Genomic DNA, 72089 nt, shown 5'->3' on the forward strand with positions numbered 1-72089 from the left:
CACAGGCTGTAAAATGGACAGCAGGCGTTATATGTGTGACGTGTTAAGGCCGGTGGCTGTGCTGTACCTCCGAGATTTCCATTTCGTTATCTTTCAACGAGGTAACGCAAGACCGCTTGGTGCCCGTGTTACGACGAAGTACCTCGATATGAATTCGACTGTTGCCCTGGCCAGCAAGTGTTCCTGATCTGTCACCCACTGAAAACTTCTGGTTATATGTTGCCGAGATATTAACACACTGTCAGTCGCGAACCACAACGATTGAACTCTGGCATTGAGTTCAAGATGCTCAGTGATGATGGTCCTGACGATAAAGCGGTGGCAGAACACTTGTTTTTCTTATGACTGAATGTTTGCAGTGTTAATAATTTGCGAGAAGTTAAAAAAGTGGGCCGTCTAGGTCTCAAAATCGAAGACGCCTGTGTTTCGTGAGTGACGTTCTCCCTACTGGGCGACCGAGCAGTGGCACAGCAAGAGTGTGAGGGGAGTGGGTAAGAGGTGGTGGTGGTGGTGGAACGGTGATAATACTGAGGGAATGAACGAGGGAGAGAGTCAGCGAGTCTGGCCGTGCTGCTGCGGGACATATTTTGGCAACGTTATGTGAGATTAAGGTTAATGAGGCGCAAGTAATTATGTAAATGACCTGTGCGGTATGCACAAGCTTTTTAATGAATGGCAAAAATTTGCGGCAAGAGTTTCAGCAGGCGTGCTAGAGATTAACCAGAGTAAGTTTTGGAGAAATCAGGAGACAACGTATAGGCTGTGCCTAAGACAATTCTTCTTAATATCCTTTTATCAACTATCGCTTGTCCTGTAACATATACTATTAACCTCCTCTCAAGTTTGAAAATCAGGAGTCAGTTACTGGCAGAATTTGAGTTCTTTAGTCGTTCTTGGGTAGCTCACTCGATAATAGAGTTACCCGTTAAAGACAAGGTTGCAGATTCAACCCCAGGTGGCAGCTGTTGTCCCGGTGTATCCACTTCTCTTCAGATACTACTTCACTTTTGCTCTATCATCCAGATAAGCTGAATTCCGCCTTTTCAAACTGAATTTATTTGTGTGCGCCAGACATATTTTGCCTATTCATGTTAGGCATCTTCAGTGGTTTATAAGACAAAGAAAGTTATTTAATTACACATGTTTTGATATGATATCGGTAGCTATTCTTGACATCTCATTTAGATCTAAGTACGTGCTAATCGGGCACCTATTTCTTGTTCTCTTTGTACTAAGTGCGCAAAGTACAGGTTTCTCCCAATTTATATGTCACATTTAAGCATTTCTCTGCATATAACTTATATTGTAGCACGTTGTACATGTTCCTGGTTACATGCTTCAGGGCTGACTGGGTGCTGTAGGGGATGTCAGTGGAGTGGGGTGTGGGGGCGGGTTGGGGAGGGGGGATGGAAGAGGGTCAGTGACTGGTCACTGTATGTGTGTATCTCAACTTATCGCTATTTTTGTCACTGTACATATCTGAATTTTTATATAATGCCTTCTGTATGAAATATTCTTCCAGCTGAGTAAGAAAACTCTTCTTTTTCTTCTTATGACGTAAAATTGCCATGTCTGCTTTTAGCTCAGTGTGATGGTGATTTTCTTTTAAGAATGTTCTGCGTATCTGGAGAGGTTGCATTAACTCTTTAGTGCAATTATATGTTCTTACACACACACACACACACACACACACACACACACACACACACACACACACACACTCAAACATAAACACACGCACATGTGAGCGAGAACATATGCAACGTGCTACAGTATAGGTTATGTGCAAAGAGATGTTTAAACGTGACACATCAATGAGAAGAAACGTGTGCTATGTGCATTTAGTATAAACAAGACAACAAATGGATGCATGAATAGGTCATTAAATGAATGTAAGTGCAAAAAAATATATAAGTAAAAAGAGAAAAAGAAAGAGAGACAATCATATAGTTATAAATACAAAGATTTAAATGAGCTGCCAAGAATCACCACATATCTTAATTAGAAAAATGTGTAATTAAATAATTTTATGTCTAATGTGGCCTAGAACGAATAGGCGGAACATGTTTGGTAGACACAAATAAATTAAGCTGCGAAAAACTGAATTTTTCTTATTTGTGTGATAAAAAGTAATTAATGTAGTCATTAATTGCCACTACGTTTCAGAGGAAGGATTTCCATCTATGCGATTGGGTGTGTTTCTGGTTATTCAGGAAGGTCCACGTTGAAAGTTGTACTTTGTAGCTCTCTATAATGTATGAAATTATTGTACGAATTGTATCAGAATCTTTTCTCGCTCTGGTCACGGAAAAAGCACGGAAAGAACGATTGGTTGCATGTTTGTATCTCTTATCTATCGATTATCCTGTCGTGCGGGCTCTACTGCTTCGATTATTTGGGAGATTTATTTAACTTCCTGACAGGATGCTCCATCAGTCGCCATTTACACGAAGGGAAGGAAATCGTGTACGTAGTCGGTCTGAAAACAATGTAAAAGTTGTTCTGCGAGTTCTCGTGGGAGCTCTTTCTTGGGGCAAAGTTTGCGTAGTGCTGTTATCATAACTGGAAAACAAAAATGTGCACCAGTATTAGTAAACAGGAAGAAACTTTGAAATCCGATAGGAAGACCACCCTGACGCACCCCGCTTAAAAACTCTAAACAAATCCAGTTTTCTTTCCCACCTACAGCAAAACAGTCATTCCATTACAGACACAGAAACCAACCTGCACATCCTACACATTGTAGGAAAGGGAGTAAAGATGGAGCTTCTGGAACAATTCGAGTTTTTCACCGATGACCAAATCATCCCACTCCGCACAATCACACCAACAGCCGGTAACTACCATAGAGATTAGATCCGAGTGTGGCTCATCTTCCTTGCGTGTCTTCATTGATCAAATATTATGTTGCACCACCCTTACTGAAATGCCTTTACACGATTTCAGAAAATTGTAAGATTTTTAGAAAGTATCGATACTCGAAATGAAATGATAGTCTTCGTGAGGTACTGACAGTTTTTCTTCTAATGTTTAAGTATTTAGCTTGTGTAAGAAACCTGCAACATCAGAACGTCAGGGACTGAAGAACAGAGGCTTCTCATAGCCCTCTTCTCTGCATACATCCTCACATCATATCCCGCACTGCGATCACAATCCACAGATAATGTTCAGAAACGTTTAGTGGACGTAATTTGTTTGTTTGGGTCCTTCTTTAGTGAATGAATTGATCTTCTAGAGTATTTCAGCAAGTTTCATTTGAGATGTGTTTGCAATGCTACTTTCAACTCTTTTTTGACGGGTCAGGCTCAATACGGACTTGCTAATGTTCAGTGTTGAAGTGGAAGTAATTTATCATGAATCTTCTATGACGATGAAGTTCAGCAACAATTCCTAGGATTGGTTAGTACTAATTTTGACAATGATAGAGTCAGAAAGTTAGCTTACTTCATCCACTTTCGTTCATTAATGTCGTATGGAGTAATATTTTAGGGAATTCCACACTTTGACACAACCTGTTCATTGCACTGAAATGATCGTTATGGCATTGATAGCCAGGACTCCCCGCCGGGGGCAGCTCGGCCACTGAGTAGCAAGTTTGTTCAACTGACTCCGCTACTGGGTGACCTACGTGATGAGGACAACCCAACACCCAGTTTCTGAGTGGAAAAAATCTCTGAGCTTGTGGAAATCGAACCTGGGCCTGCTGCATAGCAGTCAGATGAACTGACTACTCAGCTAAGGCTGTAGGCATTGCATTGAAAAGTGCTGTATAAGTAATATCTTGTCTCATTTTAACTGATGACATGAAATATCTCGAAAACTACACATCCGGCCGAAGAACATCATCACTCCAATTTGTCTCACAGGTCAGAAGGGAACATCCAACGATACCACACTCAACCTGCCACCCCTCCCGTGAGCGGTGTCGGGGAGGAGGAGGACAACTTTAAAATCTTCAATGGGAACGCCTGTTTTTTAATGCAGATTACGATTCTATGGCAAAACTTACATACGTTTTGTCTAAAGCATCGATGGACTAGAAATGTGGACACAATTGTAATTTACAACTTGCTACTCAATGGCCCTCGAATATCCAATGGCATGTGGGACCCCACGTTCACGCTGCGAGGGTTGAACAGGCTAGTATTTCATAACTTCTAATTGGAAACCCCATTCGAAACGTTCCTCCGACATATCGAAAAGGGGCCTTCTCGATGCGCCACCGTGGCTGTGTAGCGAACTCAAAAATGGTTCAAATGGCTCTGAGCACTATGGGACTTAACATCTATGGTCATCAGTCCCCTAGAACTTAGAACTACTTAAATCTAACTAACCTAAGGACAGCACACAACACCCAGCCATCACGAGGCAGAGAAAATTCCTGACCCCGCCGGGAATCGAACCCGGGAACCCGGGCGTGGGAAGCGAGAACGCTACCGCACGACCACGAGATGCGGGCTGTAGCGAATTACGACGTATCATAACAGGCAGTACACTGCGACCGGAGCTCACGTATCGTGCAGACGTAGAGCAGATAGCGGCTCTACAATCCTTGTGCAGTGTTTAATGGTTCAAATGGCTCTGGGCACTATGGGACTTAACATCTGAGGTCATCACTCCCCTAGACTTAGATCTACCTAAACCTAAGTAACCTAAGGACAGCACACACATCCATGCCCGAGGCAGAATTCGAACCTGCGACCGTAGCGGTTGTGCGGCTCCGGACTGAAGCGCCTAGAACCGCTCGGCCGCACCGGCCGGCCATGTTGGTTTCAGCTCGATGATTCAGTATACGTGGTTTGCTCTCCGATGCCTTTCGGTGACCTCGACAGGCACTATGAAGCGTTCTTATTGTTCTTTGAAACACAAAAAGGACTTCAGTCTCAAACAATGCAGGTCGAACACAGGGAGAAAGTAGATACTGGAACGGTTGGTATACCAGTTCTAAATTGTCGTAGCTGTGTTGGAAAAGTACCAGAAATCCTAGCGCTAATAGAAAGCACTGATGCTCAAATCGTTTTAGGCACTGAAGCTGACTAAACCCGGACATAAATTCAGCTGAAAATTTTTGCGAAGAACCTAACGGTGTTCCGAAAGGATAAGCTAAACACAATTGGCGGTGGCGTGTTTGTTGCTGTGAGAGGTAGTTTATTTTGTAGCGAAACTGAAGTAGGTAGTTCAAATGGCTCAAATGGCTCTGAGCACTATGGGACTCAACATCTTAGGTCATAAGTCCCCTAGAACTTAGAACTACTTAAACCTAACTAACCTAAGGACATCACACACACCCATGCCCGAGGCAGGATTCGAACCTGCGACCGTAGCAGACCCGCGGTTCCGGACTGCAGCGCCAGAACCGCTAGACCACCGCGGCCGGCGAAGTAGGTAGTTCCTGTGAGTTAGTACGGGAAGAGGTCATTCTTGGCAAAGGCAATTACATAATAATTTGATCATTTTACCTACGTGCCATCTCAGATGATACAATTGCTGAAAAGTTCGAAGAAAATCTGCGTTTAATTTCAAACACTTATCCGACTCATATAATTATAGTTTGTGGTGTCCCTCGATATGTTGGCGGAAATATATACACTCCTGGAAATTGAAATAAGAACACCGTGAATTCATTGTCCCAGGAAGGGGAAACTTTATTGACACATTCCTGGGGTCAGATACATCACATGATCACACTGACAGAACCACAGGCACATAGACACAGGCAACAGAGCATGCACAATGTCGGCACTAGTACAGTGTATATCCACCTTTCGCAGCAATGAAGGCTGCTATTCTCCCATGGAGACGATCGTAGAGATGCTGGATGTAGTCCTGTGGAACGGCTTGCCATGCGATTTCCACCTGGCGCCTCAGTTGGACCAGCGTTCGTGCTGGACGTGCAGACCGCGTGAGACGACGCTTCATCCAGTCCCAAACATGCTCAATGGGGGACAGATCCGGAGATCTTGCTGGCCAGGGTAGTTGACTTACACCTTCTAGAGCACGTTGGGTGGCACGGGATACATGCGGACGTGCATTGTCCTGTTGGAACAGCAAGTTCCCTTGCCGGTCTAGGAATGGTAGAACGATGGGTTCGATGACGGTTTGGATGTACCGTGCACTATTCAGTGTCCCCTCGACGATCACCAGTGGTGTACGACCAGTGTAGGAGATCGCTCCCCACACCATGAGGCCGGGTGTTGGCCCTGTGTGCCTCGGTCGTATGCAGTCCTGATTGTGGCGCTCACCTGCACGGCGCCAAACACGCATACGACCATCATTGGCACCAAGGCAGAAGCGACTCTCATCGCTGAAGACGACACGTCTCCATTCGTCCCTCCATTCACGCCTGTCGCGACACCACTGGAGGCGGGCTGCACGATGTTGGGGCGTGAGCGGAAGACGGCCTAACGGTGTGCGGGACCGTAGCCCAGCTTCACGGAGACGGTTGCGAATGGTCCTCGCCGATACCCCAGGAGCAACAGTGTCCCTAATTTGCTGGGAAGTGGCGGTGCGGTCCCCTACGGCACTGCGTAGGATCCTACGGTCTTGGCGTGCATCCGTGCGTCGCTGCGCTCCGGTCCCAGGTCGACGGGCACGTGCACCTTCCGCCGACCACTGGCGACAACATCGATGTACTGTGGAGACCTCACGCCCCACGTGTTGAGCAATTCGGCGGTACGTCCACCCGGCCTCCCGCATGCCCACTATACGCCCTCGCTCAAAGTCCGTCAACTGCACATACGGTTCACGTCCACGCTGTCGCGGCATGCTACCAGTGTTAAAGACTGCGATGGAGCTCCGTATGCCACGGCAAACTGGCTGACACTGACGGCGGCGGTGCACAAATGCTGCGCAGCTAGCGCCATTCGACGGCCAACACCGCGGTTCCTGGTGTGTCCGCTGTGCCGTGCGTGTGATCATTGCTTGTACAGCCCTCTCGCAGTGTCCGGAGCAAGTATGGTGGGTCTGACACACCGGTGTCAATGTGTTCTTTTTTCCATTTCCAGGAGTGTATTTCATCTGGACGTACGCATAAAATATCATCCGAAATTGTGCTAAACGCATTCTCTGAAAATTATTTCGAGCAGTTAGTTACGGAGCCCATACGGATAGTACACGGTTATGAAAACACATTTGACCTGTTAACAACAAATAATCCTGAGCTAATAACGCGCATCAAAATGAATACAGGGATTAGTGAACATAGGGTTGTCGTAGCAAGACCGAATATTCTAACCGGCAAATCCTCCAAAAATAACGAAAAGATACCTGTTCAAAAAAAGGAGATAAAGAATCACTTGATCCCTTCCTGAGAAACAATCTCCACTCCTTCCAAATTAACAAGACCAGATGTGGCTTGAATTCAAAGAAACAGTATCGAAAGCAATTGAAAGATTTATACCAAATAAATTAACAAACTACGGGAGGAACTGATTCCCCATGATACACAAAATGGGTCATAACACTGTTGCAGAAGCAACGAAAAAAGCATGCTAAGTTTAAACGAATGCAAAATCTCCAAGATTGGCGATCTTTTACAGAAGCTCGAAATCTAATGCGGACTTCAATGCGAGATGCTTATAACAGTTTCCACAACGGAACTTTGTCTCGAAACCCGGCAGAAAATCCAAAGAGACACTGGTCGTATGTAATGTATGCTAGAGGCAAGACTCAATGACTTCTCTGCGAGATAGCAATGGAAGTACTATCAATGACAGTGCTGCCAAAGCAGAGTTACTGAACCCAGCCTTCCGAAATTCCTTTATGAAAGAAGACGAAGTAAATATTCCAAAATTCGAATTAAGAACAGCTGCCAACATGAGTAACTTTGAAGTGGATATCCTCGGAGTAGTAAAGTAACTTAAGTCACTTAATAAAAACAAGTCTTCGGGTCCAGCCTGTATATCAGTTATGTACCTTTCAGAGTATGCTGATGCAATAGCTCCTTACTTATCATATACAACGGCTGGCTCGACGAAAGATCCGCACCGAAAGACTGGGAAGATGCACAAGTCACACCAATATTCAAGTAGGGTAGTAGGAGTAACCGACTAAATACAGAACCATATCATTAACGTTGATATGCAGCTGGATTTTGGCGCATACACTGTGTTCGAACATTATGAATTACCTCTAAGAGAATGGCCTATTGAGACACACTCAACATGGGTTTAGAAAATATTGTTCTTGTGAAACACAACTAGATTTTCACACACACGACTACTGGCAAGGGATTTCAAATTGATTCCGCATTTCTAAATTTCCAGAAGGCTTTTGACACTGTACCTCACAAGCAGCTTGTAATCAAATTACGTGCTTATGGAATACTGTCTCAGTTATGCAACTGGATTCGTGATTTGCTGTCAGAGAGATCGCAGTTCGTAGTAGCTGGCGGAAAGTCCTAGAATGCAACAGAAGCATTTCAGGCGTTCCCCAAGGTAGTGTTACAGGCTCTCTGCTGTTCCTTCTCTATATAAACGATTTAGGAGACAATGTGGGCAGCCATCTTGGAATGTTTGCACAAGATCCTGTCGTTTATCGTCTAGTAAAGCCACCAGAAAATCTAAACAAATTACAAAACAAATTACAAAACGATTTAGAGAAGATATCTATATGGTGCGAATATTGTCAATTGACCCTAAATAATGAAAAGTGTTAAAAGGAATCCGTTAAACTTTGTTTACACCATAAATCAGTTAAATCTAAAGGCCGTAAATTCAACTAAATACTTAGGAACAACAACTACGAACAACTGAAATTGTATAGAACACACAGAAAATATTGTGAGGAAGGCGAATCAAAGACTGCGTTTTATCGATAGAACACATAGAAAATATAACAGATCTACTAAAGAGATCCCCATGTCTGGAAGCGTCATCCGACAACGCTACAGAGCGTCGAAGTGTAAGCGCAGATGGCCGAGCGGTTCTAGGCGCTATAGTCTGGAACCGCGCGACTGCTACGGTCGCAGGTTCGAATCCTGCCTCGGGAATGGATGTGTGTGATGTCCTTAGGTTAGTTATATTTAAGTATTTCTAAGTTCTAGGGACTGAAGACCTCAGAAGTTAAGTCCCATAGTGCTCAGAGCCATTTGAACCATTTTCAGCGCAGGTACCTTCCCCTAAGCCACACCTTCGGCAGCACAAGTGGCTTTCTGCGCAGACGGACGTAGGTGTATAGTCTCGCAATGTTGTTTGTTATGCAGTAATCGCGAGTGACTGCCACGATCGCTTGTGGAGTAGATGGAGTTAGGGTCTTGTCTCCCATGAACATGATGCTCTGTGCCTAGGTGGATCTACATCTACATCTACGTGATTACTCTGCTATTCACAATAAAGTGCCTGGCAGAGGGTTCAATGAACCACCTTCAAACTGTCTCTCTACCGTTCCACTCTCGAACGGCACGCGGGAAAAACGAGCACTTAATTTTTTTTGTGCGAGCTCTGATTTCTCTTATTTTATCGTGATGATCATTTCTCCCTATGTAGGTGGGTGCCAACAGAATGTTTTCGCAATCGGAGGAGAAAACTGGTGATTGAAATTTCCTGAAAAGATCCCGTCGCAACGAAAAACGCCTTTGTTTTAATGATTGCCACTGAAATTCACGTATCATGTCTGTGGCACTATCTCCCCTACTTCGTGATAATACAAAACGAGCTGCCCTTCTTTGTACTTTTTCGATGTCATCCGCCAGTCCCATCTGATGCGGATCCCACACCGCACAGCAATACTCCAGAATAAGGCGGACAAGCGTGGTGTAAGAAGTCTCTTTAGTAGACCTGTTCTAAGTGTTCTGCCAATGAATCGCAGTCTTTGGTTTGCTCTACCAACAACATTATCTATGTGACCGTCCCAGTTTAGGGTATTTGTAATTGTAATCCCTAAGTATTTAGTTGAATGTACAGCCTTCAGATTTGTGTGACTTATCGGGTAATCGAAATTTAGCTGATTTCTTTTAGTACTCATGTGAACAGCTTCACACTTTTCCTTATTCAGGGTCAATTGCCATTTTTCGCACCATACAGATATCTTATATAAATCATTTTGCAAGTCGTTTTGATCATCTGATGACTTTACAAGACGGTAAATGACAACATCATCTGCGAATAATCTAATACGGCTACTCAGATTGTCTCCTATGTCGTTAATATAGATCAGGAACAATAGAGGCCCTACAACACTTCCTTGGGGAGCGCCGGATATTACTTCTGTTTTACTCGCTGATTTTCCATCTATTACTACGAACCGAGACGATGATGGTTTCAGACCCGGGTTTCCACTTGCAGATGTCTTCTTCTGGAACCCTCTAAAGCAGGGCCGGCCAAACGCTGCACAGTGTGCAGACGTGCGGAAGTGCTGCACATGTGCGCACGTGTGCGACAGCGAGCGACAGCGACATCTGTTATTAGACATGTGTCCTAAATGAACGGCGACGGCTCCACTTCCCTGTTTATGTGGTACAAGCAAGAGGAAAATTGGTCATTAAACCGATTGTTTCAATGTATACTTACATTTAGGGTTTTTTTTTTTTTAATGTGTGAAGGGCTACCCTCAGCTGAAGTCGATAAAACGTAACATTCATCTAACTGTCGGTTATTATGAAGATTTCAGACGGAACTGATGAAAGATATAGCAATAATGACATTGAAATAACAGGTGATCATCGAGAGGTCTGCGGTTATCATTCTGTTCAGAGATCCGTGAGACAGAAATTATGTGGGTGTAACTGAGAGCACCGAGAATTAGTTATAGAAAACCTTGCATTAGTTTAATGTTATTTGAAATCGTGAATAAGGTTCGTCAGAAGTCGCAAAGTGCTTTCTTTCTTAAATACTAGATCAAAAACATTACGCGTATTTACGTGCCGTCAGTCAAGCTGCATTAATAAAAACCCATTAACTGTATTACATGTCTTACTGGGTTAAACTGTTAACATAAAAGTAAATGTTTCAATGAGTAGACTGTGACAGTATTTTAAATGTTTAATACGCGAAATACCTTCCCATGGTTGGCTTGCAAGCTGTGGAAAGAGCACTATAATGCGCCGGTACAGAGTATCCCAGCAAGTGGATAAAGCGACATCTGTGCGTAGAAACATGCACTACATGAACGCTGACGGCTGCGGCGTGCACGCTGTGACCCGGAAGTTGCACATGTGCAGGAGCACCGCACGCGTGCAGAATTTCTGGCCGGCCCTGCTCTAAAGTCTCCAGTGTTTTTCGATGTTCAGGAGAAAAATAAACTGCGGTTGGAAACCATTGTCCAAAATTGACATCCACGAAACAACAGAGCTTGTGCAACAAGTGTAGGGTTCAAAGCTGTGCTACAATGGTGAGCAGACGTTGTGGCCAGATCTTGATAACGAAGTGGAAGAAATTTCTGAAGATTGAGTTCTTTAATGTAACATGAGTGACCTCCTATGTGGTGACGGGAAATTTGTCGAAAACATCCTGCAGTTCCTCATCAATAACCAAAAGCATCGGCTCTCATTCACTGAAAAGTGAACTGGTACCCATGTGTATGTGATAGAGTGCATTCGCCTTGGCGTCCTGAGAGGTGGCTCTGTTGCGGATTTGGTATTGGTATTTGCTTAGGAATATCGCCTAACAGTGGTGTTTTCCCTGGTACGCAGCTCTGTGGGCTGAAGAGTGCGACTAGACGTTTGTTGTCAGCAGTGAGGCGGAATTTCACTCCTTAGAGGAAATTATGCCAAAAATTCATTTTGTATCTGATTGTAGTTGATACGGCAAGAAGTTAATGTTTTGATGAATACGCAGTGAGATGGTCTGTGCTATCTGGATTTTTGTGCGGTAAAACTGTGCCAATGCCATGTTGAGAGGCAATAGTTTACTGGGGTCCAACATGGCTAGACATGGAACATGATGAGAGTCACGCCTTAAGCGATCAAAACCCTATTGGTAAGCAAAGATCCGCGGAAATTGCAGCTGTTTTTCTAAGGAGGTTGAGAAATTTATGTATTTTTGATGCTTGGGGGATAAATTTCCCATAATGATGACTTTACCCAGGAAAGAGTGTAATTCTGTAAGATTAGTCAGCGGAGGGAGTTTGGTGTTGGGTCCGAAACTGTTATTTGTTGGGCAGAAGCTATCCATGCTAAAGCTGTGTTCCAGGTAGCCAATCTCTGGTTATTTGGAAAAATATTTAAAAATGTTTTCCTCCTACTGCTTCTCACATAAGTTAGTCGGAGTAAGGAATGCCTTAAGTCTTAATCACTGAGTGTTGGCGGTTGTTTCGTAATCTCCACAATCACAAATTCTTCAGTCAGGTTTCAGCAGAAACTTCAACAGAGAACCTATAAAGTTAAGTAGCTGGCGTCAGTATGCATAACGGTACGACAGGATACAAATCGGTTCTGAACGTGCAACAAAGTGGATACCACGAAAGAAACACAGAGTTGTCGATGGTCTGAGTCCAATTTGAGTGGCGTAATTAGTGAAGCAACCAAGCCCAGGATCAAAGAATCTACATCTACATCTACATGGATACTTGCAAAACCATAATTAAGTGCCTTGCACAGTATTCATCGAACCACATTCACAATAATTTTCTATTAATCCAGTCTCGAACAGCGCGCGGAAAAAACGAACATCTATATTTTTCCGTGCGAGCTCTGGTTCAGCTTATTTTATTATGATGATCATTTCTCCCTATGGAGGTGTGTCATCAAAATATGTTCGCTTTCGGAGGAGAAAGTTGTTGATTGAAATTTCGTGAGACGATTCCGCCGCAACGAAAAACGCCTTTGTTTTAATGATGCCCACCCCAAATCTTGTATAATGTCGGTGACACTCTCTCCCCTATTTCGCGATAATACAAAACGTGCTGCTCTTCTTTCAACTTTCTCGATGTACTCCGTTAATCGTATCTGGTAAGTATCCGAGGCCGCGGTCTTCCAGATCTCCAATCTTGTTTCGGTTGGTTCCGCGGGGCGACAGTGTTTACCACATTAGATCTGAACCAATCTTACTATGAAATTCTTCAGCCGGAAGCTCCGAAACCAACCACAACCTTCACAACAGATTGGAACATACATGAATTCGATAGAGTTCCTTTTGGCCTGTCAACGCACACAATCGTCCTCTCTCAGCTACTCGAGAATATTTTTTCCGATGTAAAGTTTAAATTTGTATACCATTTCTCAGAGGATCTGGTAGTTTATAGCAATTCAATAGAAGAACGTTTTGAACATTTATATGAAGTCTTTTGTAGGCTGAGGAAACAGGAATTGACTGTTAAGCCGGCGAAGATCAAGTATGCCTGTAAGTCTTAAGCATTTCCTAAGCCACAGGGTGGCCCCCAAGAGGACAACCGCTGACAATGAGAGGGTTCCCGCACCTGGGAACGTAAAAGAAGTTGCCAGATTTATAGGGATGGCGAATTTTTATCGCAAATGCATTCTTAGGTTTGCAGAGAATTTAATTTTGTGGGGGGTGCTGAAAGAAGCATCTGGGCTGTCAGTGAAACAACCTCAGGTGTCAGCACCAGTTCTCGCTCTTCCTGATTTTAACACACAGTTCATGCTGCACACTGACGCCTGGAACTTACGGGCGGGGGCGGTCCTACTTCTGGAGAGGGCAGAAGGAAGAAGACTAATAGCGTACGCATCCCGTCGTGCCTTTAACCACTTGGAGAAGGGTTATTCAGTTTATGAATTAGAGGTGCTGGCTGTACAATTTGGAGTAGAAAAATTTAAAATTTTATCTGCAGCACACCCAATTTATACTAGAAACAGATAACCAAGCCTTAAGCTGAGTCCTCAGCCGACCATGAAAGTTAGGCAGGATTGCCAGATGGGTAACGAGGATTTTAGCCCTCATATTCCAGGTCAGCAATATAAAGGATTGGAAAACTAACTAGCTGATGGTCTGAGTGGCGAACCAGGCGGCCTAACGGAGAAGTTGTGACAATGAGCTCTATACTAACTGATATACCAGAGCTCTTTCAAAGTACTGGAGAACATGGAAAAAGCCCGAGGAAGTGGTGGCAATAAAAAATAAAATTGAGGAAAGGCAGGTTGTAGAATCACAGATGTGGTTAGGGACAAGGTCCAATGTTGCCGGACCAGGTACGACAATGGCTACAAGGTAGTAGTGCCTTAAAAGTTTGTGCCTTTCCTAATCAAGTATTTCCATTAGTCCCCTGTGGGTGGGCATTTCGGTGTTTTAAAACATGTTCCATAACACGTCAGCATTTTATATGGAAGGGGCGAATAGATGTCAGGTGTGCGTTGCGGCTAAACCTGCTCACATACGAAGGTGGGTTGGTTCATCTACTACAGTCGACCGTCACCTTCAGAAAACTTTTATTGATTTCATTGGTCCACTACATATGTCAAAGAAACGAAATCGTAACTTCGTAGTATGTGTGGATACTTTCAGGCTGTACCGCACCAGAGCTGCTACTACTGAAACTGTGATGTACAATTTAAAAATCATGTTTGGTGTATCTGGTCCATCACAATTTATTATCAGTTAGAACGCGACGTACTTTAGATCGGGTGGATTTAGGAATTTTTCCGTTTGTATGGGCATTATACATATGCTGAAAAGATTAACCGCAACCTGATGGTGATCCTAAGTGCTTACCATAGCAAAGACCAAGAGAACTGAGACCATACACTCCCGTGATTGATGAATGCATCCAACGTAACAACGCATGAAAACCCCAAGTCGACATCTGCTGTGTTGCTACTGTGTTTAAAGACTGCCACTCCTATCGGTGATGTTTGAAGTGATCTCTGTCTCAAAAATCTACGGATACCAGTCGTTGAATGGTGGCTGGAATCGCCGATACTGGTAGCCCAATAAAATAACAATTTGGAAATTTAGGGAGCTGAAAGGTGTTTGATTTGACATTCAGTATTGAACAGCCGAGTTCCCGCAACCATCTGTCGAAAGGTGGACACACAGAAACCCATACAAGGTAGAAGATAAGGTCTTCGGTAAGAACTTCCAGGCCTCTAGCAAAGAGACAGCCAGATACCTCCTGCCGCAGTTTAGTGGTCCCTTTGAAATCCAAAGCCTTATAACGTTGGTCAGAGTGCTGTTTGTGGACGCCAGTCAGCGAAATACTAAGAGAGCTCACCTTTCCCAAATCAAGCCTAGCGCCTGTTCAGAAGATGAACTGCTATCAGAGGGATTTTTATCTAGAATAAGTGGGAGGGGCGAGGGGGAAAGAGGGGAGCATGTTCCGATGGTTGGCACTGTTGCAACAGATAGCAGCTCTGTCAATGACATCGCGAGGTCAGGTGACCTCTTTGACGCGTCATCTGGGATGAAGTGACGGACAGGAGGTGAACGGAAGTGGACGTTCCGACTGGAGAGACAGTAATGTGCTTACGAGTCGCTTAGATGGAAACGCTGCCGAGAGCAGGTTGTTAGCTCTTTGGGGCATGGCAGATGGTTTCTGCACCGTCGAACATCTCTGCGTTTAGCTGAACTGTGGTAACGGGCTCCTGGTTAATATTTGCTGCTGTTCCAGTAATTTTCGAGTGCTTCCCGGATGGGAGCAAATCTTTGCACATACACATCAGGGTGTACGGCCCAGTGAGTCTGTGCCTGTGTGTTCACAAGGAAGGCCAGCTGCGGTGGCCGAGCGGTTCTAGGCGCTTCAGTCTGGAACTGCGCTGCTGCTCTGCTACGGTTGCAGGTTCGAATCCTGCCTCAGGCATGGATGTGTGTGATGTCATTAGGTTAGTTAGGTTTAAGTAGTTCTAAGTCTAGGGGACTGATGACCTCAGATGTTAAGTCCCATAGTGCTCAGAGCCGTTTTTTTTTTGTTCACTAGGAAGTAACAGCCACATTCGACAAGCGGTGCTGCGCTGGCGGCGCTCTCATGTGATGCTTGTCGAGTCATTTTGAATTGAATGAGATGTTATGATGATGGCATCTGGGTTTATAGGCTGCTTTACGCCGCGTTGTGGTCACACATCACTGTCTTTTCGCTGTGTGCGCTCTTGTTTGTGCATCTTAGTTAATGCCGCAGGTATACTGTAAGCTGAATAGTAACGACTTCTGCTTGTTTATGGATGCACAAGGACTACGGTGGTTGGTTCGAGTTGATATTATGAATATTGCGATGCCCGTCTTGTTCAATATTACTGACTCTTTTTGTTTCCTATTTGTGGCACCAAGTAAAATGAAGGTCTGCCATTTGTATTATCGCGCCTAGTGTAAAGCTTACCAAGTAAACATAAGGCTTGCGGTAAGGCTGAGGATCTATTATAGATATTTCTGAGGCGAGATTAGAAGTTTTACGTGTGTCGCTGGACTTTATTATGATTTGTTTGAACTATTGCGCCTCTCCTTAAAAGATTTTGTCACCTTTCTGGACGAGATTTAATAGTTTCCGTCGCGCAGTAAGCGCTACTGTTAGTTCTTGCTTGATGGATGCCTATCAGTATATGCGAGCTGATTCCATCTTATAATATGGAGTGGAAGATTTGTCAAAATGTTCTGAAACTCCTGCCCCCTAGTGGTGTGGTTTGCAACTGCGCCTCAGCGCAAATTACGCATCGAAACTTGGACAGATCCTCTATCCACTGAAATTTATTTTTCTCTGTGTCTTGTAGTTCACATACAGTCTTATTTTGAAACCGCAGAGGTACTTTCAAAGGACTGTATTATAAGAAATAGATCGTAAACGCAGAAGTGTTTTAAGCTGTACTGGCCCTGGTTTATGCGTTGGTTTAAACCTTGACTGTTACTCTGCTTTTGGTTTCCCGCGGTTATTGCGGTTATGTCGTGGTTCTTCCTCTTTCTACGTGTGGCAGCAGCGGTGTGTATTGATATTCGCACCTTGTACTATCTTTGGTCCCCCCGCTGGCGCTCTCTACGCAGTGTCGGAGTGTGTGGGAGCTGTTCCGATTGCTACGAGGTTCGTGGCTCACCGACCCAGGACATCAAAGTTGAGTGGTGATTTAATTACCGAAGCCAGTCTGTTCACATTGTGCCGTTGGTTATCATGGTTGGCTGTTGGGGGTATTCCCGCGAGCAACAGCGAGTGTTCGCGTTGGCGAAAGTTTGGCCACTATCCGGTGGAGTTTAACTGTATTTGGGTTATTTGAAGTCCAAGTGCACCAGCGGAATTTTCCGCCTTGTGGCCGTTTGCGTTCCGGTTACCTGCCCGGGCTGCTGACGTAAAATTCAGGCAGTGTCCTTTTCCACACCGTGTTGTCGCTGTCCAACACGTGTGTGTAGTTCTGACAGCTTATGCATACTTGGTTGTGGGCAACTACGCCTTTCACTTTTTGGCTTTGGAGTTCCTTGAGTTCTGGTCGGGTGGAAAGCAACTCGTATTGTCGGTGGATCCGTTGACTGTCTCTTGGTTGGGTTGCCGGCGGATCGGATATAGACTACCTGTCTCCCCTAAGCGAACGTTAATATTTCAAGTGCAGACGGACGCACGGAAACTTCTGAGCGCCGCTGGCTGTACTGCCTTTTCTTATTGATGTTTGATTGTGTATTTTAATGGCTCATAGCCGATGGTTTGAATTTGTATGCTTTAGTTGAGTTTTAAATAATGGGCCTTCAGCCGTTTTAAAATTGAAAGCTCCTTACTAGTCATGTCTAGCATTGTTTAGGCCTTCATACTCCTTTAAAATATTTTTTTTCGGATAATGCTTTGGGCCTTCTGTCTTTTGAAAATTCATTGTAGTTGTGTTTTTCAATCATGGGCTTTCAGCCGTCTTAAAATTACAATTCCTTACTTGTTAACTATTAGATTGTTTGGGCCTTCAGTCCCATTTAAGATATTTTTGGATAAAGTTTTGAACCTTCTGACTTTTGAAAATTTATTGTAGTTGTGTTTTTCAATCATGGGCCTTCAGCCGTCTTAAAATTAAAATTCCTTACTTGCTAAGTCATGATTGTTTGAGCCTCCAGCCTGCTTTTTTAAAAAATTATTTAAGGATAAAGCTTTGGGCCTTCCGCATTTGGAAATTTGTTGTAGTTGTGTTCTTAAATCATGGGCCTTCAGCTGTTTCAAAATTAAAATTCCTTACTTGTCAATTCTTAGGTTGTTTGGGCCTTGAACCTCATTTGAAATATTATTTAAGGATAAAACCTTGCGCTTTCTGCCTTTTGAAAATTAGTAAAGTTATATGTGTTCGAGTGTAACTGACAGCCGCTCATTTTTGGTCCATTTCCACAATTCCAACTATCTGTTCTGTCCTGCGGATTTAACCAGGCGTTTCATGTTTGTTTCAGATCTACAGGACGGGACAAATAAAAGTGACCCGGAGAACAGAGTTCCAGGGTACAAACAAACACAGCAGAGGAAAGGAAATACAATGCTAATCTGACTCTAGCAGATGTTGTCAGCGATCACCATTCACCTTTTGGCTCTTTTGGGCCTGGTCAGCAAGTTGCTGAAGGTGGAACGAAGCTGAACTGCTGGAATTTCTGCAATCTCATCCGAAATGTTCTGCCGCAGTTCTTGAAGACAATGAGGCTTGTGGGATACACCTTAGACTTGAGAGCACCCAGCAGAAAGTAATCGCACGCTAACAGATCGAGTGACCTGCGTGACCAGCTAGGGCCGCGAACAGAGTGATCTCTGCTCATCCTGTTGGAAGTAACTGTAGGTTATGGGTTGTGGTTATATGCGTACGTTCCACGTCCAATTGTATCCACTCGTCCGGACCACTTTTGTTTGCCCCATCCTATACCCTGTGTATACAGGGTGAAAAGTATTTAAACCGACAAACTCTGGGAGGCTGTAGGGGACATCAAAACAAATATTTTTCCCTAATGTCATTTTTTCCTATGAGGATTATTTAAACCAGTGGAGGCCGTATTACGCTCTTCAGTTGTTAGAGGCCGTTTTACGATCTTTAGTTGTTAGAGGGCGTATTACTTCAGTTGTAGGCAACTGTTGTCCGACAGTGTAGTAGTGCATTGTCTCTTTTTACTAATGGAGCGATACACCTGGAGTGAGTTCACTGATATGGTTGGTGCGTACTACGTAGCACACCACAAAGGACGAGCTGCACAGCGGGTTTATTAACAACAATATCCTAATCACCGTATCCGGCATCATAAGACCTTCGCTGCTGTGTACCAACGTCTGCGTGAGACCGGGTCATTTAGCAGATTACCTAGACAGGGAGGCCGTCGCACTTCAACAACGCTACAATTTGAGGAAGCTGTCTTGCAGCATGTGGAGCGCGATCCTTCAATCAGCACTCGTGCAATTGTCCGTAACATGGGGACGAATCAGACGACGGTAAGAACAGTCCTTCGAGAGCAGTTGTAACGTTCATTTCACTTACAGCGTGTCCACAACCTGGAACCAGTTGATTATCTACCCAGAGCACAGTTTTCGCAATGGTACCTGGAACAGTGTGAAATGCATCCTACATTTCCATCCTCTGTGTTGTTTACCGATCAATCAACGTTCGGGCGTGATGAAGTCATCAACATGCACAATTCGCATGTTTGGAATGAGGATAACCCACATGCCACAGTTACTAGCGCTCATCAAGTGCGGTTCTTCGTTAATGTGTGGGTCGGTGTTGTTGGGGATTGTCTAATTGGGCCGTATCTGCTACCTAGGCCATTAAATGGCAGGCACTAATACAATTTTCTCTCTAGAGCATTGCCAGAATTGCTGGAAGACGTCCCGCCCCCTACAAGACAACGCATGTGATTCCAACATAACGGGGCGCCGGCACATTTCAGTCGTCGCGTGCGTCGATTCCTGGACCGACGGTTCCCAGAAACGTGGATTGGCAGAGGTGGTCCTGTACCATGGCCTGCTCGATCTCCAGATATGTCCCCTCTGGACTTTTTTGTGTGGGGAGAGATGCGCAACCTTGTTTACGCAACTCCTGTTGCATCAGAAGAGAATCTGGTTGCCCGGATAGTAGCAGCAGCAGGAACAATTCAGGATACTCCTGGGATTTTTGCCCATGTCAGACAGAACACGATTCGACGGTGTAACCTTTGTTTACGTGTCAATGGGGGCATTTTTGAAAATCTACTGTAAATGAAATTGGGTTGTGTTAATGTGTTGTCTCTTGGTCATAAAAAAATGGAAAAGTATTTTTTGGTTTAATTAATTTGCCGCCAGAGAAATCTTCCTCTACCGGTTTAAATACTCCTCATAGGAAAATATAACATTAGGGAAAAATATTTGTTTTGATGTCCCCTACAACCTCCCAGAGTTTGTCGGTTTAAAAACTTTTCACCCTGTATAAAAGGCAATGCCCTGACTGTCTCATCAACGCCCAGCCCAAAACGCTAAGGATATGAACTGGAATCTTGGAGATGGTATTGATCTTACACTGTAGGAATCATTTAAGAAGAGATTGTTGGGAATTCCATCGCTTAGGAGGTGAAATATGGGGTGCAATGTTTTTTGAAAAATGTCGCTATTACGCTACTTTAGAAGCTAGAGCAACGAAAAGTGGTACCTGGTTTCTCGATCAGAAATTAAGAAATACGTGTTTCAGCATTTTTGGAGGTTCAGGCACTAAGGATTAAAATAGTCGGTGAAAGTTTCTTTGAAAATAAATCATTATTTAACAACTACTTAAGCTTTTTTTAAAGCTACATCTATGAAAACTGGTATTTGACTTCCCTGTTAGAAATTAAAAATTACGCCTTTCAGTGTTTTTGGGAGTTCAGTCCTCTGAGGTAGTGAGATATACCTGTAGAATGAAAAGCTTTATGAAAGTATTTCACAGTGAAAGCATTTTCATGAGTTATGTAAATTTGTATTTGCCTCATGTCTTAGAAATAAAAAATGGGGTGAAATAGGTGATGAAATTTTTTAAAAAAATATTTCATTCTATTAAAAAATATTTAAAGCTACTTCTTGAAAACTGGTGTATCACTTCTTGGTTAGGTATAAGGATATATTGGGATGAGAGTTTCTATAGAAATATCACCACAAGAATGCAAAAGACAGGATTAACAAAAAGCTACCAGCTACTTCTTGAAAACTCGTGTATCACTTCTTGGTTAGGTATAAGGATATATAGGGATGAGAGTTTCTATAGAAATATCACCACAAGAATGCAAAAGGCAGGATTAACAAAAACCTACCAGTCGTACATTCGAAAAAGACTGCGCTATGGCCTTAATTAGTGCGAAAAGTTTAGAAGATGTAATTTGTGAACGACATAAAAATTCCATTGAAGAATAACAAAAAAAATCTGCGCACACCATACAGTCTACGTGAACGAAGTAGCGAGCGGTAACCTATGTTATAAGTGAGTATATTACAATGATCTATACTTTTTACGTATAACTTAGTTTTTGAGTTTTAAACTAAAACTGTTTTATTGTTCATAATGTGCTACCACTTTCGCTTACAGCTTGGAATCTATGGTGGAATATAGGGAAGGCAGCTCAGTTTCTGGAATGGGCGAGCCGGTTGCTCTGAAAGCTAAACATTGCTGGCCAGGTACGTGGTGTACACAGGAGACACTACTTGCCGCGGAACACGAGAAAGCACTTAGAGCACCGCGAGCAACTCCCGACAAAGGTGCATGGCAGAAAAAAAAAGACGTGGCACTACGCCGTTGCGGGTACGAAATGGCATAATTTTAAAAAGAGAGTGGGCCCGCGAAATATGCGCTGGCCGCCAAACCGAGACAATGGGCGCAACACGCCGTCCGCCCACTATTTTGTTCGTTGTGCTTTGCGAGAGAGCTGTTCCACGGGTTTCAGTAACCGCTTTTTGTGTTGTTCTTAAACTTAGTGCAGCTTTCGAAGCGCACTAGCCGTGTGTTGCTCTTACTATGTCAGCAGTTCTTTCATCACAGCAGCCAAACGTATAGTTCTACAGAAATTTTGGGAAATAGTAGTTCCACTTTTTTCTTTTTTTCTTATATCTCTTTTTTTTAAATCTAAGAGATAGTTACACCACCGTATAACACAAAACGTTGCCACAATCTTGCTTGGTTTTGTCATACACTGCGACATCAGCGCACCAAATGACAATGCGGTGCATGTACAAAGGAACCTTGCGTCGTATTCGGAGTAACACAGGCAGTGCAATCTCGTATTTCTCCACCGACATCGTGCAAGGGCCTTTCAAGAAAAATACCTCGACTGTACGGGAATACACATAATGGAGGTGCTAGTACAGATTATCGACACATGGTTGACGACATCCGGAAGTTTGAGTCTAGCTGTGAGTCGTGCACGTATAGCCAAATAATAAGACGAACGCTCGCGACAAGCAGCAAATCGGGGTTCGATTCCCGGTTCGACATTCTCGTCATTCCGTTCTACAGCTAATGGTTTTCCATATTCCCTATTTCGAATACGTTTAATATAAATGACACATAAGTTACATTTCAGAATTCAGTATCCGATGAACGTCAATAGTGCCATTTGTATTGATCTGCAACATAGTTTTCACAAAGTGGATCGTACATGTCGCAATAAAGTGCAGTAAAACAAAAAAAGGTTGTCATTCTTTAGGTTTCCTACAGAATCTGAGAAGTATGAAACACCACATTGTAGGACTTAGTTACGATTCTCTCGTGAACTACAAACATTCAGTGAAGAGTGACTTTTCTTTTTAGGTGTCAAAAATAGTTAGTAGGTGGCAGAGAACACGAGCTTCAACAGAAAGACTTCTTGTATTTACACAATAACGTTAAAGTTTTGTTATTTACACTTCACAACTAAGCAGTTTATGACCGTGAAAAACAGGTACGGAATGCAGTATCTGCATTATTTAACATGCCAAATAAGCCACCACAATTGTCGCCGAAGAGTAAACTGCCGCACAGCCGTGATAATAAAACACAAAATGCAATAAAACAGTAGAAGCTAATTCCATAATTGATCCTACATCCGAGCAAGAATCATCAGAACTGGCAACATCGGAAACGTCCCCCCGACATGTCTTTTCAAGATGGTGTAATTGGATTAATTAAAATTATTCATGCGTTGTAAAAATCGAGTGCAGTATAAGAAAGTGCAGATCATCAGACACTGCCCTATTACGCACTCCTTACTGGGATACTGTCCTTGTCTGACGTATTTAAGTTCAGCAAATAGATGAAGTATTTGCCTGACACAGCTCGTGATGCTTCAAGTCTCAAAGCAAGCGACACGTGATGTCTGTAGTCGATACTCGCTCAGCGATAACAATACTGCATTTGGCGCGTAATCCATAACAAATCCCCAACATATGCATGCTGAACTCATTAAAAATGTTAATTAACCAGTTCATTTACAAATATTGACATGTGCTTGATCCACACAAGTTATATTGCATTTTTTTCAGGTTGAGAGTGCATCTCATAAACCAAACAATTTTGGTAACGAAAGTTCGGAATTGCTCCATTATCCTTTAGGAGCTTTTTCTTCAGTTTAGTAAATTGATTGTTTCTATTTTATTTTTTTTTGAAAGCTGTGCATTAAAAATTTTTTTCTTTGAAATCATTTGTGTAGGGTGATCTAAAGGTTTCCGTTCGAAGGCCGTACAATCTAGACTCGGTATGCCAATCAGCAAAAATCGCTGTGAGCATTGTTGCAATCTTTCCACCGACGCACCAGATTGAAGATACTCGTTTGGCAAAACACCGCGTCCTGCTGCGTGAAGAAGATCGTAACTGCCTGCTGCACAGCCTTTTTTGAGAGACCGAAGGAGTGATAAATGCGTGGGGAGAGAGGACGACTATACGGCGGATGCTCGAGTGTCTTCCACTTGAGTTGGCGTAACTTCTGCTTTACGACATTTACGATATGTATACTTATATGGATATGGTGTCTGTTCATTCGGACATGTCCGAAAGAACAAACACCATTGATGACCTGCAGCCATCTAGAACGAAATTAGAATTATATTAATACCTTCAGCTGCTAACGGGCGTTGATATATATATCAACCGGGACAGGTGAAAATGTGTGCCCTGACCGGGACTCGAACCCCGGATCTCCTCCTTACATGGCAGACGCTCTATCCATTTGAGCCACCGAGGACACAGAGGATAGCGTGACTGCAGGGACAATCTCACGCACGCTTCCCGCGAGACCCACATTCTCACCCTGTATATCCACATAGTACATTCGTAGTGTCCCACCCCAACACACTCATTACTCGTGGAAGACATTCTTGCCAAGTCCCGTAAGAGTTCGGGGAATATGTATGCATCCGCTTAGAAGAAGAAGGTCTGTCCGAAAGAACAGACACCATATTCATGTAAGTATATAGTTCTGGCAACACCGCGCTATCCTCTGTGCCCTCGGTGGCTCAGATGGATAGAGCGTCTGCCATGTAAGCAGGAGATCCCGGGCTCGAGTCCCTGTCAGGCCACACATTTTCACTTGTCACCGTTGATATATATCAACGCTCGTCAGCAGCTGTATGTATTAATAATATTCTAATTTCGTTTACGATATGTGGGCGTCTTGTGTCGAATCGCGACCAACACGGAACTTGGCGCATCATTCCACAACGGTGATTTTGGGCAGACATCAGATGGATGTCTACCGGTCTTTATCCTTCGCCAGCCTAGGGGAGAATAACAGCACATTGGGCCTGTTTGGGCGTATTTGATAATAACGTCGCCGTAGTTCAAGTTTCCGCTTTTACCGCATGTACGTCGAAAAGATACGAACCCCATACAAATCCTTTGCTTACATGTTAATGCTTATACGCTCACACCGGAGTCGCATATACGCTGCAGCAAAGTCCTCAAACGGAAACTTTTCTGATCGTCACTTATATTTTTACGTGAATTGTACGTTACCGGCGAGTTACAAAAGCACTCTACGCCGAGGTTCTCGTCTACTACTGAGTGGTACATTCTTCGGCTGCCTATTGATGGTATATCTAAACACTTTACTTTGGAGCAATAGCTGACTGATCAACCAGGTCTCAGCCTGCGAGAGTTGGCGGGAAACGTGCCTGTGTAAACTACAGGGACAAAATCAGAATGTGTGTGTATGAAATCTTACGGGACTTAACTGCTAAGGTCATCAGTCCCTAGGCTTACACACTAAGTTTAAACAGCACGACGTGACATGGACTCTACTGTGTATGAAGCAGTGTTGGAGGAAACTGACAATGAATCCTGCAGGGCTGTCCACAAAACCATAAGACTACGACGGGGTGGAGATCTCTTCTGAACAGCGCGTTGAAAGGCATCCCAGACATGCTCAATGATGTTTATGTCTGGGGAGTTTGGTGGCCAGCGGAAGTGTTTAAACTCAGAAGAGTGTTCCTGGAGCTACTCTGTAGCAATTCTGGACGTGTGGAGTGTCGTATTGTTCTGCTGGAATTGCCCAAGTCCGGCGGAATGCACAATGAACATGAATGGATGCAGGTGGTCAGACAGGGTGCTTACGTACGTTTCACCTGTCAGAGTCCCATCTAGACGTATCAGAGGTCTCATATCGCTCCAACTGCGCACGCCACACATCATTACAGAGCCACCAGCTTGAACAGTCCCCTTCTGACATGCAGGTCCATGGAGTCATGAGGTTGTCTCCATACTCGTACACATCCATCCGCTCGATACAATTTGAAACGAGACGAGTTCCACCAGTCAACATGTTTCCAGTCATCAACAGCCCAATATCGGTGTTGACGGGCCCAGGCGAGGCGTTAAGTTTTGTATTGTGCAGTCATCAAGGGCACACAAGTGGGTCTTCCGCCCATATCGACGATGTTTCGTGGAATGGTTCAAACGCTGACACTTGTTGATGGCCAAGCATTGATATCTGCAACAATTTGAAGAAGGGTTGCACTTCCGTCACGTTGAACAATTCTCTTCAGTCGTCGTTGGTCCCGTTCTTGCAGGATCTTTTTCCGGCCGCATATTTGATGCTTTACCGGATTCCTGATATTCCTGGTACACTCGTGAAATTGTCGTACGGGAAAATCCCTACTTCATCTCTACCTCGGTGATGCTGTGTCCCATTGCTCGTGCGTTGACTATAACACCACGTTCAAATTTACTTAAATCTTGGTAACCTGCCTTTGTAGCAGTAGTAGGCGGTCTAACAACTGCGCCAGACACTTGTCTTTATAGGCGATGCCGAGCACAGCGCCGTATTCTGCCTCTTTACACATCTCTGTATTTGAACCGGCATGCCTATAAGAGTTTCCTCTAATAAAAATCAAGTCTGGCATGTATATTACTATTACCTATCTTATATCTTTCATCTGGGAAATATTTGCTGTAATTTATTCATTCTTTTTTCTCATTCAGTGTTGCAGTTTCTGCAAGCAGTTGGAGAGTGCATTGACTGTGATTACTCAGAAAAATGCAACCAATCGTGACAATGTTTGAAGCCCTTGGACTTGGGCGGCATCTCTCGAAGAAATATAAGTATGATGTATAGGGTATGTTACTATTAACTATCTTCATCTTTTACGTGTTGATTCTTCATATTCCTGAGAAATTTTTCCTTATGAAGATCGTTCACAAAGTCTCTTCTACTCTTATCATTGCCTTTCTTTTGACTTGGCACGGCAATTTCAGTCTATTTATTTTAAAGGATTGATAGGCATATTACTTTTGACACTTCTCTAGTCTGTCCAGACCTAGCTCTATCTCTTCCATACTACCAGTGTCGTAGGCCATATTTATATGTATACATTCAACTACGTTGTCTTTCCCAAATTCACCTACTTGCTTTAACTCAGGGATGCATTTATTTAAGTGCTGGAGAATTTGCAAACACAGGCGGCGATTAGTACCTGCTGGGAACAGGACTGCAGAAGTGGTTATCTAGTACTTGACTGAAGAAGACCAATGAAGACCGTCGATGGACATATGACTCAATAGGTTGAGCACTGTGGACATCGACGTCGACTTTGAGACTAAGCCAGTGATATTAATGTGTTAATGTCAGGTTGGCAGTGACGGGTTAACTGGCACCAGATCCACTCATGGACCTGGAGTGGGTTGCTGTTGAGTCTGCATTTAGAAGTTGAATGTGTACAGGTGTGACAAATAACAGGGTTGGGTTTAAATAGTCTAGACATTTGTTGGATACCAATTATTGAATTTTTTGAGTTCGTCGGTTGACCAACCACTTAAAATTTATTTTTTTGACGATTGTGCAACTTTGACACACCAAAATCTGACGAAGTGAAACAAATGGACTTTAATACAAAAATGCAAGTTAATATCGTCTGGAATTAGCGATGATTGGCACTCGACTAATGTTACTGATGAGCTTGATATTTTTCAAGAGAGAGAGATACCAGTTGGGTGTAGAAAGAAATAACTCAACCGTAAATTAATGTTAATGAAAATAATAAGTTTTATGCAGAACCACACAAAAAATTGCCTAAGTGGTAGTAAATAAATACACAACTATAAACAGTCAGTCAGATAACAACGCCTGTTTTAAATGGTCAGTGATGGCAGGTTTATATCCTGTAAATAAACACTCAGAATATTTATACTACTATTTCCCATTTACAAACAAATTAAACCTTGCCAGAATACCGTTTCCTGCAAAACTGAAACGTTCACATTAAAAAAAAAATGACGTCTCTGTAAAAGTCTGTGACATCCAGTATTTTGATTATGGGTGGCGCGTCGTGAGATGACAAGATAGATGAAAAATAATTTTGTGTTGTACCACTACATCTTGCAAAGGATCGAACTAGAAACAAATAAATCTATGAATGTTACAGGTTGCTAATACACGCAAAACCCAGACATATAACCCATTTCTATTGCATAAAAAATCATCAAGGTTAGCAAGTAGTAGAATTACTGTTCATCAGATTCGACTGAAGTTTGTCAGTATTGTCAGTACTATTTTCATTCCGAGGAAAAGCGAGATGCACATTTAACTGACTGCATACAGTTGAAACTTGTCAACACTGTAATGCCTAGTGACAAGAATGAGTTTATAAACTTAGTCAAGTGTAGTAACGAACCGAAGCTAAAAATTTTAATTTACGCTGATATGGAATGCTTGTGAGAACCAGTTGCTATTTGCAGTCATATTATTGATTCTGATTCGTATTCTGATTAGGTGTATCTGCATGCAGCGTTCACCATAGCGCGTTGTGGCTATGATGAGAAATACTCCGAGTTTAAGAGGCAACGACTGCATGAAATGGTTCACTGAACAGCTGCGTGCAGCCAGTGAAACTGTGAGTGAGTTTTTATTGCAAAATAAAAAGACAGAAATAACTCAAGAAGTAGAATTAGCGTTTCGCTCGGCAGAGGTTTGCCAAATTTCCCGAAAACTACTTAAGGAAGATAACGATAAACATAGGGACCACTGCCCTTTCACCAGCGCATATCTAGGCACTGCACGTGCCAACTGCAAAATGAACTACATACTTCACCGTACAATACCACTATGGACGTTACAGTCTGAGCAGTTACGAGGACATTTCTTCATCATGAACATATGCGAACAAACTACAACGACATTAAGTGACAAAGAAGGTAAATTAAATCCGGGTGGTACTTCTCTGCTGTCGTTTAACATGGAGAAATATGAATCATTTAAATAGACAAATAAGTTTTGGGCTCATAACTTGAACAACAGCTATCATATGTCTCCATCTGGAAACAAATAGCAAGAACAAACGTTTATAATGCTGGAGACGTTGACACAATGCTGAATAAGGTGAAACAAAGACCTCCAAATATTTCAGCCACAAAAAGGCCCTGTTTTTTCAATATGGCGTATATAGGCTGTGCATCAAACAACGTATATAGATCGTTTAACAATTAAAATGTCAACACGTTGTGTCGCTAGATTTACGTCAATGGCCAGGGCAGGTAACCGGAACGTTAACGGTCACAAGGCAGAAGATTCCGATGGTGCACTTCAATTAAAATAATCAAGTACAGTTAAACTCCACCGGAGGGTGGCTAAAATTTGCCACCTTGAAAACACGTTTTTGCTTGCGGGAATATCCCAACAGCCGACAATGTGAACAGTCGTGACCTGCTGGTAGATTAAGTCAAAACTCGCGCCTCGGAGATTTCCTCTCTGCTCCACTGCCAACCGACCAACTGCTCAGGTCCGAAAACGGCAAAAGGACCAAGTATACGTCGGTCGATGAGACGACCGACCGAACGACCAACCAACGGTCGTCCCGCTCCAATCTCCTTCCATCGGACAGTTCATGTGTGTCGCCAGCGGTCGGCGAGCACTGGCTGTCGGCGCCTCACCGGCTCTCCATCGCCGACCTCACTGCTGCTGCGTTCCGACAGCAGTCCTGGTCCGTCTCCAACTGCCTGCCAGACACACGACGACCCGGAAATACTATTGGTCGTTCCAGAGATGGTACGACAGTGCACTTAGCGATTAGCGCTGCTGCTGCCGCTGACGGGCAAGTAAGGCAGTAAGTTAGTGACGCCAGTAAATGGAATAAGAAAACGAAGTGGCAGTACCATAATAGAAGATGAGGAACAATAAATGGGATAAACGCGAGCCGTGCACGGCTCAGGCTGACACGGCGGCCGGTCGGTACCGTTGTACCTTCATGGCCTGTTCGGACGGAAGAGAGTGGAGATCTAGTACTAGGAGTCAGAATTTAAAGGAACTTAGGAAGACGTAAAGTCAAATAAAGAAGAATGGACAGATAACATTACATCAGAATATCTAAAATCACAGGGGAAAGTGGCAATGACGATTCAAGATGATATGTGGTTCAAATGGCTCTGAGCGCTATGGGATTTCACATCTGTGGTCGCCGGCCGGAGTGGCCGAGCGGTTCTAGGCGCTTCAGTCTGGAACCGCGCGACCGCTGCGGTCGCAGGTTCGTATCCTTCCTTGGGCATGGATGTGTGTGATGTCCTTAGGTTAGTTAGGTTTAAGTAGTTCTAAGTTCTAGGGGATTGATGACCTCAGATGTTAAGTCCCATAGTGCTCAGAGCCATCTGTGGCCATCAGTCCCCTAGAAGTTAGAACTACTTAAACCCAACTAACGTAAGGACATCACACACATCCATGCCCGAGGCAGGATTCGAACCTGCGACAGTAGCGGTCCCGCGGTTCCAGACTGCAGCGCCTAGAACCGCTCAGCCACTCTGGCCGGCCAAGATGATATGTAGAATCTAGGGGAACTGGCGACGTACCATAAGACTTAGGAAAATTGTGACCCTAACATTTACGAAGACAGCAAGGGCAGATAAGTGCCACAATTACCGCGCAATCAGCTTAACAGCTCATGTATCCGAGCTACTGAGAAGAATAAGATACAGAAGAATGAAAAAGCAAATTGAGGACGTGTTCGATGGCGCCCAGTTTAGTCGTAGGTGAGGTAAAGACAACCTAGAGGCAGTCCTGACGTTGCGGTGATTATCGAAGCGAAAATGAAGAAAAAATCAAGACACGCACATAGGGTTTGTCGACGCGGAAAAAGCATTCGGTAATGTAAAATGGTGCAAGAGGTTCGTAATTCTGAGAAATATGGGTATAAGCTATAGGGAAAGGCGGGTAACGTACAATATGTATAAGAACCCAGAGGGAACAATAAGAGTGGAAAACCAAGAGCGAAGTGCTTGGATTAAAAAGTGTGTAAACCATGGATGCAGTCTTTCGCTTCAACTGGTCAGTCGATACCTCGAAGAATCAATGATGGAAATAAAAGAAAATTTCAGGAGTCGGATTAAAATTTAGAGTGAGGGGATATCAAAGATAAGATTGGTTCAAATGGCTCTGAGCGCTATGGGACTTAATTTCTGAGGTTATCAGTCCCCAAGAACTTAGAACCACTTAAACCTAACTAACCTAAGGGCATCACACACATCCATGCCCGAGGCAGGATTCGAACCTGCGATCGTAGTGATCGCGCGGTTCCAGACTGTAGCGCCTAGAACCGCTCGGCCACCCCGGCCGCGATAAGATTGGCTAATGACATTGCTATCCTAGGGGAAAATGAAGAATTATGGACTCTGTTGAATGGAATTAATAATTTAACGAATACGGAGTATAGACTAAGAGTAAACAGAAGAAAGACGAGAGGTGTGAGAAACAGTAGAAATGATAATAAAGAGAAGTTTAACATTAAAACTCGCGATCCCTAAATAGACTAAGGAATTGTGCCATCTTGGAAGCAAAATAACCTGTGATCAACGATGCAAGAAGGATATAAAACGCAGGTTAGTACAGGCAAATAAGGCCAAAAGAAGTGTACTGGTATCAAACATGGCTCTTAATTTGAGAAAGAAATATCTGAGATTGTAGATCTGGAGAACAGCGAAAGTAATAGTGGAACATGGAGCATAGCGTTGTATGATCGTGAATCATGGGATGTGGGAAAAGCGAAACAGAAGAGAATCGGAGTGCTTGAGATGGTGCTACAGACGAAAGTTGAAAGCGAGGAGGACTGAAAAAGTAAGGAATGTTGAGGTTCTCCGCAGAATTGGATCAAAAACAAACTACGACCTTGAAGGTCCAATGGAACTGACCGACCGCCGTGTCTTCCTTATAGCCCATAGGCGTCACTGGATCTGATGTGGAGGGGCGTGTGGTCAGTACACCGCTCTATCAGCCGTTGTTAGTTCTCGTGAGATGAAGAAAAGAATATATGGAAAAGGGTGAGAAGGACGAACTGGATGACAGGACATGTTACGATACCAGGGATTAACTTCATTAATATTAGAGGTAGAGGCGAAAAATGTAGAGGAAGACTGAAATTGGAATATATCCACCGGATAACTGAGGACATAGGGTGCAAGTGCTACCCTGAGATGAAGAGATTGTCGCAGGAAAGAATTCGCGGTGGGCGTCATCAAACCAGTCAGTGTAATATCGGTTGACAATGAAATTCTTTTTTTCAGTTTAAAGGTTTTTCTGGTGTACTTTGGGTGCTTATTTCGCGACACGTACTTAAAATATTCAATCAAGTGCGATTTCAATACCAACTGAGAATTACTGTACGTAAGCAAAATGTAGCTCTTTAATTATTATAAATTTGTTGCTATTGCCTGCTTAGCTGAGTGACAACGTGTTTGCCTACCATGCAACAAGCCCGGGTTCGATTCCCGACCGGGTTGGAAATTTTCTCCGCTCGTGGACTGGGTGTTGTGTTGTCCTCATCATCACCGAAGCGCATGTCGCCCAGTGTGGTATCACCTGAAACAAGACTTGCAACCCGGCGGTTGAACGTCCCCGAAAGGGGCGTCTCGGCCAACAGTGCCACGCGATTATTTCATTTCATTAGTAAAACCTAAAATGATTTTAAAATTTGCAAAGTATAAATTTCTAGACCCGTTTAGTAGACGCCGTAACTGAGAATACCAAGAAGGATTAAGACCCTGGAAAGGATGCACAGAGCAGAGAGTCACTTTGAAATAGGAAATGGATTCATACAAAAGAAGACAGTAATGATAAAATAATCTTTGTGGACTTCAAAAAAGCTGATGAGTGTATCAACAGGTCATTAACGATAAAGATGCTAAGAAATTTCGGTGTCCACCGCAAATTAACATGACAAACCTAACTGTAACAAACAACAAATCTTAAGTAAAGCTCAGAGGAGAAATATCTGAGCCATTTACGACTAAACAGGGTTAAGACACGGAGATGGTTTTATCGCCATTACTTTTCAACTTTGCTCTGGGGTACGTGATGACGGAATGGTACAAGTAAAATGGTAAAAACGTAAAACTTGGAGCCAAGAAAGAGCAAATAAAGTTCTATTGCTTGGGATTCTCAGATGGCTTAGCGTTACCGACTAATGACATTAAAGAAACCAGAAATCAAATTAACGTGCCTACAAAATATAGCTCAAAAAACAGGACTCCAGATACTCGGAAACACTGAGATAATGCTAGCAGACACACAAGTAATCAAACATTTAACAGTAAAGCTCAGTAAAAATAGGGAAACAATTTAAATACCTAGGAGAAATTGTAACTTAACTTGGATGAGGAACCTGCATGGCAAGAAAGAACTAATAAAATGATAAGAGCTCAAAAATTAACTTGGTCTACATAGAATAAAAATTGTATGTCGGTCAAAACTAAATTACAACGTTAGAAACGATGGTTCAACCAGAGGTGGCATACGGAAGTGAAACGCCTTCCATAATCACCAGAAAAACAGAATCGATAGTGTCTCAACGTATTTAACTGACCAGGAATTCTTAGAAGAGCTACAAGAAATAAACGTGAATGAACACATTACTAAACACGACTTCGATAACGAGGTTAAAATAATCTTTAAAACAGGACCAAAGGGCAAAAGGATAGTAAACAATATCTCAGAAATATTGCCAAGAGTACGATATTTGCTACTTCAAAAAGTAAGGGCTTTTATTCAGTTTGAATCTTTGTATACCTGCGACTTTGTTGCTGTACAAAAATATTTTAATTGTTGGGGCTTCGATCACCCGTCGAAGCGTTGTGACAAGGACCAAGTATGCAGGAGATGTGCAAAACCGGGACGCAAAAGGTAGGAATTCAGGGAGGAGAAAATCCTGTAGATTGTACACCATGCAGACATAGAAACAGAACATGCGATAAGGCAGCACCGAGTATGATGAGTTCGACAACGTCCATTAATAAGGAGTGCTACCACAACTGTCAGAAACCCACCCTCCCTAACACACACAGGAACAGGAGTAACTAATAATAATGCAGACAGCAAAGGTACAAATCGCCGTCTAGTAGGAAGAGAGGCCATACCCGGTAAACTCAAACCGCATGGGACTAACAACGAAATATGCATGTGTGAAGAAACTGGGACACCAGAGCTCGTCACATTACAATGCAACACGCTATCACATGTGAGGCCTATATTGAACGACAATAACATCGCCAAAATAATACGCAATCCTGATGATCGGAACTCAATAAGAAGCGTAGCCGATATTGTATCGAACACACTGCACGAAGAACACAAGCGCCAAAACCCGTATGGAAGGAGGCGTAGACAAACACAAACAACACAACAAACCACATGGGAGGACACAAGAACGACCACAGATTCCGAAACCGAGGAAGGAACCAGCACACTAAGTGAACATGACTCATAAGGGATCAACACCTAAGGGACTCGAACCAACAACACATGACAATGCATGGCATAACAGAGCCAGAAACAACCCAACAGGCAGTAACAATCACAAAACAAATAAATCACCGTCGCAAGCAGTGACAACACTTACTAATTACTGCACTAATAAGATAACGGCGCTTGGGAGGAGAAGGCTTGAGGAACTTTAATTCCGAGGCTCCTCCCCCACGACACATTACGTATTGTTTATAGCATACTGTACAGAAGCAATAATGTATTACTCGTCTTATTATGTATAGGTAGAAGTATATTCTCTTCTTTATATAAAGCTACAATCAACGTATTTTATGTATCAAACGTATTTTCTGTGTAAACCATGTATAAAACTAAAAATGTAATGTATTAAGTTTTTTAAGGAATACTGCACTATAGTAGCAGTGAGCTACATTCCATTTACTAATAAATTTACAATCACAGTTTTATTCCTCAAGCAGTGCTAAAATTAATGTATTCCATGTGTGAGATACTCAATCAGTATCGTATTGTATGGTATGGTACGGCATCCGTCCATCCTCGAAGGATGGTGGTGTAGCATAGTTGGTTCAGACCCTGCAACATCTGCTGCGGCTGAAAAGTCCCACTCGAGAGTGGCAGTCTCTACTGCAGTTTGGGCACTTGAAACGTGAAGGACTTCCACCAGAGGCCGCTCTCTCCTTCCGTCTTGCCCCCTTCCTGATGTCTTCTTGCATGCATTCGTTCTGTGCAAGCTCAACCCCATTGCGCACAGCTTGTCGCCACTTGACACGCTCACCAACTGTATTTTCCATCTGACTTGGATCGATGCTGGCCCTGGTCAGATCTCTCTTGCAGACATCCTTGAAGCGCAGATGCTATCTTCCTACTGGCCTCACACCCTCCCGAAGTTCTCCGTACAGCACTTTTTTCGGTATTCGCTCAGGATCCGTGCGTCTGACATGTCCTAGCCACCTTAGACGTCGGTGGCTCAGGAGTGCATGAATGCTGGTTGTGCTTGCAAGCCGAAATACTTCGATGTTGGGTACTCCATCCTTCCAAGAGATTTGAAAGATCCTCCGGAGACAACAGAGATGGAAGCTGTTCAGTCGGGATTCGTGTTTAGCAAGAGCTGTTCATGTCTCACAGTTATACAAAAGGGTGCTGATAACACAAGCGTTATATACTTGCAATTTAGTTTTTAATCTGAGTAGTCCATTCTTCCATACTCTGTTTTTCAATCTACTCATGACATCAATGCTGTCTATGACAGTATATAATTTGCATAACACCAGGTATGTTTGTATCTAAGGTAGCACACAGAATATACCACAACTACCAACAATTAGACTAACAAACAACTACTGAATATCATTTAGTGTCCTGACATACAACACTCCAAGTTATATATAAATGCAACAAATACTACAAGCTTACATAAACACACACAATTTCAGATGAGAATAGCTCGAGGCTCTATCGAGACCTTCTCATCCGAAATAGGTAGAAATAGGCCTTTATCAACCAACAAGCTAATTAGGCTATATTACACATGGAAATGTAGCATATCACTTCGCTCTGCATATTGTATCTAATTTTTACCACTCTTATTATACTACACTTTTTTACTTTTGCGTTATATGAATTATTAATGTTATTCTCCTCATCTAGGCAGAAACAAATTATATAGAACCACTTTAACAATCATAAAGCATTAAATTATCTGTAACCTTAGATAAATATTTATATATTGTGTTCTTTATATTATTTAAAATAGTTTTAACAACTACATATCTATAATGTAACAGTAAGAAGTCTTTGCTATTCGATTTAGTAGCATCTGACCCACTTTACATTTCAAGACGATGGGTTATATGGTACTATTAATGAAATACGTAAATAAATAAAATAAACATGACGCCACCAAAATCCAGGTTACTAACAAAAATTATAGAGAAACTTTGGAACATGAAGCAAATAGTACGATAGATAAGGGAAATGAGGGAAGATACCCAAGAACTAGAATTAAGCCTGGACGATTTACAAAACAAAACAGAAAATTTAAAGAGATTAAAAAACATAAAAATAAGATTTAAACAAAATAGACAAACAATAAAGATGAGGAGCTACAAAAAAGATCAGAACGACTGAAGAGATACCGGACAATTCGGAAAGAAAAACTATTCAAGAAGATGACTAGAAAATGATAGACTGAAGTGCTCCAATGAGACTACAAAAGCAGAAGAAGAAGAAGACGCTGAAACTTTAGCTTAACACGCTACCTCAGTGGTATCTTTTCGAGATGATAAAAACTTCAACGGAGATGCGGTATTCTCGAATCTTGGTTGAAGGTGGCGAATTATGTGGCTTATTGGAGGTGAATAGAAGCAGTTACTCGCGACCGGCACCCCGTGTCCACACAGGGCCACGGTTGTAAGCGCTGGACGTAGGGCGGCGGTAGGAGAGAGGGATGGGGGTGGGGAGGGTGCATAGGGTGTGAGTTAGGTGGCCGCTTCGCTTTAATTACGACGGACCCCTCGGCTCTCGGCACTTAGCATCTCTCCTCCCCATTTATCTAATTTGCGAATATGCAATTGCTTGCCAGTGTGCTTGCTCGGGACGTTATCCGCTTTGAAATTAGTTTCGTAAGTTAGTGAGGCCAGGAACTTGGCAACCACCGCCAGCAAATGGATGAGGGTGGAAATTCCTGTTGTGGTTCCGGAAGTCGGAAGAAGGCGGACGACGGATGTAATCGCTTGTAGCAGCCCTCTCACAGCAAGAGGCACCCCCTGCACGTGTAACGATAGCGTCTGACACAGGCGGGGAAGGAAGAAGCAAAATAAAAACTTAAAAATCACTCAGTCCTAACTTCTATCTCTCTAATTTACGGCTTTTTAAATTGTTTCATAATCAGAGTGTTTATGTAATACTTCTTTGCGTCGCAAGTAACATATAAATGGAATGAGTGAGGCAACTCGACAAAGAAGTTATTCGAGAAAAATTATGCGGGGCGGTTCAATTAAAATTCACCTTCACCTGAGTAGAGACAAATAGTCCAGCAGACAACTCGACATCATCATCATCATTACATTATATCAGGTCATCCCTCGGATGCAGCAGAGAGTGATCCCCGAGATCTAAAACGAAGCATATTTACTTTAATTCAAAAGCAATACAGTGAAATGACTTATCTGTACTAACGGCTATCGTACTATAGTAATTCTAATTATAAAATAACCTAACAGCAAAAGTTTAAGAGTTTCTGCGACGATACTCTTCATTGGAGCAGAAGATATTCCCCGACAGTTCTTTACTGGTAGAGTTTGTTATCCTAGTGTTATTTTCATGCATTTCACACTTTTTTCAGAAAGGAGAAATTTTTCTAGTGGCAAAGGATATTAATAATATACAGTGTAAGGTAGTTGTCAAAATACAAGAGGTCTTAGCAGATGTAGTTCTTACAATACACTTTTGTATTGTGAAAATGTTGTCCCTCTAACTTGAGTTTCCCCAAACTACTAGAGCGTTTCACATTTGCTCATCCCTGAAAAGTCATTGCCCAAACATCTTCCTACCTCTACATAGGTTTTACAGATTCCTTCTTCTTCGTTTCGCCCGTAGGCCGTCAGAGTAATTTGTATTCTGTCTTTATATAGTCTTCCATTTGTGTCACTTATTCCTATTTAATTGTTTCCTAATTCACGTTAACCATGCACAGTTCTTATCTGATATCTTTGTCTCCTATTCGTCCGATAAAATGTATCATCTCTTCTACGGACTCGTTTTTTTCTCTCCTTATTTTTATAACTTCTTTTTTGTCAGGTAACGATATTCACATCTGCAAAGCAATATTTCAACTGCCATTATTTTTACGACTTACCAATGTCGTCTGTTCCCAAAAGATTATCCTGGTTATGACACGCGGATGCGAAATTACCGAATACGTGAATAATGTCATAATCTACGTTAAAGAGTTTCGTAATCTGTCCTGTTGCCTGAATGTTAGTAACTATTACAGTTCTGGTTGGTTCACTTTCTCTGAGGCCACGATTTTTGTCTTCCCTTCAGAGCCATTCAGATTTCATCTGCAAAAATATAAGGGAGACCAGAGGTTAACGTCACGTTGAAGACGAAGTCATCAGAGGCAAAAAACACTCCCTGATAGGACAAGGATAGGGAATGAAGTCGTCCATGTTCTTTTGAATTTATGAAAGAACATGGAAAATCTAAATATGGATCGTCGATTTGGAATTTGAGCCCTGCAAATCGTCAAGAACTTGAACTGTTCAAGTACAGTGATTGATAATTTCGTCAGATTGGGCGCACGATATGGACAGAACGTAAAATGTGCACTAGCAGAAGACTGTCCGAGGCAAGGAAACGGCTACTTTTGCGTAAAGCAAGGGACACCGACAGTTATTCCTATCAACTTGTTGCTGGTTTACAGTTGTCAGTAACTGCCAGACGTGTGCGATACATTTTGTCAATGACAAATATCATGAACTCAAGAAAAGCCTGCAGAAGCCTGCTCTAACACCCAAACATAAACAGGCTGGATTGGTGTTACCGAGAAACGTATGTCATGGACTTCAGAATAAGATAAAGTAATCTTCAGCGATGAGAAAAAGTTTAATTTAAATGGGTCGCACGGATTTCAGTATTATTTGCATGATCTGAGAACAGAGCAGTGCGTAAAAATGAAGAGAAATTTAGGTGGTTCAAGTGCTGAAATGAAATGTCGGATGGGTATGGCCTCCCGTCGGGTAGACAGGTCGTCTGGTGCAAGTCCTTTTAGTTGACGTCACTTCGGCAACTTACGTGTCGATGGGGATGATATTATGATGAAGACAACACAACACCCAGTCCATGAGAGAAGAAAATCTCCGACCCAGCCGGGAAACGAACCCGTGTCCCCTTGCCTTCCATCGTGCTGACCACTTAGCTATCGAGGCGGACGTTAAAGTGCTATAAACTGGGAAGCCTTTTGCGCTAAAGGTAAATCATGCACTGCTAGGCTGAACGCTACAGTGAACTCTATCAAGTACATTGAGATGCTAGAGACAGAAATGGTTAAAATATATGATTACCTGGGGAACGAAAGTCTTATGTCTCAACAAGATAATGAATCTGTGCATATTTCTGCTGCAACCAAAAAGTTGTTTGAAGATAAAGATATCGTTGTCCTGTCCTGGCCTGCACTTAGCCCGCATATGAACCGTATAAAAAAAACTTTGGGGAATACTTGAAAGGCGTGATTATTGCAATGGAAGGGGATTTGAGACCTTATGTGAGCTGAGTGATAAGAGGAGAGTGGGCGAGAATTTCACTGGAAAAACTACAAACCGTAAGAAAGAAAATGTTAAAGAGAATTTTTGAGGGAGTTGGGAAGAACGGAGGTTGGACAAAGTACTAACAATGCAATAACGCAATAGAAAAAGTAAGTGCCTTCATAACAGTTTTCACCATGGAAATGCAAGCGCCTTATTTTGTTACTGATGTTCTGAAAGAAAGTATGTAATTCCATCAACATTGTTCATACAGGGCGAATCAGTAACTATTGCCACCAAGAATAACTCTGAAAGTTTGTGGGACAAAAAGCTTCATGGGACAAGGGGGGCCATAATATGACGTTGATTTTTTGTTGCTAGATAGGGTCGCTTCAGAGATATGGTCAACTTTGTTTTTTTAAGTGGAATGCTAAAGTTTAGTACTTATTTCCTGATAGCGACGCATCCAATGACTTGTAACAGTAAGATCTTTGAAGGTCAGCGAAGGTCACAAAGGTAGTATGAACGTCCATTTACAGAAGGTGTTCGAAGTGATGACCATTGGTATCAATGCAGTACTGCAATGTTCTTATCATTGATTAAGTGGTGTTCCTTATCACGTATGTTACATGTATTTACTACTTCCATAATAAATTCGATGCAATATGCCACAGACATTGTGTGCGTGTGTGTGTTGAACCGGGGACCTAGAAACAACGGAGAGGTTTCGTCCCGCCGTAGCCCTCAGTGGTTAACAGTCCAACAGGCCTCAGCAGTCCACCCACCCACCGCCACCACACACCGAACCCAGGGTTATCATGTTTCTGATGTTCTGTGAAGTGTATCACGTACTGTCTGAAAATCATATTTGCATAGATTTAGTTCGTAAAGTTTGTGCTCCTGACTTTTTTTCATACTGAATTTCCTACTGTTACATACCGATGCACACCCGGCAACCCAAGAACAATTAAGATTTCGGTATAATACAGTGAGATGCGGTGAATGAGAAACGAACACCTCATAACTTATTACGCTGTAGGGTTCGTTGTGTCTTACATTTAGCAAAATTTTATTTAGCTTCTCGGTTGTTACCAGATCAGCATAAATGGATAGCCATGTTGTATTCACCACCGCTGTGTGACTTCAATTTTGTGGGTTCATGTGTCAGAGAAATAATGCAATCACTATTTTTCTGGAATGGGATTAAGAATGAAATTACTTTTATTCACGTTATTCAAATCAATTACTTCTTTATTCGCAAGAGCTTATCTCCTCATCACTTAACACTTCCGGGCTGAGATGCCGTGGTCCATACATAAGACTCTCCCCTGATGTTTCGCCTTCGACTGCGGAAGGAATCCTCCGAGGACGATCGGCGATTGTCAGCTCGGACGTGTTAAGTGATGATAACACCTGCCGTGAAAGCCTTCATTCTATGATCAGCTTATCTCCTATTTACCACGAATATCACATCCTGTCATTTATGCAAATTTCCATGCTTGTCTTTTAATTTTCTGAACTTCTCCTCTTGGTAAGGGTGCTTTTCTTTTAAAGGGCGATTTATTACATAGTGGATTTTTTAATGTATCCCTCAAAAGGTATTAAAAAGGGAATGTGAGATTGCATTGTACCTTCGAAAACTAATTGTTCCTAAGGTGGGATACATCACAAAGCCCACGACCGCAGTGGGGGACTATCATTTGCGAATTGAAATTTAGGTCGGATTTAAGTGAAACACAACAGTGTACCAGAATCTGAGCTTTTACTTTAAGATTGGATTTTATGGTGAAGTCAGTTGCGAATATCGTCGTGGAAGAGCGGGTAAGTTTGGTGACGCGGACGCTGATACAGTGTAACGAATGGGTCGCATTGGACAGCAAGAACAATCGGACTTCGTATTAAAAGAAATTTTGACTGTAGGTTCGACACGAAAGAGCGCAAATAAGCATATAATACCGCGCTGATGTCACGTAATCGCTACATCACCAAATTGATAGCTTCCCAACATAATCTAGCTGCAGAAGCAAAGCAGATATTTACAAATGCTTATTTGTGATTACCCTATTTTCACAATGAGACAACAACGTGTTCAGACTTTATTATTACTCCAAAATTACATAGAGTACAAAATTGTGATTTTTACATGTCTCTAGAAAAGAGAACTAATGGGTTGCAGTGAAGGACGCCAAGTGTGCATCATTTGTTCTATAATAAACTAGCTGCATTGGCTGGCGCTGCTAGGGACGTTTAATTCCTGAAACAGAAAGTGCTTGGCCCTGTGCCTTGTTAATACTGATAGCGAATGGAAGTGGCATGGGAAACTCAATCAGTTTACATCGAAGGGCACGTTTGAATTACTGGGTGTCAACGGAATGCGACTAACTTTTTTTTTCCCTCATTGTTTCGTCTGGCTGTAGAAATTTGAAGTAAAATCGGCCAAAAACTTTGAAGAAAATCGGTCGAGTAGTTTTCGAGATGCTTGGTGACAACGTTCATCTTTTACATATTCTATGAATGTATGTTTATATATTGTTTATATTAAAAAATTATAGACTGTGTTCAGCCAAAGGTTCGTTAGGGAATCATGTAGAAATTTGAAGTAAATCGGTCAAGAACTTTTAGAGGATTTTAGTAACAAATTTTCTTCATTGTATGTTACATACATATATGTTTCAAGTCAGATTACGAGGCAGCGATCTTCCTCTTGTCTTGAAGACAAAGTGCGCAAAATTTCAGCAAGATCAGAATAAAACGGTAGAGTTACATGAATTACAAACAAACAAAAGAACACATTTCTTAACATACATAAACTATGTGATCAAAAGTATCCGGACATCCCCAAAAACATACGTTTTTCATATCAGGTGCATTGTGCTGCCACCTACTGCCAGGTACTCCATATCAGCGACCTCAGTAGTCATTCGACATCGTGAGAGACAGAATGGGGCGCTCCGCGAAACTCACGGACTTAGGACGTGGTCAGGTGATGAGATATCACTTGTGCCATACGTCTGTACGCCAGATTTCCACACTCCTAAACATCCCTAGATCCACTGTTTCCGATGTGATAGTGAAGTGGAAACGTGAAGGGACACGTACAGCACAAAAGCGTGCAGGCCGACCTCGTCTGTTGACTGACAGAGACTGCCGACAGTTGAACAGGGTCGTAATGTGTAACAGGCAGACATCTATCCAGACCATCACACAGGAATTCCAAGCTGCATCAGGATCCACTACAAGTACTATGGCAGTTAGGCGGTCGTGCGGCTGCTCATAAGCCACACATCACGCCGGTAAATGCCAAACTTGCCAATGTATACGCTTGGTGAAAGGAGCGTAAAACATTGGACGATTGAACAGTGGGAACACGTTGTGTGGAGTAACGGATCACGGTACACAATGTGGCGATCCGATGGCAGTGTGTTGCATGGCGAATGCCCGGTGAACGTCATCTGCCAGCGTGTGTAGTGCCAACAGTAAAATTCGGCGGCGGTGGCGTTACGGTGTGGTCGTGGTTTTCCATGGAAAGCTATTGCACTCCTTGTTGTTTCGCGTGGCACTATCACAGCACAGACCTACAATGATGTTTTAAGCACCTTTTGCTTCCCACTGTTGAAGAGCAATTCGGGGATGCCGATTCCATCTTTCAACACGGTAGAGCACCTATTCATAACGCGCCGTCTGTGGCGGAGCGGTTACACGACAATAACATCCCTGTAATGGACTGGCCTGCACGGAGTCGTGACCTGAATCCCACAGAACACCTTTGGGGAGTTTTGGAACGCCTACTTCCTCCCAGGCCTCACCGACCGACATCGATACCTCTCCTCAGTGCAGCACTCCGTGAAGAATGGGCTGCCATTTCCCAAGAAACCTTCCAGCACGTGATTGAACGTATGCCTGCGAGAGTGGAAGCTGTCATCAAGGCTAAGGTTGGTCCAACACCATATTGTATTCCAACATTACCGACGGAGGGCGCCACGAACTTGTAAGTCATTTTCAGCCAGGTGTCCGGATACTTTTGATCACACAGTGTAGGTGATAAACGAAATTGTTAGATCGATTTTAACATACACAGTTCAGAGATACACATTTTCTCCATAATAAAGGTTTAGATACTGACAAGATTCAATTACTATAGTTTCCATGCCTATAATAGACGCGCAGTCTTTGCTCTCCCCAAACCAGGTACGTATGGAAGATCCCGGTCTGCGACACACTATACTGTTTGACTATACCACCACTCACAGTCTTACATTACACAACGTTAGGAGTGTTAGATATTATGTGACCTTCATCAATTTTGCCTAAGTATCCATACATGATGTAGTGGACTGTTAAGGCAGCCAGTCCACAGTGAAGTAGCCGAAAGGGCACGCGTCAACTCACGCCGTCTGGCGTTAAGTCTGGAACAGGATTCGTAATGAATGTGATAAAGAAAAGAACGTAGCTACTAGAACACTTAACTTTTATATCGTCCTTTGGTATACAGCATTCTTGATGATACAAGAGACTATCTTGAGATACATGCAATGGTACAAATGGCGCCTTGCTAGGTCGTAGCCATTAACTTAGCTGAAGGCTATTCTAACTGTCTCTCGGCAAATGAGAGAAAGGCTTCGTCAGTGTAGTCGCTAGCAACGTCGTCGTACAACTGGGGCGAGTGCTAGTACGTCTCTCGAGACCTGCCTTGTGGTGGCTCTGGCTCTGAGCACTATGGGACTCAACTGCTGTGGTCATAAGTCCCCTAGAACTTAGAACTACTTAAACCTAACTAACCTAAGGACAGCACACAACACCCAGCCATCACGAGGCAGAGAAAATCCCTGACCCCGCCGGGAATCGAACCCGGGAACCCGGGCGTGGGAAGCGAGAACGCTACCGCACGACCACGAGATGCGGGCGTGGTGGCGCTCGGTCTGCAATCCTGACAGTGGCGACACGCGGGTCCGACATGTACTAATGGACCGCGGCCGATTTACAGCTACCACCTAGCAAGTGTGGTGTCTGGCGGTGACACCACATTCCTCCCCCGCAAATCGGCGAACGGTCGTGTGATAAGGCTTCCGCCCGCCGTGGGGAGGACCCCATGTTGACATATGCGATGGGGTGGGGAGCCTAACAACAGGCGAGGCCGTGCCACCCGCACCCTGCCATTCGGTCCGAGGGGAGCTAGGAAACGCCTGAAAACCTAGTCCAGGGTGCACGTCAACATGCGGTGTATGCGCCCGTAATGAGACAGGAGGGGCCGAAGGGTCGACCTCCATTGCATCGGGGGATCCGACGCGCGATGACGACATCTGGGCCGGAGCGGGCAAGAGTTCCATGGCGGAGTACAGCTGGTCACGGGAAGCGATCGGCGGCGCGTGACCCAGGGAGGCGCTTGGCGGCTGCAGCGAAGCGTCCACTGCGGGCGGCGCCGGCGGGAGAACAGGCGGCGGCGGCGGCGGCGGCGGCATGTCGCCATGAGGCAATATGGAAGGCAGCGTCGGTAACACCTGGGGATGAGGCGAGCCAGTAGATGGATCCCCAGGGCGCTGACCGGACGGCACCGTCGCTGAAAGCAGATGGGGAGCGGCAGAACCCAGGCGACGACAGAGGCGCAGCTGATTGAGATGCCGACGCACCTCACCAGAGGCCCCCAAAACCAAATATATCGCGCGGCCGAGGCAGCGAAGAATGCGCCCTGCGAGCCAACGCCGGGAACCGCGATAGTTGCGATAGAAGACAACGTCGCCAGGAGCAAAAGCAGGAGTCTGCCGCTGCACAGGAACCTGATGCGGCGGATGCAGCAAAGACATCAAGGTTCGATGAGGACGACCGTGGAGCAACTCAGCTGGCGAGCGACCATCGCGGGGATGAGAGCGATACGAGGACAAAAAGAGCAATAACGCGTCCTCCCGAGAATGCGACTCTTTCAACTTCAACATCTGTGACTTGAAAGTCCAGACCAATCGTTCAGCGGCACCGTTTGACTGAGGCGAAAACGGCGCGGATGTCAGATGTTGAATACCATTGGCCTTGCAGAATGACTGAAATTCTGCGGACATGAATTGTGGGCCATTGTCGGAAACAATAGTCCGTGGGAGACCTTCAATGCAAAAGATAGCGGACAACGCTTGGATGGTGGCAGATGACGTCGTGGAAGACAGCCGGACAACAAAAGGAAAATTACCGAAAGAATCGACCACAACTAACCATCGAGCAGTCCAGAAGGGACCAGCAAAATCGATATGTAAGTGTTGCCAAGGGGAAGAGGCTTTTGGCCACGCAAAGAATTTCCGCGGTGGTGCGGATTGGTGTTCGGCACACGCCATGGAAGGAGAGCACATATTCGTAATCGCAGCATCGATTCCGAACCAAGTACAGTGCTGACGAGCAAGTTGTTTCGTGCGCACTATACCCCAATGTCCTTTGGTGAAGAAGCCGTAAGACAGAAGACTGTAACGAACGTGGGACCACGACTCTGGATTGACCATTATCAGAACGCAACAACAAAACACCACGTCGTACAAAAAGTCTCCTTGTGAGCAAAAAATCGGCGAACCAACGGATCCTCGATCCGTGACTTCGACAAGGGCCATTGCGTAGCAACAAAACGCAAAACAGTAGCAAGGACAGGGTCAGCAGCTGTGGCTGTAGCTACAGGACGAAAATCAATCGGAAACGATTCGACCACGTCATCGGTTTCCGGATCAATGAACATGCAAGCAAGTTCGGAAGAATCGAAGGCTTTATCCTCAGCAACAGGCAAACGGGACAACGCATCAGCGTTGCCGTGCTTAGCAGTGGACCGATACAAGATATCGTAGCGGTTGGCGACCTCATAACGCAATGCGTGGGGAACATCGCGCGCTCTGAAAAATTTCGGTTGCGCGTTCACTTTCAGTTCCAAATGTGCTTCATAGTTCTGAGCGCAACCAAGGCCCGGTGCAAAAATGTCTGTAAATTCGTCACATAGACTAGAAACACTGGCTGAAGGCACAGTCTGATTCACTGATAGTATCTGATTTACTATAGACATGTTAAACAACTGAAATAAATCTAACCCAAACAAGTTCACTGCAGTAGAAGAACGAAGAACGTAAAAGGACACAAGTTTTGTTCGTTCCTTGTATGTTGCAAGAAGGCTGCACTGTCCTAACACAGGGATATTCTGTCCTGAATAACTATGGAGCTGAACATTTGCGGCACGCAATGGCGGTGCGCCCAGTTGGTTGTACGTGGCGAGATTGAGCAATGAAACTGCAGCTGCGGTATCGAGCTGGAATGGTATCACTTGTCCGGCAAAGTCCAAATCTACAAAAAGTTTGTCCTGCTGACAAGAGCGACCTTCACGTGCAATTTGAACGGACACTGGAACAGAATCACGCGCGACGTGACGGGATTTCCGTCGACGTCGACGCACACTTTTTGTGGGACGAACACAGTCACTGTTAGCGAGAAGAACACTGGGCGGAGTGGCAGTAACTACACGAATGTCCATGGGCGAAGGTTCCCGAGCCTGAGTGTCCTTGGTTCGATTCCGGCGCGAAGCAAAGGGCCTGGAATGGTTTTGAGTGTCTGATCTGAGCTTTTTCTGGCAAACACTTTGAACATGCCCTTTCTTATTACAGAAAAAGCAAATAGCCTGGCGTGACGGGCAATTCTCACGCGAATGTCTAGTTGCACACCGCGGGCATGATTTCACTGCATTTGCTAGCTTGCGCGGGACACGTGGCGGTGCGGACGTGCGCGAAGGCTGTTTACAGGTCCACGCAGCGCGCCCGGCAGGCCGGTTAATGCGACACACGGCTGGCGAAGTTGCAAATGATTCCTGAGCAAAGTCAAGTGTGTCTTGCCTATCCAATATGTCTATCACTTGTTGAAGGGAGGGATTGACGAGTTTCAAAATCTGTTCCCGTATGCGAACATCAGAAACGTTCTGAGCAATTGCATCACGCATCATAGTATCTGAATACGGGAGTCCACAGTCACATTCAAATGCACAATCCCTAGTAAGGCCTTGCAAAGTTGCAACCCACTCCCTATTAGTCTGACCGGCCGTACGTTTTGTACGAAAGAACGCATAACTTTTTGCAACGACATTTACTGTTTCCTTGAAATAGGCATCTAAAGCAGACAAAATTTCTTCGTATGACAGAGTTGCTACGTCGCGCCGGGGAAACAATTTCACTATCACACGGTAGGTGGACACACCTACACACGAAAGCAAAAACGGCTGCCGCTCATTACCTTGAATTCTGTAGGCGGCGAGATGAAATCCAAATTGTCGGGACCATTCTGGCCATGTCTCGTTGGCCGCCTCGTAGGGCCTAAATTCAGGTGCAACAGCATGTTGTGGCTGCGGTAGCGATGAAGCGGCGGCGGCCGCATCGGTTCGCAGCGCACGTTGACCCTGGACGAGCTGTCCCAGGGCATCCAATAACGCCTGCGTCTGCTGATTCTGCAAGCGATAAAATTTGGACAGTACATCTGGAGAATGTGGCGAAGCCATGACACAAGCAAATTAATACAATACGAACGCTAAAGTCCCTTTTGAGACTCGTCGCCAATGTAGTGGACTGTTAAGGCAGCCAGTCCACAGTGAAGTAGCCGAAAGGGCACGCGTCAACTCACGCCGTCTGGCGTTAAGTCTGGAACAGGATTCGTAATGAATGTGATAAAGAAAAGAACGTAGCTACTAGAACACTTAACTTTTATATCGTCCTTTGGTATACAGCATTCTTGATGATACAAGTGAGACTATCTTGAGATACATGCAATGGTACAAATGGCGCCTTGCTAGGTCGTAGCCATTAACTTAGCTGAAGGCTATTCTAACTGTCTCTCGGCAAATGAGAGAAAGGCTTCGTCAGTGTAGTCGCTAGCAACGTCGTCGTACAACTGGGGCGAGTGCTAGTACGTCTCTCGAGACCTGCCTTGTGGTGGCGCTCGGTCTGCAATCCTGACAGTGGCGACACGCAGGTCCGACATGTACTAATGGACCGCGGCCGATTTACAGCTACCACCTAGCAAGTGTGGTGTCTGGCGGTGACACCACACATGAGATATGCAGCAACGCAGCCGGCATTTGCTAAGATCAACTCTCACCAAATGCTCTTGGAAAAATTCGCTTTGTATTCAGAGATTATTGTTTGTTTAGTTAAGTACACAAACACGTACTGACACTAACTATTTCCTACAAGAAGATCTCCATTACATTAAGAGTTCATAATCCAAGCACTCCATGGTTCACTTTTTTATCGGACTAAATAGTCTTTATAACGATCAGTCATTTCTTTGTTATTCTTGATAATTTGTTTTCCTTTGAGCATGAAAAGGTTAACTTTTGACGTCACATAAATAACAGATTGATATCGACATGGCCTTGCCGGGAAAACGACTGTAAACATCTTGCAAACAGTGTTAATTTATGCTAAATTATTAAATTTTAATGATGAAAATTGGCTTTCGATGTGCAGCTCGATATTCGCCCAATAGCGGTGCTCACTCTTAAATAAAAAATGGTTCAAATGGCTCTGAGCACTATGGGACTTAACAGCTGAGGTCACCAGTCCCCTAGAACTTAGAACTACTTAAACCTAACTAACCTAAGGATAGATAAAACACATCTTTGGGTAACTCCAGACTTAACAGGGAACGGCTCAGTAGCCTCGTGGATGACTCGGTATTTCATAACTTGTAGCCGGTCGCGGTGGTCTCGCGGTTCTAGGCGCGCAGTCCGGAACCGTGCGACTGCTACGGTCGCAGGTTCGAATCCTGCCTCGGGCATGGATGTGTGTGATGTCCTTAGGTTAGTTAGGTTTAAGTAGTTCTAAGTTCTAGAGGACTGATGACCACAGCAGTTGAGTCCCATAGTGCTCAGAGCCATTTGAACCATTTGAACCATAACTTGTACTATGTTCTGTAGTATAGGACTGCCGTTCAGGAAAATGAACCATTTCATATGAAGGAAAGAAAAAGAAACCTTACGGTGGACCACGGTTAAAAGATCCGTCCAACCATTTTGGTGCGGACTCTAGGAGAATATCTGAATAATTCCTTGAGCAGCCAGCATCAGTTAATTTTGCCTTTCATTCCCCACTAGATTAATTCACTAATGACTTTGTTGACTACGTCACAAAATCTTGCAACCTTCCTTCTACGGTAAAGTAGGAAAAGATCAACATCATTTTCAATTGTCTGTGTGGATAGACAAAGAAGCCAGTGTCTTACCTCTTAGCAACGAATATTTCAGAAGATACAGCTCGATATGACGAATAATTTTTGTATATAAAATTTTGTAAACTCAGACAACTACCAATAATGAGACAGAGTATTACCTGCGTTTTTTTGCCTCCTGTGGAAGCATGTAAGTAGGCGGAGTTTGTGTATAGCTATAATTTGATCAACTTGCATTTACTCACTACGTCTGGAACATACTTTCACTCTCAAGCTGGACAGCCTCACGTAACACTTCCATACGCACTGAGATACACAAACGTTTGTGAAAACCCCAAATAGAATACATATGAGTGAAATGAGATTTCTACCTCGGTTCAGCAGGATTATATAAAAATGATTTGATTGTAGGACTGTACATATTTCCTAACTTGGAGAATTAGGTATTTTTAATCTCTGCCTCTTATTTTATTCATTCACTATACGAATAGTTTCATTTCTCTAACGTGATGATTCAACTGCAGTTTCAATGTATTTAATAATATCACGTATTCAGAATGATATGGTTTGTTCCACATTAAATCCTAATCTAAATTGAGAATTAAATGCGTTATAACTACACACATATTGCCATCACAGCTTTTAAACGTCATGATAAAAAATTAGAGAAGTCCAGGATATGTATCTTGGGGATGTAGTTCAGTGTTAGCAATGGTTGCCGTAGGGGCCAAAAACTAGTTGCCTATCAAAAATATCCTGGACAAGATTTATTGGCAATATGTAAGCCAAACATGCAGGTGAAGGAAGTAGTGATACTACTAGTTTTACCTTGGAGATTTGCACATTCCACAACATATGTGACCATAGATCATCCTATTAGAATTTCGCAGCAGAAGTTTCCTAAAGTCATGTAAATACCAAACCACCAAACTCTACCCGGCTATCTGTCGCTATTCACCGGATATACACCGACGGAAAAAATCGCAGCACCAAGAAGAAGTTATGCGACATAAATAAAAGTTGGTGGGTATCTGAGGAATGATTTATAAAAATTTCGCGCTTGTCGCATGAGGATGAAAATCAGGTTTGCTTTAAATACTCACTGTAATGGCCGTGAGCGCTTTTTACCTTTGAGATTGAACGTGATGCGTCGATTTCAACCTTGAATGTCTTTAAAGTGACATTATCGCCTCCTTGAGTCATGACCTGGGGTGCGATTTTGTATGACAGCAGGAGCACTCTCGTGGTTATCCCTGGCACCCTGACTGCAAATTTATAGTCGATCTGGTGATTCGACCTATTGTGCAGCCCTTCATAAACAGCATTCGTGGTGACCTTTTCCAACACGATAACGCTCGTCCACATACCGCTGCTGCAACACAACAAGCTCTACAGCGTGTCGAGATGTTGCCTTGGCCAGTTCGATCGCCATATTTGCCTCCAATCGAGCTCATATGGGATATAATCGGACAACTACAGCGTCACTCACAACCAACATTAACGGTCAGTGTATTGACTGGCCAAGTGCAATAGGCACAGAACTCCATCCCACAAACTGACATCTGGTACCAGTACAACACAATGCATGCACGTTTGCATATTGCGTTCTGGCCACTATACCGTTTACTAACGTACCAGCACTTTACATTTGCAATGCCTTACCTGTCGTCTTACAATGTTAATCACTTACCTACGTTACCTAGAAAATGTATTCCGCAAATTTCATTAACTTTTTAGGTGTTGTGATCTTTCTGATATTGCTGTTACATTCAATGGCACGACAAATCGCTAACTTTGGCGTTTCCCTGCTACGCCGTTGAACGATGCAGTGTGGCATGGAATATGTATGCGCCATCAGCGGGGTTGGATGAGGACTCGTTCGAATTCGATTCATGCTGTCACTCGGTACGCCAGCGACGATCTTCACCTGTCAGTTTCAGTCGGAGTCCGTTGTAGTTTCTGAATAATGGAGGCCGACGCAAAGGCGTGCACGCCACCCGAGCAGAGGACGCCGCACTGTCGACGCAAGCAGATCCACTGTCGATGCAATGCTCCAGCGTCGAATCAGCAGCAGATAGGTTGACGGTCACCAAGTGCGAGGTCTCAATGCGTGGTCCAGTACCCGATCTACATCTACGTCCATATTCCAGAAGTACCCTAAATTGTATGGTAGGGTATAAATTCTGTATTCCCCCACTTGTTTGGATTGCTCTATTTCGTCTATGAATCATACCTAGTTAGGATACCAAAATGAGGAGCAAACACACAAACTGGAGTATTACACCAAAGCTTTTCAGTCACAATTTTCTAGCGTTGTGACTTTTCTACATAGAAAATCAGCTTCTGCAAGCAGTCTAATTGAACTTTATACATTATCCTTAAGTTAATTTATATCCAGGATATTTCAAAAATACATTTACAAATTTTGGGGACAGGTTATGTACACAAAAACACGCAAACAAGTTGACATAAACGTATGTCCGAAAATCCTTCGCTTTCGAGCTATTAATGAAAGCTGATGTTCAGCGCCCTTCCAGATAAAAGCCAACAGCTTCACTTGTCTATGCACCTGCTCGACTCATTGTGTCCTAGTTGGCGTTGTGTTGCCACTGGGACTTCTTTACATACGTCAATGGTCTTTCAGTGTGTCCATCTCTCTGTACTACAAGTAGTAGTTAAGTGAAATTGCTGCTAACATTTTAAAGAATATAGTTCTCATACAGAAAAAAAACGATGTGTAATTGTTATAAATAAACTGGAAGCAGTCTTGATCGCATAACTTTTTTTAATGTGGTGACCGGTTTCGATCATTTTATAAGATCATCTTGAGACCCGCAGTAAACAGGAATTGATATAAACATATAAAGGACGAAATCATATGTTCATAGAACAGTAAATAACGCTCATATACCATGAATGTCTGCCGCAGGTGGTGGTGCATGGCAACCCTCTTGCTTGTGGCTGCTGGTGTACTGCAACACGGAGAACACCAGCCGCTACTTAAATACATGAAGCTCCGCCCACTGTCTCCGGCATAACGTCATGGATAGCCAATCACGTAAGTTGCATTTCTGCCGTTAAGAAAGTAACGTGGTAGTTACTGTAAGTCATTATTACCATCTACAGGACTTAAAAAACACGTTAAAATCTTATAGCTTAAAAAATATAATGTAAAAAGGTAACTACTACGACCTAAACAGTGTGGCCCTCTATCATGTACTGTTATCGACGAAAGCAAAGATGATGGCAAGGACGCCACTGTAGTAACCGTCGCTACCTACTCATCTAACTAGGGCCAAAGAGGCTACCTGTGGAGAAAGCCTTCTGGTCGCTCTAAGGTTACCAGGGACACCCAACGAAGGTCGATCAGTACATGCACCACTGTTACCATTAAAACTGTAATGAAAAGACATCTCGTCGAAATAACTTCAAAAACGTAACGTCTGATGTGCGGTATCAGTAGTGGAATGTTTCAGAAGTTTTATAAAGTAGGAGCTATATTACCGTTACGGTCGTTGGTCTGCATAGGATGCAACGTGATGGCTATCATGAGCGTAAAATTAATGACATTGTGCCAATAAAGAACAGATGAAATCACTGTCAGGACGGTTACGTCATGGGTGGACGAAATAATGCCTACGATAACCAAAATATTATATTGCAATATAGTGTTAATAAATATACCAATACCCGCCTGCATAGCAGGGTATGGTCAAAAGCATCCCTTGTCAAACAGTAAAACACATACAAGTGACATTTAGCGTATACATAAGGCGTGCCTTGTGAAACAGTAAAACACAGATAAGTGGCATAAGGCAAGAAAATGGATTAGTGCACACACACACTTAATAAAGCGTAATAAGTTGCGTAACAACGATCACATGTAAATATAGTACAAAAAATATAAAGCATGATAATGTGGTACCAAACATACTGAAGAACACAGGCACATTTGTCTACGTAAGGTCTGTCCATATGATATAATAAAATACATGACACAAACGAATGTGGTAAGGAGTAGCGTAGAAACACAATCGACGATAATTGTGAAGTAAAAATCTAATTAAAAGGAATCGTTACAGCGAAGATATGGTTATCGTGACATCTCTACTCATCCAGACTAATGGAACATTGTGAAGGGTGAAGTATTTTAGAATAGTTCCTCAAACAGATAAAAAAAAAATTCTCTCTGAAATCCAGTTTCTGGATCTTTTTCCCGATGTATATAGATTTCTAGTTCTTCAAGGGTATCAAATAAAAGCCCTTTAGGGACAGTATGTAAAATACTCATATTTTTATTGATAGTCCCTTCGGAATGCTTATTCTGGTTAATGTGTTGCCCGAAAACAGATTTACTACGTGATGTACCAGCAGTAGTATGTATACCTTAGCTTAAAATTTCTACCAGTTTGGCCAACATAACCCTTTGACCATAGATTATAGATTACTGTATGTTATTTTTGTTGTTCAGAACATCGTATTACGTCGTTTATAGGAGAAAACGACATACAGATCATCTTTCATATCGCACTACAACATCGGAATTTACTGTGAGCAACGGTAAGAACAATTTTACTTCATGTCGTTAAATTCGCATTCTGGTGTGATAAGAAATTTCACATGGCCTACTGTTTGTATCGCTGAATTTCCCGAATATTTGTTGCGCTTTGTAATTACCTGATGATGCGTAATTTTGTTTCTTTTACGAAATTTGTACAATACTTGACTGTTGCACATAAGTCTTTTTGTTAGCACATTAAATTCACTTATAGAGAAAATTCAAAGTCATGAACTGTAAATTTAGGCGTTACTTTTACACTTTGTGAATATGTTTCCCATCCTTATTTTTGATTCGAGCTTTGGACCGGCACTGGCGAAGTTAAAAACATTATTATTTTGTTTTTCCCTTTTTATATTTTTTTTCGTTTTCGAAGTTTTTTCTAATAGCATTTTGTATTCGTTCTATGCTGCAATTAGTAATTCTGTTTTGTGTGGTATTTTCCAAAACAGGGTACGACACACAATGGTACCTTGCAAGTTTTACATTCGTACCTGCTTTCTCGACGCACTTTTTGTTTCCAGCAAACAATGCATCTACGCGTTAGCGCACTTTTCTTGGATTGCTCACTTGTTATAATGTCTGGAAAATGCCTTCCCACAAATTTTAGAGGATTATCATGGGAACACCTTCCTCCGCCAGCTTTTCTGCGCTCTAACGCATCGCCAGCTTTTCTGCGCTCTAACGCATACGTTTCTGTAAGTTCCCTTACCAGTGACAGATGAAACTGCTGTCGTCGTTTTACGACCTGTTAGTGATCTGTGTAGGACATGAGCATTTGAAACACACAGATCTAGAACGTGAAAAAATAACTTTATATACCACTTCATTGCTTTCCGTATACATCCGACAGAGCTAAGCAGCATATCAGAACGGTCAACTGCTGCCATATTCAAGTTATTCCAGTATTCCTGTCAATCTTTTCCTGTATCAACCATTTCTGTGGTGTTACATGTGGTCAACATCCACACTTCCCTTTTGTCACACCACTTTATAGCAAGCATTGTATCAGTACACATAAATTGAATATCTCCATGTTCCAGTTTCTCCTGAAGTTTCGGCATGTTGCGTCTGCTCTTACGGATAGTAACACATGCGTTCGTCCCATGACTGTGAAGCCAGGCAAACAAGTCTGGGCTTGAGTACCAGTTATCGACGTAGAGGGTATGTCCAGGTTCTAAATAGGGCTTCATAAGTGTAGCCACTATGTCACCACTTTTCCCCAAATTGTGGAACTCGGTTTCTGTTGATGCCCCTGTATAAACAATGAAATCCAAGACATAGCCAGTTTTACAATCACATAACAAAAATGTTTTTATACCGAGTCTACTCCGTTTCGATGGAATGAATTGTCTGAAAAATAAGCGTCCTTTGAATAATAACAAACTTTCATCAATGCAGAGTTTCTGATGTGGATTAAATGCACAACGGAAAGCTGTGCGAACTTTATTGACAATGTTCCTAATTTTGAATAATCTGTCTCCTCCAATATTATCACTCAAATGTGACATTCTCATAAGTAACAAAAAGCGGTCTCTTGACATGAGTTCACTAAAAATTGACGTATTTATAACAATATCTCTGGTCCAGTATTCGCTAATTTTCAGTTTTTTCACGCGAGGCATCAAAAGACAAATAGCTATGAAACAATACATTTCTTCATATCCAGTACCTTTCCACTTTGAGATTCGAGAATGCACTGATTCGGGAGTATTCTCCTTGGTGAATAAAGAAAACCAATTCGTTTCGTCAGCTATATATTTCATCAGTTCTTGTGTAAAGAATAACATGAAAACTAACAGAATACTTGACTCATCTCCTATTTGACACACATGTCCCGACAGCGTATCATCAAATGCGTGATTAACTGGCCGAAAGTCATTTTCTTTCCAATCAAATATATCACTAAGACGTTCTTTCTTCGTAGGCGTTTCACTATCACTTTATGATTCTTCAGATTCAGAACAACTAACATCTCATGTTGAAACATGAGACTGCTTTGACACCCCTGCTGACGTGGACGGTTTATGAATAGAGCTTTCGGACTCTTTGGAGGAGCTATCACTTTCGTCAAAATCAAGTAGTTCACCCTCACTTGTAAGAATCTCCATGATTTCTTCCTCAGTGCAACCACGACGTCTCGCAATTTTCCTTGTAAAATACAAGACGCGAAGAACACTGATGTAAATTCCGATGAACAGTGAACTGTAGTGCGAAGCCTAGGCTCACAACAGACAAGCTAGCGTCCAGAACTGCGAAAGGATACTGAGACATGGGACGGGAAGTCCGCTGTCCGAGTTACCTCGTCATCAGCACTCAGGTAGCGGCGCGCCTATACTCGTCATGAGCGCTCAGGGGCCGGCAAGCGGGTGCGACTTCACTCGTCAACAGCGCTCAGGGGAAAACCGGCGGCCGCGACTATACCCGTCATTAGCACACAGGGAGCGGCATGCAGCATGACGAGTAAACTCGTCAACAGCAGTCAAAGGGATAATGACTATCACAATTATTACATGTGACTTATTGTACCCCAGAATTTAGATATTTATCACTCTTATTGTTTATAGTATGTCTCAATCTATGTTGAAGTAAATTGTTAGTAATAAAGGCGATTGTAAGCTTTGTATCCCTAAACATTTTATTGATTTTCATCTGAAATATTGCCAAAATACACTCCTGGAAATTGAAATAAGAACACCGTGAATTCATTGTCCCAGGAAGGGGAAACTTTATTGACACATTCCTGGGGTCAGATACATCACATGATCACACTGACAGAACCACAGGCACATAGACACAGGCAACAGAGCATGCACAATGTCGGCACTAGTACAGTGTATATCCACCTTTCGCAGCAATGCAGGGTGCTATTCTCCCATGGAGACGATCGTAGAGATGCTGGATGTAGTCCTGTGGAACGGCTTGCCATGCCATTTCCACCTGGCGCCTCAGTTGGACCAGCGTTCGTGCTGGACGTGCAGACCGCGTGAGACGACGCTTCATCCAGTCCCAAACATGCTCAATGGGGGACAGATCCGGAGATCTTGCTGGCCAGGGTAGTTGACTTACACCTTCTAGAGCACGTTGGGTGGTACGGGATAGACGCGGACGTGCATTGTCCTGTTGGAACAGCAAGTTCCCTTGCCGGTCTAGGAATGGTAGAACGATGGGTTCGATGACGGTTTGGATGTACCGTGCACTATTCAGTGTCCCCTCGACGATCACCAGTGGTGTACGGCCAGTGTAGGAGATCGCTCCCCACACCATTCGTATGCAGTCCTGATTGTGGCGCTCACCTGCACGGCGCCAAACACGCATACGACCATCATTGGCACCAAGGCAGAAGCGACTCTCATCGCTGAAGACGACACGTCTCCATTCGTCCCTCCATTCACGCCTGTCGCGACACCACTGGAGGCGGGCTGCGCGATGTTGGGGCGTGAGCGGAAGACGGCCTAACGGTGTGCGGGACCGTAGCCCAGCTTCATGGAGACGGTTGCGAATGGTCCTCGCCGATACCCCAGGAGCAACAGTGTCCCTAATTTGCTGGGAAGTGGCGGTGCGGTCCCCTACGGCACTGCGTAGGATCCTACGGTCTTGGCGTGCATCCGTGCGTCGCTGCGGTCCGGTCCCAGGTCGACAGGCACGTGCACCTTCCGCCGACCACTGGCGACAGCATCGATGTACTGTGGAGACCTCACGCCCCACGTGTTGAGCAATTCGGCGGTACGTCCACCCGGCCTCCCGCATGCCCACTATACGCCCTCGCTCAAAGTCCGTCAACTGCACATACGGTTCACGTACACGCTGTCGCGGCATGCTACCAGTGTTAAAGACTGCGATGGAGCTCCGTATGCCACGGCAAACTGGCTGACACTGACGGCGGCGGTGCACAAATGCTGCGCAGCTAGCGCCATTCGACGGCCAACACCGCGGTTCCTGGTGTGTCCGCTGTGCCGTGCGTGTGATCATTGCTTGTACAGCCCTCTCGCAGTGTCCGGAGCAAGTATGGTGGGTCTGACACACCGGTGTCAATGTGTTCTTTTTTCCATTTCCAGGAGTGTAGGTCATTTTGATGAACTTGTACTTATTCTTCGCTTTGCTTTGTGTTGGATTTTGAACAGAGTTGCTAATTTTCTCATAAAGGGTATCAATAAACTCAGTTTCATATCTGTTGGCTGTAGCAATTTAAGTATAGTCAACTCGTTTCGCACAGCCTCATTTTTTAATGGTAGTTTAGCGATCCTATGTACCATGAACTGAAAAAGGCTTTTTTGTATCTGTGTTGATGCCATGATGTGCAGTTAATTATTACATCTGTAGTAGTCGGCTTTCTATAAATTGCAAACTGGTGCCTCCCTTCATTATTAGTAATAGTAACGTTAAGAAAATTTATCATCTTATTACTTTCATGTTCGACCGTAAATTTCAATTTTGGATGGCTATTATTGACTTTGCTCGTCAAGTTATCAGTCTCTTCTTTGGAGCCACTAAAAAGTAATAACGTGTCATCCACATATCTTTTGTAATATATAATTTTATTGCTTAAATCGGAGTTTGTCGCAAAAAATGTAATTTCTCTATGATTGACAAAAATATCAGCGATTGTATCTGCTAGCGAATTTCCCATGCAAGACCATCATTCTGAACATAAATCTTCCCATCAAACATGAAGTAATTAACAGCTAAAGTATTTTCAAGCAATGTAATTAATTCTGCTATTTCTTCTTTATTCATACTTTTGTGTTTTATAAGATTATTTTTTATAATTTTGATCGTTTCAGCAATTGGAATATTTGTACACAGATTTGTAATATCTAAGGAAGTGAATCTTGCGCCATCGGGAATATTAATGTCATAAATTTGTTCTGCTAGTTGAAATGTATTATTAATACCAAAATTCTTTCCGAAAATATAAAAGGATTTAAGAATGGTGTTCAGCTTCTTATTTAAATTATGTGATGGGCAACTTTTGTTATTAAAGATTGGACGAATCGGTAAATTTATTTTGTGAAGCTTTATTTGTGAACTTAATTTTGGTATTTGTGGGTTCATTATCTTAAGAACACTTGTCATTAGGGGTGCACAACGATTTGTTATTTTCAATTAATCGTTTAATATCTGTCTGAATATAAGCAGTTGGACCTTTTTTTAACTCTACTATGTTAATGTTCGTCGAAAAAAATTAAAGTTTTGGAGATGTAAGTTTCCTCATTTACAGCAATCAGAGTATTCCATTTGTCTGTTTTTATAACAATGGCTTTATTCGGTAAAAGCTTGTCATTAATACCGCTTAATTGTTTTTAATTGATGATTAATTTCATAAATATTTTTATTCCTTTCTTTCAACACGAGATCTTTAGCTTTGAGCGCTGTTTGACAACTTTCCGCTGTATTTCATTCGTTTGTTCTATTCTTAATTTACACTGTTGTTTTATTAAAAATTTTATGTTGTTTTTCTGCCTATTGGTAATCTCTTCTCATAGAAAGCTAATTTTATCGTCAGTAAGGGGCAACAAATTTGAAAATATCAGAGGGGTAAGTTGCCTAGCTAGTAATAAATGCACCTTGTACATTTCCAGGTTCAAATGTTGTTTCTCTTTAAATGCATTCCTGATTTCAGTTTTAAATCAGTCACCCTTCTGTTTAGTCCAATCACGCAAGTAATATGGTCATGAAACATACATCACATGTACTTGCACATTTAAAAATCTTTCGATCGTGAAGCACGCACTGCCCACCGTCCTCCGTCCACTGGACTGCATGGAATGCCACCGCAAACGTTGCCAGGAGTCGGGATGCACTGGTGGCCCCCACGAAGTGATGGCGCGGCCTTCAGCTGCCGAACCACGTGTAGGTGTCAGTTTGGGTACCACAAGGCAGAGGTAGTGGCATCCCGTTCGTGCTTGACACCTAAGAAATACCTGTCGTGATACGTGTTCACCTAGGCACCATTGCTTTGTTCATCACGCACAGCTTTGTACCTGCGTTTCAGCGAGATGTTCACATAGTGGATCGCCCTCACAGACACAGCTAAAAGGATCTCAATGTTATAATGACCTCACATGTCTATGTAAATAAGAGCCAAGTGTCTCTCTCTGAACGCGCTGTAGAAATCTGTTGCAATGCATCCCAGAATAGCATAGGGCACGTTCTTAGCGATCCTAAAGGGAGACGCGAGACGCGTCTGCCGCATCCATGTGTTTACCTGCCCAGCAAGGCTGATGCACCGCCACAAGATGTGTGCATAGCCTGGCTGGAATTTTCGGTGTCCTACACCTACTGGTCTGGAGATGAGCTAATACCACAATGTTGGATGAGGGATAGTATCACGCAAGAGATGGATGGTCTGCTTCAACTAGCCTTTGAACACCTGAACAAAAAATATATCACGTTACACTCAGAACTTCCCATAGATAACTTGCCTCACCCCCCCCCCCCATCTTGTTTGAACCAGTCTGTAGAGGCTCCTATGCCCAGTACAAAGGATTCCTTGTGAATGAATGGAGCATTCTGATTGGCTCTTACTGAAATTACCCATCAAATTACTGATGCTGCTTGTGTGTTAGCACTGTCCGCCTTTTTCTTCTGCAGACGAGACTTTCAGCGACAAAACTATTTTGAACAGATCGCCATGTTGCACTGACACGCAAACCCTGCAAAAGTGGTCTACAGATCATCAAATACATCCCACATACTCAACGTGCTGCTGTGCAGTGCCCACGGAGGAAACTTTGGCTCATGACTGCAGCTGCAGAAGAACATGTCAACCAGAGAGAGGCGAGCCGGCCGTGGATGATCCCAAATTCCAGGAGGACCTGAGTGGTAGGAGTTCGAATGCTATCAATACTCCCAATGCAAACACTCATCGTATTCAATCTTCTGAAATACCCGCAGAGTATATACGAGACACACGCAGTCCTGAAGGCGACTCAATGCAGACCGGGTATTAGTTCACTAATCGCCCGACCAGGGGAGCCACGAGCCAAATCATCAAAAGCCAGAAGCTTTCTTCAACTCTCTGCACCAGTGTACAAAGTTACGGCTATCGATGTGCTGAATCTATATCCCTCTCACGATAGGATAAGCAGTAGCGACCACCAGATACTCGTACATATACCCGAAAGACTGTTGTACAAAGGCCGGGTCAGTTCCCCTCGGTACAATGGCGTCACTGTTTCTGGCCCCAACCTATTTGCTTCCTTGCTTGCTTGCTTGCTTTCTACTCCCATTTCGAGATTTTGGAATTACTAGAACACTTCTATTTTCACAAGGTTTGCCAGAATATTATACCACTTACACGATACTTATCGATATCAATCATGTAGCAGATCCTAATATTTGGACATGTGTTTGCGCTGAACCATTATTCCCTCCCACGTAAATTGTCTGGTTGACTGATTCTGCCAATTTAACGCCTTCTACATCTACATCTACATTTATACTCCGCAAGCCATCCAACGGTGTGTGGTGGAGGGCTCTTTACGTGCCACTGTCATTACCTCCCTTTCCTGTTCCTGTCGCGTATGGTTCGCGGGAAGAATGACTGCCAGAAAACCTCCGTGCGCGCTCGAATCTCTCTAATTTTACATTCGTGATCTCCTCGGGAGGTATAAGTAGGAGGAAGCAATGTACTCGATACCTCATCCAGAAACGCACCCTCTCAAAACCTGGACAGCAAGCTACACCGCGATGCAGAGCGCCTCTTTTGCAGAGTCTGCCACTTGAGTTTGCTAAACATCTCCGTAGCGCAATCGAGCTTACCAAATAACCCTGTAACGAGACGTGCCACTCTTCTTTGGATCTTCTCTATCTCCTCTGTCAACCCGACCTGGTATGGATTCCACAATGATCAGCAATACTCAAGTATAGGTCGAACGAGCGTTTTGTAAGCCACCTCCTTTGTTGATGGACTGCACTTTCCAAGGACTCTCCCAATGAATCTCAACCTGGTACCCACCTTACCAACAATTAATACTCCAGTCATTCACAAGAAATCCTTTGTACTGGGCACAGGAGCCTCTACAGACCGGTTCGAACAAGAAGGGGTCTGGGGCAAGTTATCTATGGGAAGTTCTGAGTGTAACATGATGTATTTTTTGTTCAGGTGTGCAAAGACCAATTGAAGCAGACCATCCATCTCTTGCGTGATGCTATCCATCATCCAACATTGTGGTATTAGCTCATTTCCAGACCAGTAGGTGTAGGACACCGAAAATTCCAGGCAGGATATGCACACATCTTGTGGTGATGCGTCAGCCTTGCTGGGCACGCGGCCGACGTGTCTCACATCTCCCATAAGGATCACTAGAAATAATGCACCTTATGCTATTCTGGGAAACATTGCAACAGATTTCTATAGCGCATTCAGAGAGAGAGAGAGAGACTTGGATCTTATTTACATAGACTTGTGACCCCAGTATATCATTGAGTCTGTGAGGGTGAACCACAATGCGAACATTGAAAGGTCTCTGTTGGATTTTTTCATGTTGATTTCTTAAATCTGTTGTCATTTACGGCATAAATTCCTCTTCTAAATTTACTGTGGCGTTTCTGACTATCTGAGAGGAGACTGAGTAGTGGATCGTGTTACTTTTACACATAAACAAGAACGATCTGTCACACTACTACACTTTAAAACACAGTTTATGTGTAATTCATGTCACACAGTCTCATACGGAACCTACTTCCACTTTCTTTTATATACTGTATATGATAAGATACTATCATCCCCCTTCCCTTCTGTGTGAGAGGATGAATGAGCAAATGTATTTCTAGTTGCATGCTTGAGGGTAGCAGACAAGCCTGTCTGCTAGAGAACAGTAGGACCAACATCGGAACAGGTAGCTACGCTTTCTAAAAGCAGAGAGGTTTCTATTCTTAGTATGGTCCTGTCCGTCCCTTGTCATGTTGGTATAGGAAGCTGCCTCTCTGGCCGTACATTTGAACAAATCGATGACCGTCTGCAAGCCTTAGAACAGGGCAAGCGGAGTCGCGATGCGGAATCGAAAGAGAGCAAAGAACAGCTACTTAGGAATTTCCAAGCACTGAGAGAAGAACGCCAAAGAGAACACCAGCAGGTACTCTCGAGGATCCAGGAGGCGGAAACGCATTGTCCCGCATCCGTTAGCAACACAGTAGCGGACAACAGTCAAGCGATTCACGCACTCGAACAGCAATTAGAACAATTGAAGCAGACTGGGGCGGAGGACAACAGACAAATACATGATAAGATTGCGGCATTAGCGGACATCGTAGGCACGATGAAGGTGACGGAGAGCAATAACAATACTACACCGACAGCGGTCGCAGAGACCGAAGAAGTGCGTTCGCTTCTTAGATTTCAGAAGGGACAGTTCGAAGTGAACAGGCGGCACAAAGCTGTAACAGGTGAGTTACAAGAACGCGTGGCGCATCTGGAAAGCCGCATGGGGTGTGATTCCGAACTCGCCAATAGCACGAAAAATAGCTGTACGAACAGTCCAGAGAGGGACTCCGGCCACGAGGAAGATTTTGACGTCAGGGAAGAATGTATTTTGAGGGGCAGACATGAGAGAAATAGAAACATTCAAGGGGCTCGCCGGGAGGAAATGCGGGGATTTGATTTCAAACATTTCCTTACGGTGAGAAAGTTTTAGATATTTCGAAATTCGCAAAAAGGAATACATCCACGAGCATGGTTCAAGCAATTTTAATTCTGTCTTCCTCCCGACTGGGCAAGTTCACATAAGATAGAATATATGTGTGGCTATTTGGAAGGCGAACCGGCGATTCGCATGAGGTTGGCAGCGTGTCACTGCAACTCCACTCGGGAGTTTCGACAAGCCTTTCTGTCCGCCTATTGGTCGGAAGCGACACAAGATAGGGTCAAGCATGGCATAATTATGCTGCCAAATTTGAACCAGTCTGGTTTCGGCAACCCAGCACGCCTATTCGATCACATGCTGCAGGCAAATCAATTTCTATATGACCCATACGGGCCTGCAGAACTAATTAGGATATGCATCACCAAATTGTCGATGCACTTGCGCCACGTCATTCTTGCGGGACGATGAAAAGATGACGTGGAAACGTTTAAGACACTTCTCCAAGAGTTGGAATATAATACTGCAGAATGCCCGCCTAATCAGGCACAAAGTTATTACGGGGCACAGAAGCGCGATCGCAGTCGTGGCCGTAGTACTAATCAACGGCGTGACTGGTCGTCGCGACGCGAACGGAACAAAAATCGGGACCGGCCGTATAGAAACTGGGGTAACAGTCGCGAACACAGGTGGAACAACGGAAACGATCGAGGACGTGGACAGGATCGTGAACGCAACAGTTACGGCAACCAGAATCGATACTACGGTGAACACGGTGGGAATAGGACTGTAGGCGGAGCAGCTCATGATGTTGAAATTCGGCCGGCTAACCCTAGACATAATCCAGCAAATGGAAATGAACAAAACCGTCAATGACAAGCGATCAGCGCAGAAGGCGCCCAATCGGAACAAATGAGCGACATGGCAAATGAGTAGAAAGGACAGTGAGGAGTAGAGAGGATGGTGAAGAGAAACAATTGATTAGTTAACATTTGTGATAAATGCATTTTGAATAAAATGTTGGTAAAAATAATGATAAAGATGTTTCTATGTGATCGATTGAAGTGATATTTAAATTTTTTTCTTTCCTTGTGCAAGTAGGATTTAGGTTGGTGCAAATGTGAAGATAAAAGGTTTCTTTGTGAACAAGTGAAATGCTGTTTATGGTTTTTTTCTGTAAATTGAAAAAAGTCGCTCCTGAAAGAAGCAACATCTGTGTTGAATTAATGCAAACTCAGGGGAATATCCGATCTGTGGGTATTATGGGTCTGGCAAACCCAGGTCCCCAGCTGTTAGTAGCCTTGTTTCCGATTTTCTGCTTTCAGTGCTACTATCTATTACTATTCTATATCTGTCAGTATAAATGAGTATCTCTTACTATAGTATGCGTGCTGTATGAATATTTTAAGATATGAGAACTCTGAGAAATGAATGAGTAATTTTGGAACCTTGAAAACAGGATGCGATAATACGATTGTTTAACCAATGGCTTCCCAATATATGCTAATATGTTAATATTGATGATATATGTCTTTTTTGTTCTTTATAGCTGAGTACGTAAAGTGCTGTCTGTGGATTTCGTAAGTAGATTGATTCCCTTCAAGGAGAAAGAAGAATTGTTGTTTGTGTAATTTACGTGGGAAATTTCCTCAGTACAAATCATATAGGCTGCAGTGCATCCCGCACCAGCGAAAACAGTAAGCTGTAATGCTCACAGCATCAACAAAACACATAAACGTCACTTTTCTAGGACAAGTATTACAGCAGAATAATTTTTCAGGCTCTGGCTCAACATCAGTCAAGACTACAAAAAGGATCCATATTTCCGTCCCATTCTTCATTTGCTGGAAAACTGCTCGTCATTTGACTGCCATAATACTATTTCAGGGCAGGAAGATTAAATAATTTTGATTATGGGACCGAAGGAAAGCTTGGTTTAAAGTAATAAGGATGAAGCAAAACATTTGTCATTTAAACTACAGGAGGATTCGGATCTTTTGTGTCAGTTGTAAGTTCAATAGGATGTTAAGATGAAACTGTTTTACAGAATAGAGGAGACCACAATTTTGCCATTCATGAGAAATGAATAAAAAATAACCACCACAGGCGAAATAACTGATTTGGAAGCGAAAGGTAACTGAAAGAAGGAACGAAATTGGAGCAAAACGGGTAAGAATATGTAGTATAACCTGTATGAGGAAAATATTTTACCCTTCTCAGAGTCATCTGTGTGATTAATTCTTGTGATAACGTAATCTTAGATGAAATTGTGTTACTGTTTTATGTATGGAGTATGATAAATGTATAATCGCGAGTCTCTTATCAGGTGTGTCAACTGGTATAAATGTTTTTGCGTGTAAATAACCACTGTTCTTTTTACTATGTATGTTTAAGGAAAGTTTCTCCATATTTATCATGTGACAAGACATATGCCATGAGCGTCAAGAAGAGGACGAATTAGAACAATGTTGTAGTGGTATAAACACTGTGTTGAAGTAGCTTGCTGGATTGACTAGTAGTGGATTGAAGTAGAATTTTGAGTAATACATGTTTATGGGTAGTTAGTTTGTAGAATAGACAACAGGTGTGCATGTGTGTGTGTGTAAATAATATGTGAACCCTATGCTCTCCTAGACAAGAGGTGTGCATGTGTGTGTCTGTAAATAACATGTGAACCCCATGCCGTCCTGACCTATACTTGATAAGGCATAATCCTATACATTTTAGTGAATTAATAAGTAGCATTTGATTTATTAAAACGCAAGTGAACCACATTAGTGATGTGGATTTAGATATTATATTGTCAGTTCATTTAATTTTTATTTTTTACATTGTCAAGTCATTTCACTTTTATTTTTTACATTGTCAAGTCATTTTTTATTTTTATATTGTCGATTCATCTAACGTTTTTATTAAAAAAAATTAAGTCTCACTTTTGTTCTTAAAAATTGTGAAAGACAATACTAAGGGGTATTACGTATGACTCTTACGAGACAGCGGGAGCAGCCGGACTAGTTGTAAACAGGCGGGTTTCCCAGCAGGACACACTGTCAAGCGGGCCACTTCGGGAGAGCGGTCACAACAAAAGAAGGGTACGGGACAAACACTTTCCCTTGCGCCCAGAGCTAATGGCCGGCTGCACCAGTGTGACCCTTCGTGGAGGCGATGACCTGAGATGGCCGAGCGGTCCACCGCGCGGTAATCGATCTGCTGGGAATGCACCACACGCATGCGACCATGACGAGACGGCCGCGGTGAAACGACAGAAGACAGGGGATAAAAGGGCGTGGAGCCTTTTGACAGGTACTGTCCAGAGAAACTTGCAGACTTCAACGACGACTATCAACATTTCTTGGCGGAAGCCCATTGTCAAGCGACAGTAAATCATGGTTCGGTCTTCTCTGGTTGCTAAGGGTGGCACAAAGAAGAGCCACTAAGTGTCATCCTTGCCCAGGAATATCAAACCAGCGAGCCAATTGAGGATAACTCAAGAATTTAACAACACAAGGGGTGTGGAGCCTTTTCACACATACTGTCCAGAGAAACTGGCAGACTTCAACGACGCCTATCAACATTTCCTGGCGGATGCCCACTGTCAAGCGACAGTAAATCATAGTTCGATGTTCTCTGGTAGCTAAGGGTGGCACAAAGAAGAGCCATTAAGTGTCATCCTTGCCCAGGAATATCAACCTGGCGTATCAAACTAGGATACCGCACAAATTTGACAACACAAACATGGAACCAATTCGAGATGTACGTGACATGGGCCACCAAGAGAAACTTCATGAGAGGGCAGAGACGGCGGGATTGCACGCAACAGATGGACAAAAATCCCTACTGACAGCTGCGGTGACGAACCCCCCCTCCCCCCCTTATATTGTGCCTCGGAACAGTGGAACTACTGAGTGTGTCAGTGAACAGTGATTATACGGTTCTTAGTTCAATGCATATACGTGTGTTTCTGTCAGAGAAACTTTGACTCGTGTGTTTTGCAGGGCTTCAATTTATTGGTGTTTATTAGACTGACTCTTGTATTTTGCATGTGTTCTATTTATTGTTTTTTTTAGACTTTGACTCTTGTATTTTGCAGGTGTTTTATTTATTGTTTTTTTTAGACATTGACTATTGTACTGTCAGAGCTGTTTTATTGATCGATGTTTGTTTTTGTGTGATGTATTAGATGTGATATTTTGTTTCGTAAATTCATTCCTGTGGCATTGCTTCGTTTATCAGTCAGATAGCTATTCTTTCTCATTGGACTGTGATCGATTAGCCTTTGCATGGGGCATATTTATAGTGAGGAACCCCATAAGGGTAACAATCACACAATTAATTGTAGTATAATGACACAGTGATCATTGTTTGCTAACTAACAGAAATATAGTACAGTCATTGAATTAGTGCCAGAAAGTTATTTTAATTCTACAAATTATAGAATTTTTTTAGATTACCACTTTGTAAAACATGTTTTTTTCTCTTATCATTTACTTTTGCTTTAGCGGATTGTGCATTGTAATGTTCTGATTTATAATACTGATGTTATTTTCATATTGTTTTTAAATTGCTGTGGCACCTTTGCTATTTTCATAAATTTTACTTGTTAATAAACAGTCATAAATTTTCCTGTGATCAGTTGGCTCTTGCAATGAGCAAATACTGGTGAACTCCATAAGGGTAACAACCAGAAATTGTTTTCTTATTAATGACACAGGAACCATTGTTTTTACTTGCTGGCCGAATTAGATCTACACTAACTTGTAAATAGGTGTCACAGATTGTTTCTTTTTCTCTTTGAAATTGGTAGATTCAAAAGATGTGTTGAAATTATTGTGTTTTAGCAAGTAGCTGGTGACCTTTTGCCTTTTCTTTACATTTTTGGTTTAAGTTGGGTGTGAGAAGCCTGCTTGGGAATGTCCTAGCATGGCCAGAAAATTCCCTGCACAGTCTTTTCCCTGAAAGGTCTGTTGGATTCCTATCATGTTGATTCCTTAAATCTGTTGTCATTTACGGCATAAATTCCTCTTCTAAATTTACTGTGGCGTTTCTGATCTGGGAGGAGACTGAATAGTGGAATGTGTTACTTTTACACATAAACAAGAACGATCTGTCACACTACTACACTTTAAAACACAGTTTATATGTAATTCATGTCACGCAGTCTCATACGGAACCTACTTCCGCTTTCTTTTATGTACTGTATACGATAAGATACTGTCATCCCCCTTCCCTTCTGTGTGAGAGGATGAATGAGCAAATGTATTTCTAGTTGCATGCTTGAGGGTAGCAGACAAGCCTGTCTGCTAGAGAACAGTAGGACCAACGTCGGAACAGGTAGCTATGCTTTCTAAAAGCAGAGAGGTTTCTATTCATAGTTTGGTCCTGTCCGCCCCTTGTCATGTTGGTATAGGAAGCTGCCTCTCTGGCCACTTACGTTTGTATTTGTGAGCCACCCTCAGGAAGGGACCATGGCAGTCTGTCCGCGGCGAGCGTCTGAAGTGGTAAGATCTCCGGCTAAGCGTGTGTCTGCTAAGTCCGTAAGACAATGGATCTCTTAAGATCAGCCTAACTGAAAATTTAATCACCTTTATTTCAGGTTTAGCTCTAAAATATCTAATGTTATCTTAAATTGCAACGCAGTGTAATTCGAGTGTAAAGTTCAGAATATATTCCGGTAGTTGCTTTGTCACTATTTTGTGAGTAAAGTAGAACCACGTGTTGATCATCAATCTTAAATGCGAAAGTGCATGAGATTATAATGTCTCGTCTTGACAATATTTTTCAATATAGCAACTTTTCTTTATGTTCAACCCACGTGGGGTGTACTTTGTGAGACCAGTACCACGTGCTTATACAATTGTTTGACCCATCAGGTGAATAGTAAGATGATAGTAACCAGTTCGAGGTTTTTCTTTCATGAATTGCTTTTCGATCTAATTTATTTTAATTATCAAAATTATTGTGGAGTACACTCTTTGTGTAAACCAAGTTGACCACGTGAAGCATGTGGTGTAATCATCAAAGTAGCCCTCAGCTATTCTTTTCGGGAAGATTTCACAGGGAGTTAGTATGAATTTAGTATACCAGTGTGTGGTAATTACATGACGGACAGGATTGTGCTACGAACGTAACTTCTTTGGGTGTAAATTGAATTGGTTGGTTATGGTTAATTTCCTCTTGCATATGTTTCAACGCTCTTCGTGTGTTATTTTATGAATGCAGTGTTGTATGCAGTCTCCCAATCTTGGCTCCATATTTGATGTGTTCCGTAAGATTACAATCTCACATTTTCACAGTCCTAAATAAGGCACCAGTTTAGTTATGAATCAAGTTTAATATGCTGAAATTTCAATGATCAATGTTAAAATAAATTTCCAAATATAAACTGATTTATTTCTTTTTATTTAAATTCCCTTTTTTGTATATATATCACCGGTTGTTGTATGACTATTAAAAGATTATAATTAATGTTAGTCTGGTTGGGAATTTGGTAAGCTAGACTGGATACCTGGTGAAACAGTTGCGCAGTAATGCAAGGTCAACTTCCCCACATAGCTTACAGCTTTTAAACCGCTTTTATTGTCCATCACCACCGCCTTCAGAACAAATTAAAGCAACAACATTACAACATCTCGCTGAAACGCAGGTATAAGGCTACGTTCCATCGTGCAAACAATGGTGCCTAGGTGAACACATGTTTTGACAGGTATTTCTCAGGTTTCAAGCATGAAAGGGATGCAGCTACATCATACTTGCGGGACCTGTAGTGACATCTGGACGTGGTTCAGCAGCTGACAGTCACATTGTCACTTTGCAGGGACCGCTAGTGCATACTGACTGCTGGCAGCGTGTGCAGTGGTGTTTCATGGGGTCCAGTGGACAGGAATTGGTGGACAGTGCGTGCTTCATGATCAAAAGATTTTTAACTGTGGAAGTACGTGTGATGTGTGTTTCATGACCATATTACTTGCGTGATTGGACTAAAAAGAAGGGTGACCGATTTAATTACTTCTTACAAGACCTGCATCTTTCTAAACAGCAGTGAGTGATGACGAAGAGAAATTCAACCCTCACAAATGATTTTTTCTTTTTTTATAAATAAACAATAAACCCTTGAATTTCCCTTCATGAGATTCTTCCTCTCCACTGCAGAGGCGCCAATTTCCTTAGAGGAGGGGAGGAGGAGTGAGGAGGGGAGAGGAAGGGGGATGGGGTGATGGGGGCAGTGATCAATTTCCTGAAAAGTTCTTTAAATAAATAAATAAACTATTTTCCATACACTGCATTGAATCCCCCAAATTGTTTAAATAAACAATATTCCACAAATTGTCTAAATTGTTTAAACAGTATTCCATACACTGCAATCGGTTTCTGGAGAAATTCTTTAACTAAAAAAATAAACTATGTTCCATACACTGCCTTGAATAATTAAACAACATTCTACACATTGCCTACATTGTTTAAACAAATTCCATACACTGCAATCGAATTCCCTCCAAATGACTGATCAACTGAGTCTTTTTCCCACCTGTTTCTGGGAGGGAGGGTGGGACGGGTGGGTGTTTACCAGAGGGGGAGGTTTTAATTAATTGATCAATTTAATTATGAAGTCAATGAAAGTGTACTTGTAGCGGCGAGGGGGAGGTGGTGGGCTGGAGGTTTCCTGAGGGAGCAAGGAGGGGGAGGAGGTGAAGGACAATCGGTTAAGGACCTGTCAATCAAAAAGAAGGAACCTTTTAGCAGAACAATAGGTTAAGGACCTGTCAATCAAAGGAGAACAATAGGCTATTGGACTGTCAATCAAAGGAGAACAATGGGTCTACCCCATAGTGCATACCTTACCCTGATGTAGGCAACACACACTAACAAAATGCACCAGAACATAGCTTGTTCCACTACTTCTCCATACCCTTCCACCTCTAATCCAAGTCCTCAAGTACCTGAAAAACACAGCAAGACGCATATGACTTCGCGCTCGAAACCACAAGGCAGGAGAGAAGTAAACAGACTAAACAAGAAAATCCTCTGCCACATGCCGGAATGCAGAGCAGAAGTCTGGGAAGAGAGAATGAGTACACTACAACTCAACTCCAGAGACGATTGGAAGTTAAACCAAAAATCAGAGGAACCAGACCAAGAAAATCGGCAAATGCTGCAAGACAATACTCTAGTCTTTGATGCCCTACGCCAGGCGGAATTGTTCGCTACAACTTACGAACAAGAAAACAGAATCGAGGAAGAAGAATATCCCCATCAAGACGCAACCGAATTCGAACCTCATGTTATGGTCGTAGCCCGGAATTTAAGGGAAACGCAGCTAAGCGACCGACCAGAACTTACCTCACCAGCAGAGATAAAAAGAATCATAAGCAGACTTGGTACCAACTCAACTCCCGGACCTGACCAAGCAACCAACTACACCCAACTACAACACTTGCCGCAGAAATCCCTTAGTCCTTCTCGCCATAATCCTTAAGGCCTGCCTCCTATAACACTACTTTCCAAAAATGTGGATGATCTCCAAAATTGTTACGATAGCAAAAACAGGAAAGGACCTAAAGAAACCGGAAAA

Source organism: Schistocerca nitens, chromosome 6 (genome assembly GCF_023898315.1).
Source record: "Schistocerca nitens isolate TAMUIC-IGC-003100 chromosome 6, iqSchNite1.1, whole genome shotgun sequence".
Lineage (NCBI taxonomy): Eukaryota > Metazoa > Arthropoda > Insecta > Orthoptera > Acrididae > Schistocerca > Schistocerca nitens.